The sequence below is a fragment of the Sciurus vulgaris genome (assembly GCF_902686455.1).
Source record: "Sciurus vulgaris genome assembly, chromosome: 8".
Lineage (NCBI taxonomy): Eukaryota > Metazoa > Chordata > Mammalia > Rodentia > Sciuridae > Sciurus > Sciurus vulgaris.
This window is the reverse complement of record NC_136468.1, coordinates 114,661,052-114,733,140: the sequence shown is the minus strand read 5'-3', so window position 1 is coordinate 114,733,140 and position 72,089 is coordinate 114,661,052. Positions and strand designations below refer to the sequence as shown.

The window sequence follows — 72,089 nt, the reverse complement described above, 5'->3', positions numbered from 1 at the left end:
ATTATACAATGTATATCAAATCATCACATCATGTACCTTGACTGGAATGCCTTTCAAATGAGTTTGGTGGCTGAACTGTGATTCTTTGGCATATAATCTATTAATTTAAAAAATGAAGCTATGCAGGGTTAAAGAATTTACTAGCACCTCACTTTTCTTCCAACAGATAAATACTTCACATTTTAAAGTCACTTTGGAGAAGAAGCCCAGGTCATTTAAATGTGTTTCTCATTCTGAGCAGATGAAACACCATAGGAGCAAGATCCATGTTGAACAGCTAAGGGAATCTGAGTTGAAAGTTCTCTCCACTGGGTGTTTCTGCCAAACAAGGAAAGTGAAAGCAGAAACTTCTGTACCAGAGTTACATGATAAAAGATGCAACTAGAACAGTATTTCCATAGAGAGAGATTGTTCCTCATGAAAGTCCTCTCTGCAGTAAGACAATGAGGGTAGATAAAAATCTCTAATTTTGTTAATTTCACAGTATTAGTTCTCCTCAGGGGTGATATTTATAATATTTATCAACTGCTTTAGATAGACATTAAGCTTTCAGTTACCAGAAGGAAGAAAGAAAATGATTGCAGTGACTGAGAAATCAGGAAGGAGATGCTCTTGAAACAATGACCATTTACCAACTAGTTGGAAATATAGCAATATTTTAACAAAAAGTATGGCCATGCTGACACTTATTAGGTGATTATCAGCTTTGGTCCTTCCTTTTCCTTTCTTTCCTATAGATGCTGCTTCTTTTGTTCTTTCTTTGCCATGTCTATCTGGGCGTGATTGCCCCTCACCCTGTTCATTAATTACTTCATACCCTTCATATCTAAGTGAATTTGTGCATGGTAGTGACCAGTATTGTACAGGTGAGAATGAGAACAAATAGGTAGAGATGTAATAGCCAAAATAAAGTCTTCCAATGTCAATGAAGCCAAGGTCTGTCCTTATACTAGGCAGGAAGACAGACAGTGTCTATGGTGGCAGAACAGCATCAGCAGGGACATTCCAAATGGGTATAAATATTTTCCATACAGGTGTATGAGAGTTGTCATTAGTATGGGCACCCTTATAAATCACATCCTACCTGGATCACCAGCAATGAATAATCATCATCAGTTCTAATAATAGTGGCCAGGGAAGCCCATCTCTTCCTTTTCTCAGCAAGAGAGAATGTAGGCAGGAAGCTTAAGTGTCAGAGAAAACTCCCTTCTGATTTCATACCTGGACTGGCATGGCCAGTAATCATCAGGATGTAGACTCTGTAGTCAGACTGTTTAGGGTGGAGTATTGGCTCCCCCACTTACTGTCATATGCCTTTTGGTTACTCCATTACTCTGAATCAACAGCTCTAAAATGAGGACAGTAATCAGGAGTAAATAGTTGTATATGATAAAATTATCATTTATTCAATTTGACTATGTCCACACAATTCCCAAGCATTTGAATAATTTGTCTAATATTAACCCTTCTAGAAAGAAAATGTTAGGGAACAACTCAGTAAATTTGTGGAGATTTGAAGATCTGAATCTGCATGAAGGAATTACACGTTTAAGGCTATGATGGATCCTAAATTCAGAGAACCGAACAAGGCTGAGAATCAAGGAGGAGGTAGTTAATAGACCACAGAGAAAATTTAATTTAATAGACAATGCACACTAAACCCAAATATACGCAAAGCCTAGAATCTCAGATCAATATTCCTTCTAGGAATAAAGTCTAGAGTTTAGATCTAGACGATAAAAAATGGATAAAACTACAGATCAGATTTTAACAAAGAGTGAATACCTGAAGCAGATGCTGTGCCCTGTGACTGGCTTCATAATGATAACCATGGAGTGTCTGTAGTTGGTACAGAGGGCCTTGAAATCAGAGGATCTAAAAGTAATAATGGTTTGAAAAGTGGAGATCCCTTATATTCTCAAGCCCAGCTTTAGATTATGGTCCCCAAACAAAAATTACCACTTAACAAATACCACTGTAGTAACTGTTACAGGCAAAAGTTATCAATAGGTGCTAAAACTATTATGGGGAAAGTATGAGAAGGGGGATATTTGCATAGTTTTAATATATATACTTAAAAGATACATGATAACGAGGAAAGGAAAACAGGACACTTTATGGTGGAGAAACCTGGCAGATACTACCATAACCAAGAGATCAAAGTTTAAATTACTATTATTGAGGAAGAGATAGCATGATATGATGCATTTCAAAGGTACAAAGGTGATGCTATTGAAGGAGAACATGGAAACAATAACACAAGTGAAACTTGTAGTCCTGGACTGGATCCTGAAGCAAGAACAAGGATATAAGTGGAATAATAAAATTTGAATATAGTGTATAGATGTATTCCTAGTAGTCTCTCAATTTAAGTTCCTAATTTTGATAGTTTTACTATGGTTATTTAGGATAGTGATATTTGGGAAAGATGCAAGAAGGATATATGGGAATTTTGTAGTGTTTCTATGATTTCTTTTAAGTACTAAAATTATTTAAAAATAAAAAGTCAATAAATGAAGAATAATATTTAAAATATAAAGCATACACGAGTATTGGAAACAATAGTAATCAACTGCTGGGCATACCACAGGTACTCAGTGAAGGTGGTCATGGAAAGTTCCATCAATAATTCCATGGAGTAAGGTTGAGAAACCCAATCAGTAGCATGCAGAAATTTTTGCTCCAAAAACAAATGGCTTGACTGACCTAAAGAGAAGCAGAAGGAAGCACATTTCATATGGAAAATATTGCTAGATGTCCAGCCTAACTTCATACTCGAATGCATATAAGATGGCTGTAGTTTAAGTAATCACAAAATTTGAATAATGATGCTTCCGAAACAAAGGTGTGAGTTTCTTTCAGATGTCTTTGTGGAGCTGCCACACCAGTCCTAACTTCCTGTATGTAAGCTGCTTTCACATGTGAGGAGAAGAAATGTCTATCTTGCTTAAGCTATTATTATTTAAAATCTTCCTACTAGCTAAGCTAATCCTACCTTTGTTGCTAACTTTTCCTTGCTTAAAGATAGGCTCTGATTCAATCCCAAAACTATGTTCCCTCCTCCATTCAAGAACTTCTTCCTGAGGGGCCAGGTGCACTTCCTGACCTCTCATGCACCACTGTTTCTAATTCATCTCTATACCACAACATCACAAAGATTATGGAGCCAGGCTTATAGGGACAGGAGGTGGTATACTAGAAGCGCAATTATCACAAGCAAAATGCTAGGACAGAGAGGAAGTCTTTGTATGGAATTCAAGACCCTTCAGCTACTCCCACTCCATCCTCTCACACCTTCTGCTCCACTTGCCCTGTGTTTGTAAACTGTGCTATGGACGCACTGCTGAGATTGGCTTCTCTGTGTTGCATGGGTTCACTGATATCTCTGAGCCTTTATATGCATCTTCCTCTGCCAGGAAGATCCTCTATTCTAGTCTTCAGTTATGTAATCTCTTTCATTGTTCAGATCTCAGCCTAAATATCATCTCTTCTAATTAGACTTCACTGATATTAGGTACTACCTTGGTGTGTTAATTTCTTAACCTCATCTTATCGATTACAGCCTCTCACACTGCATTACAATTATGTGCCCACTTGTCTGTATACTCATCTATATTAAAGGCAAGGGACAATAAATCCCCAGAAATTAATGGAATGCAGGACTATAGTATAATTTCAATAAAGAATGGATGAATGGATGAATGACAGACTTTATGAAGACATATGTTGGTCATGAATTATTCCCAGTGGCGTAATACTGGATGGCCTGTAACACCTCTAACTTTCTCAGAGCTTCAGCAAGCTTTTGTAAGACCACCCAGACTCTCATTGAGCCCAGCTGCAGCAGTTTCATAGCAACGAATTTGCTGGACTGTATCCCAAAGTAGGGGTGGGAATAGAAATGGGGGAAGACTTTCCTGTGGGCCACTGAGTTTGCTAATCTCATCCTCACAACTTGAATCATCCATTAGAACAAGTAAATCAAATTATATGTTCTGCTGTCTTCTCTTCAAACTGCAAGCAAGAGAAGAAACAAATGTTACATATCATAAATAGAAATGAAAACTAATGATGCCTTAGTAGAGGTTGATGATTTTGACACCTCCAATCCATACTCATTTACTCACTAGAGCAAACCCTAGTTAGTAAAGTAAGACAAAGCACATCAAACATTTGCATTTGAATGAGTAAAATTCCAAAACCTTAGTACTATAAAGAAGCAGCTGTGGTGTGGAAGAAATAAAAGCTTTGAACTAGAGTCCAAGATCTGGGCTCTAGGCCGGGCTCTGCCTTTCAGTAGCTCTCTGACTTTGTCCAACTCAGCCTGTCTGAGCTTGGGTTTCCTGTTTGGTAAATGAACTGGTGGACTAAATGACCTCTAAAATCCCAAACCAAGTTAAAGTCTCAATTGTTGTCTGCAGGGGACACAAATGGCATTTTCTAACAATCTTTACCCTCCTCACTCAGCCTATATCAAAAGGAGTATGGTGGTGCAAGAGTAGCCCCAGCAGGGAAGGTTTGTCCATTTTTATTTTCCTTAATGCTTCTCTCAGAAAAAATAGTGGCTGGAAATGTTTCATACCTAGAAGTCATTGGAAATAGGTAAGAGGTGAGTCTTACATTGATCTTATTTAAAGACTATATAAATCTGTAGAAGTTCCTCATATTTTCTTCAGTCAGCAAAATCATCTTTTTCAGGAGCTGAACAATCAGACATTTTGTATGTGGTATCTACGTAAGGGTACATCTATAATACCTCTCCATTCCAGACAAGATGGGCTTCTTCAACAATAGCAACTAGTACTGTTCCTTGGCAAATAGGCTCTTAGTTCTTTAGGGTGTTCCTATTATGGTTTCCTTAAACAGTTATTTAAAACTATTATTTGTATTTTATAGTATACATATGTTAGTTGTCACATATAATAGTCTTGTGCCCCTAAGTAACAAATGACTATCATTTGATGATAATGTAACATATGCAAGTTTCTGGGATGGAAGTTTCTATATAATATTATTTAACTATCAAAATGACCCTTTGAGTGAGGTATTAGCATTCTCATCAAAGTTAAAATAATTGCTGAAAGAAAAGCAAATGACAAAGCTGAAAACTGAAGTAGTTCATTCCCACTCCTACTGTAGATCAGGGTTCATATCTTTTATTCATTCCCAAGGTATTTTTTTCCAAAATACCATCATATTCTTTATATAGAAGAAATATTCGTGAACATAATCTTATTTCAACCTCACTTAATCCCTACACTTTGAGTATAATGAATTTAGAGCCTTCTAAATGTTCAAGAAGTCACATCTCATGTAACAGGCCTTGAGATTAGACCTGCTGATTCAGAACTGCTGCCCCTACACCCCCCACCCCACCCCTGTTATAAACACTAAGTGATGACTGAGCTTTAGAGACCAGATATGAACTTACAGTTATTGTGATTAGAATGAAATGCAGTGGAAAGTAAAGCTAAAGAAGATTTTAAGGTTGTATATACAACTAGGATATGGAAAGGGATGATGAGTGACAGGGTAGAGAATAAAGAAAGTTTCCCATGCTTATATGTTGGAAAAAGAAGTGATGTTCACCATGATACTAAAAAATCAAGAAAATATGAATGAGTTGGTGGTAGGAACAGATGAGATGTGGGTGAGTTGGGTCTGAAGAACTTACAGGACAGTTAAGTAGAGATACGCCTGGCTTTATATGTGGTTACAAAGTTATTCAAAAGTTTGACTTAAGTCCTATATTTAAGTGAAATTGAAGTGATGTGAGCAGATAGATTTAAAAAAATGTGTAAAGTATGAGAGAAGTAATGGATTGAATTGAAGTATTACTTATGTTTTGGAGGCGATCAAAGAAAGTAAAAAAAAAAATCATTGTAAAGTCTAAGCAAGAACAGGAAGAGAGTTGAACAAAAATGGGACAAGATGATGTTGAAGAGAATTTTAAGGAAAGAGTAATCAAGAGGATAAAATTTCAGAGTTTGTTTTAAACTAATCATTAGCTTAAGAAAACTGCTTTAAAATTATTGCAACAGAATACATGACTTGTAGAAATACACAGTGAACTAATTTGTGTAATTTCTCTATTATGTGTAATTTTGCAATTCCCAAGAGACTTGAAGCACATATATTTCATTGGCAGAGAAAAAATGATTCCAGTAATGAGCCATGGTAGAGGCTGCTAATGATTTGTTTTTCTTATTTTATAGCTTTCATTGACATTCTATAAATAAACCCTATTAATTTTACAAGTCAATAATATCTATTTCAAGAATTTATGTTTGTGAAATAAGGGCAACTAGAATGCTGACTTAAACTCCAGGGAACTTTCTTATAATGAGAAATCCCGAAGAAATAAATTTGATCTAGTGTTTGATGAGTATTTTACATTGTAGTATTAGTCATTATCTTCAGGAATTAGCTCATCATACACTTTTCCTTAATTTAACATTTTTTTTTACTTTTCTAATTTAAAAGTTATTCCAAAAATTGATCGTGATGCTGTATTACCAACACTGACCTTATAATAGTAGGAATGACCTCATTATCACTCTTGTTGCCAGATTGTGACAGATTGTGATCTAGATTTGAGATTAACAAGTCAGAATGAAAATATTTTCCTTGGTATTAAGGACAATTGGAACATTTCTCACAAAGAATCCCAATCTGTTTTTTTGACAAAAATGAACCATGAAACCTTGGTTCCAATATCAAAGAGTGACCTAAAGATAGCCCATGTCAACTTGATAGATGTAATTCCATAAAGTTGTTGCAGCATAAAATTAGTATGGGTGTTTAATACCAATGGAAGAACCCCTAATGGTTGTAATAACATCAGTGATGACCTTCCACATTTACCTTTTGCTTTCACTTACAGTGCTGCAATAAATTCAGACACCCATTTGCCTGTTGGTTCTCAGTCTACTACCAAGATATAATTTCAGGTAAATAAGGTCTTTCTTTTAAATTTCAGTTCCTTTTCATTCATTCATTTCATTCTGCATTTCTTATTCTGTCATTAGCTCAACAAATATTTTTTAGTATCTTTCTATGTGCCTACTACCATTCTGGTAGTAACCAAGATAAAGTCTCTGCCTTGACAGTACTTACATATTAGTGAGGAGACACAACACTGGATAACCCTGGAAGCTCATTTCCTCCCTGGTTTTGGTAATTCAGCATGGTAAGGAAATTTAGTTTAGGTTAGCAGAAAGACAGGTTAGTGACTAGGTTCTGGAGGATCTTCCTTTCTAACAAAGTCACTTCCCTAGTCAGGAATTTGAGTAATCTCATAGATATTCCCTGACAACACCCCTTTTCCAGAATACACACCATAAATATATAGAGCATCCTGGGGGTTTGTCCTTTTTTACTGGTAGCTTGGCTAAGGGGCATGCAGGCCATCTATAACCAGCCTAAGCTCTAGCAAAAAATAAGAGTCAGGGAGACTATATGTACTTTTCTACTCCTCTAAATGCTTTTATCCAATAAACTCTACTTTATATTTGAATTTCCTGGTGCTGCAACAAATAAATGATAATTTCTGATAGTGTTAAGTACTATGAAGGCAATAAAACAGTTCAGTAGTTAGGAGTTAGCTGAGGTTAGGTGAGGACTACTTCATTAGGACAGTCCGGAAGTACCTCATGGAAGAGACAGTAATGAAACCAAAGACGAAATGATACAAAGGCAGACAGTCAAGACAAAAAAAGAGGGTTCAAGTGCAGCAATAGCCAAGTGCAGAGGTTTGGGTGAAAAGATGAGTCTGACATGCTTTGGGGACAAAATGAAAGCCAGGACTACAGTGAATGAGAAGAGAATGTGGGGGTGAGCACAAAAGGATAATCAGGAGATCTATAAGGAGATTAGATTTTTGTTTAGATATAAAAAGATATTATGGGAGAAGTTAAAATATAAGATTAATATGATTTGATAAACACATTTAAAAGGTTATCTCTTGGATCTAGAGGAAAATGGCATACAGGAGTCATGTGTGGACACAAAGAAACCATCAGGAGGTTATCATAGTGGTTCAACTAGGAAAAAGGAGGAGTAAGATTGTACTTGAAGATAAATGTTGACTGGATGGGGGAAAGGTAAGAGAAATGAAGAATCACAAATGACCTCTGAATAGAGAGTGTGTTAGGTGTCCTGTCGTTATTACAAAAAAACTTCAGATAATCAACTAATGAAGAGACAAGGTTCATTTTGGCTCACAATTATATAGTTTCCAGCCCATGATTGGTTGACTTTGGACCTATGGTGAAGCAACGTATTGCAGTGGGAACATGTGGTAGAGCAAAACTGCTCATTTGATGGCCAGAAAACAAAAGAGGGGAAGAGGAAGAAGCCAGGGTCTCACAATTCCCCTCAAAGGCACACCCCCACCCATTGACCAAATATCCTCCCACTAGGCCCCATTTCTCAAAGGTTCTACCACCTTCTAGCAGTGCTATCTGGGCCAAGCCTTTAATACATGAACCTTTGGAGGACTTTCAAGATGCAAATTATAGCAGGGAGATTATAGTCCTTTTAATAACTGGTGTACATAATCACACAAAATCTTGTAAAAATAATCACTGAGGAAAAACAGGAGGCATTAGACTATGAAGATTAACAAAAAGTAGTATCTCATGTAAATGGGAAATCAGGAAGGGTTTGAGAATGACAAGTGATCCTGAAATATTCTTGGGAAAGTTAATAACTCCACAGTTTTGATGGGCTACTGCTATCTGAAGGTTTCCCTTGGGGAGTTCTAGCAAACTAGTGCTCACTACAAAACTGGGCAGAGTATTCTTCAAACTTGGATTCACAAAGAGGGACAGAGAAGATAACCAATACTTATGAGAGCACTGGTTGTAAAAGTTGTTTATAAAAGTTCAGGACTAGAATTCCAAACTGATTTAGAGGCTTACCACTAGAATTTACTTCAGAAATTAAGAATTAGTTACAAGATTCCAGATAAACCAAAAAAAAAAAAAGTGGGGAGACACAAACTAATCACATAACGAAATCCTATGTGTGCCAGGCACTTTACACGTGTCACTACCCTATGAGAAAGGTGTGGTTTCCTTCACCTTCTGAAAAAGCAAACTAAAGCTCAGAGGGATTTAGTAACAAGCTCAAGGTATTAGGGATAATAGCCAGGAGGAGAAGAAGGTTATAGCTGAGAGCTGCCTGTTTCCTCATTTCACACTCATCCCCTCATAGAACAGAGAATCTTGGTCAAATTGCAGGGAGAACTGGCCATTCTGGCACTTAATCTATGCTGCTTGAAGTATGTTTTGTATACACAGCGTTTAGGTGTTGGTTAGAAATTTCGACTTTATGCACAGAATCTCGGATTCACTTTCTCTGGCTTTCTTTCTTTCACCATCTCCCTGGTTCTTTCCTGCTAAGTGGCGGTTCTGAACTCTGTCATTTGATTCTTCAAGTCAATAAGATGAAGTTTGCCATCTGAGCATTCCTTATCCACATGGCACAGACTGAGGTCTGCCCTGAGGGTCAAAGTCATAAAAACATGAAACTCACCAAGTGCCTTCTCTTTTTCCTAGAATCAACTCCCCTCCAGAACCAACCTTACTTGTCTTTCCTGTCTCCATATTTTTGTTTTATGTATTTAACCCAGAGATTAGAGTTATGTACATGAGAGTTAGTTTGATGGTAACAACTTTGCCTTACTGAGAAAAAAATGTTTAAATAAAAAATTCAGGATAAAATTGATGGTTTCTAAACATGGATTCATTTTCTTTTCACCCTTTCCTTTTGATAGACTGAATACCTTTTGGTACTCACTAATATCTGTTCGTACATTCCTTTTGTAGAAGATTTAGTTGCTACAGTGTCCCAAGACTAACAACAAATTCCACTGGCATGGCCTACATCACATTCATGTATGCTAGGATTTATGCTTCTGTACTGCCCTCTAATGGGTGAATGGAATACAAATGAAAGTATTCCAAAGCATGCTATAAAAAGGTAAGGCAAATTTTCAGGCAGTTCAATTTGTGAGTAACAAATTGTAGTAGACATGAGTCTCTAATAGGAAATATCTGATTGCAAACTCTACCTTTTTTACTTTTATTAGTGACAACAATAAGAAAGCTTTTAATAAACTCTTGAGATGTTTAAAAGATTCATGGCATAGCTACTGAATAAAATAATTAAGTACTAGATAAAATTTCCAGAAGTACCTGGGAAAGAAAATGCTAAGGATATAGTATTAATGACTTATCAATGCCAGGCAAAAATGGGACTTGATTTAGGAAGAGAACTTCCAAATACACATATGCTTTCTTGGAGTAATATCGCCATCTTGTGTTTTCTCTGGCTATTTCTGAATAAAAATATATACAAAACTTTTAACATTTCTCAATATTCTCTAATAATGGAAATTTGAATTTTTGTTTCAATATTCAAACAATGGTACACAAATACACTTATACATACTTATACACTTTTAAAAAACCAATTGCATGCTTATATAATTATCAGTCAATAAAATATATCCTCCTCAACTATATCAGTCCAAGGAGTTGTAACAAATGTGTACATACCCAGGCAATCACCAACATAATCACTTTCCAAAATTATCCTGTGACTATTTACATATACTCCCCTCTTCAGCCCCAGGCCATCACTCTTCTCCTTTCTGTCACTATAGGTCAGCTTTGATATTTTAGAATTATGTATAAACAGAATTATGTAGTATATACTTTTTTGTGTCTGTATCAGTATATGTTTTTTTATTCAACATAACATTTTTGAGATCTATTCATGTTGTTTTACCTATTGATACTTCACTAATTTTACTATTGAATAATATTCATTTGTGTGAATATGCCCCGATTTATCTACTCAATCTCCTGTTATGGACCTTTGAATTGTTTCTAGTTTTTTACTATTATGAATAAGATTGCTGTGAGAAGGTTGGGGGTGTAGCTCAGTAGTAAATTGTTTGCCTAGCACAATAAGGCCCTGGATTCTATCCCCAGTGCTGGAGAAAAAAAGATAAATATGAGAAAATGTGTGTAACAAGTGTGTTCAAATACTGTCATTACTCTTGGTAAAAACCTATGATAAGATTGCTGGGTCTTAGAGAAAAACAAAAAATAACAAAGAAACACCCCCAAAACAAAGTATCTTGGTTGTACCATTTTATATTCCCATACCAAACAATGAGAGTGCTAGTTATTTGGTATCATCATTCCTCCCCGCCCCCACCCCCAGAGGGAACCAGGGATTGATTGAACTCAGGGGCACTCAGCCCTATTTTGTATTTTATGTAGAGACAGGTTCTTACTGAGTTGCTTAGAGCCTCATTTTGCTGAGGCTGGCTTTGAACTCACAATCTTTCTGCGTCAGCCCCTGAGCTGCTGGGATTACAGGGTACGTACCCGTAAGGGCTCATTGTTTTTTTTAAATTTTACCCATTCTAGTAGGTACATAGTAACTCATAATGACTTTTAATTTGCATTTGCCTGCTAACTAATAATGCTGAGCATCTTTTCATGTGCTTATTGGCTATTTATATATTTGATTAAATGTCTGTTTAATTTGTTTGCTTTTGTCCCTTAATACAATTGGGCTCTCTTCTAATTATTAGTTAAACTATTTTTCTAAATATGTTCTATATAAGATTTTTTGCCAGATATATGTATTATTCATATTGTTTCCTGGTCTGTGCTTACCTTTTTATATTTTAAAGACACTTTGAAAGAACATTTAAAAAAACTTTTTGATGCAACCTACTTTATCGATTTTATGGTTGTAGCTTTCTGTTACCTCAAAAATCTTTGTTTATAATAATATCAGAGAAAATTTTCTCCTGTTTTCCTGCATGTTTTACAGCTTATTACATTTTAATCTCTAATTTTTTCCATGTTATTTTTTGTACATCATATAACAAATTAGTTAAGGCTTATTTTTTTCCACTGGGTTCTGTGTGGCACCAACACCATTTGTTACAAATGTCTTGTCATTCTTTTTCCTATGGCATTACCTTGATGGTTTTTGTTTTTTTCCCCCAGGGCTAGGAATCAAACACAGAACCTTGCTTGATACTTTTCTTAAAAATCAATTGACCATATTTGTGCGAGTTGATTGACCCAAATCTGGACTCCCGTCTTTTTGTTCTTTTTAATTATTAATCCTTAAGTCAACATACTGTCTTGCTTCTCTTGTTCCATAGTAAGTCTTGAAGTTCTCCAACTTTTCTTATAAATTTTCCTACCAAGTTCTACAAAACACATAGCTGGGTGTTTGGTTGAGAATAGTATTACACCTATCAGTTTGGGGAGACTTGACATACTAACAGTGTTGAGTCTTCCAAATCATGAGTATTTTTTTCTTAATATATTTAATTATTCTCAGCATTTTTTTGTGATTTCCAGTGCAGTGATTTTGGATATATTTTGTTAAAATTTATCCCTAAATATTTCATGATTTTGATGCTAATATGTAAATATAATGGTATTTAAAATTTATTTAATTTTCTAATTTTTCATTGCTAATACATAAAACACAAATGATTTTGTACATTGGAAGTATGCTGTGACCTTCTAAATTTAAATCATTAGCTCTAGGGCAGTTTTGTAGATTCCTTAGGAATATCTAAACATACAATGTACTATCTATGACTTAAAAAATTAATATTTTTGTTTCTACTTTTTTGTCTTGCTGGTTTGTACTAGCTAGACTGGCTAGGGCTTCCATAAATGCTGAATGGAGGTGATGGGAATGGAGCCTTGTTCCCAATCTTTGGGAGAATAAATTCAGTCTTTTCTCATCGAATATGATATTTGCTGTACATGTTAAAAAGTGTTATCAGTCTGAGATATTTTCATTTGTTCCCACTTTGATGAAGTTTTGATCATGAATGTGAACTAAATTTTTTTCAAATGCACTTTTTCTTTTCATGCTGAGGAAGCAAAAACATTCTCTCTCCCCTATCCATTTATCCTATTAATATGAGTTGTATTGATTTTTCAAATACAAAGTCAGGCTGCCATTTCTAAGAAAAAATCTCAGTTGATCATAATAAATTATGTTTATAATATCTAGCTGAATTTGTTAATAGTTTGTTGAGAAATGTTGCATCTACATTCAAGAGGAATATTGGGAATATTGGTGTTCAATTTTATTTAAAGTAATCTGGTTTTGAAATCAGAGAATGCTAGTTTCAAAAACTGACTTGGAAAATATTCCCTCCTCCTCTCTATTTTCTACATAAATCTGAATATTATATCTTTATTAAATGTTTGGTAAAACTCCCCAGCAAAGACATTTGGGCCTGAAGTTTTCCTTATATGGTTATAAATTATGAATTCTATTTCTTCATAAAGTTATTCAGATTTTCTATCAATATTTTTTGTCTTGTAAGGCATTTGTTCATTTCTTCAAAGTTATCAAATAGAATATATTTGTTTGTATTATTCTATCAGTACTCAATGTCTATAGAATTGTAGCATCATTTTCTCTTCCATCCCTAATATTGGAAATTTGTATTTTCCCTTATACCTTATCAATTTAGAAACAGATTTACCAACACTGAATTTCTCAAAGTATCTTCTTTCTAGTTTCATTGATTTAACTACTGTCTGTTACAAGTGGCAGCAAACTTTTTCTGTGAAGGATAAAATAATAAATATTCCAAGTTTGTGGGCCATACAATTTCTATGGCAGCACTAGACAATAAGTAAATAAATGAGCAGAACTATGTTCAAACAAAACTGTTTTATAACAAGGTGTCAAGCCAGATTCTTTCCCTATAACCTGTTGATTTGCCCATTCCTACTGTATTAACTTCAACACTTACCTTTATTTTTTTCCTTCTTCCTCCTTTTGAGTTAGTACTCTTATTTTCCAATTTCTAACATACAAACTTGAACCTTCTGTTTAGAAAAACATTCCCAATGGATAGAGAATTTTAGGTTTATATTTCTACCCCTTAACTTCTACCCCCACTAGCAGCTTAAAGAGGTCATTCTGCCCTTTTTGTTTCAGATGACATATATGCTTTTGGTCTTTTAATCCTATGTATGTATGTATGTTATGTTTATTTTTTAATTGGCTGATTTTTAAGATAATCATTTTAATCACTGATATTTCAAAATTCAAGTGTTAGCTTTGGCCTTGTTTTTAGTTTTCATTTTTTTTTACTATTTATTCTGTTTAGGTATGTTTTTTAACTTTCTGAATGTGCTGGTTTATAATTAATCAAATTTGGAAAATTTTGTGTTCAGTGATGTCATTGTCCTACCTTGAAATCATCTTCAGTGGGAATATTTGTACTGTGAAAAACAGGGCTACAAATCAAAGCTTTTTCTCCTTCATAAAGTCAGGGTTTTTTTTGGCGGGAAGAGGGTGGGGTACTGGGGATTGAACTCAGGGGCACTGAGCCACATCTCCAGCCCTATTTTGTATTATATTTAGAGACAGAGTCTCACTGAGTTGCTTAGCGCCTCGCTTTTGCTGAAGCTGGCTTTGAATTTACAATCCTCCTGCTTCAGCCTCCCAAGCTGCTGGAATTACAGGCATGCACGACTGTGTCCAGCATAGAGTTAGTTTTAAAAGTTTACCAGCATACTTTGGCTCACAGGTTGCTAATGTTTGGTTCATTTTCAATCTTCTTTTCTTTAATTTTATTATGGTAATTTTTATTGCTATGTTCAAATTTATTGATCTTTTCATCTGATGTTCTCCTTGGGTGCTATTCCTATATTGAGAATTTTCCATTTCAGATATTGTATTTTTCAGCTCTTGAAGTTCAATTCGTTTTCTGTTAAGATATTTTCTCTTGATCTCTCCATTATGTTTATTTTTTTAATCATTAGGCTTATTTTAAAATAATTTTATTAAAGTTTTAAAAATTTAATAAAAATCAAAAATTTTAAATTAATTTTCTTTTAGTCATTCACTGACAATTTCCTCATCTCTGCTATTTGTATGTCTGTTTCTACTGACTGTTTTTTCTTCTGTCGCATTTTTCTTTATAAATAATAATCAATTTTGAATGTTTAGCCTAGATTTGTTCCTTCTTTCCTTCTTTTGTACAAGTATGATGAATTTAGTTCTATTATTAAGATGTCATCCTTCTAAGGTTTCTTCTGAATGTTCCATAGAGTCAACAATGCCTCTCCATTTGGTTGGTTAGAACTACATGTCTCCCAGACCTTGTGTTCTCTGGGAATCATCTTAAAACTTCTGGTCATATAATGCTCAGCCTTGTGGAGTGGCATCTTACATAAACACAATTGGTTTTCATCAACAGACTCAAAGGGGACTCTTTACAGATGACCAGAGGTCTTTCACATTCAGCTCCTTCCTCTATGCTAGTATGCCCTAGAAATTCCAGCCATCTTAGACTTCTTGATATCTAATAATTAGCATTCTCTGCATGAGATTCATCTCCCTACCTGTAGCTTTTATTTGGAAAGGGAAAATTTTAAGATTCTATTTTTTTTTTTTTTTTGCACTCCGATTATGGAAGTTTTCTACTTCCTGTTCCCTAGTGTCTGAAAACAGTTTTTTTTTTTTTTTTCTGGTACATTTTATTCAGTTACCTCATTTAATAAGCAAGTCTTGTCACAGCTTGCCAGCCATCATGGTTGGCAGCTGAAGTCATTGTGCACTTAACCAAACCAATGATCTTCCTTCATCTAGGGTATGCTAGAGTTTTTGACAGGGCTCTGAATAGCACTATTAAACTTAGGTTGAATACATTATGAATAATAAGAAGTTAAAATCCATTGCTTCAATACCAATTGTAGCTGAGGGAACTGAGAACTGAAGCCTGGTGGCCCTCTTGTACAGTGAATAGATTAGTCCTTCCTTGGTATTAAATAATTAGAATGGAATAAAATGAACTGAGAGCTAGGTGTTAAATTTCTCATTCCTAAAAATATCTATAAAGTAACCATAGGGGGAGGGCAGTAAGGGGTGGTAGAGAAACAGATAAAATGGAAAAATATTCTGACCTGGGATTTAGGAAGCTTGGTTCAAAAACCTCTATATTTTCCTCATTTGCTTCCCTTTGTTTGAAAAACAGGCAATTAAACTCTTTATCCTATAACTATCTTTCTGACTTGACCACTCTTTGCCACTGCTTTGTTCTTTCCATTGTTCTTAGCAGTATCCCATGTTAATTGGTGTAATATCTTTTGGCTAGAGAACTGATCTTAGGAATGGCATCAATTAACACAGGGTAGGTGCTAAGAGCAGATCAGGGCACTGTAAGTAGAAGATAAAAACAGGCATATCAAATGACTTCTTGTAATAAAGTAGATGTTTTGCTATTTTCCATGTTAACAGAATTTCTGGGCAAAGGAATCACAAGATATCAGAGCCTGATATTTTAATATCCCATCTTCTTATTAAGATTAAATGAGTATGAAGTGAAAGAGAAATCCAGATTTTACCTCCTCCAACATTTTATAATAAACAATAATTAACAGCACCAAAAAGCCAAGGGGAAAACCAAACAAGAAAAAGCATACAACTTCATGCCATAAACTTTAGCAAAAAGAAAGGGAAAACAACATAAAAAGGAAAATTCTGGCATAGCTCCCCAAACTTAATCCTAAGCACCAAAAAGAGTGATCAAAATATTGATAATTTCCATAAATATTTCTTACTTTGGAGAAAAGTTGTCTGAGGAGTTGAGTAGGAAAATTTAAAAAATAAATCTTCACGAGTTAAAAACCTCTACAACATGACACTGATGCAAGAATAGAGGCAGGAGAGACATCAAGACATTTGGAACATTGGAAGAATAGTCTGAGACTAAGTTCTATTTTGTTCCACATTAACTGTGAGCACTCTGGACCAAATGAATATCAGGACAAGGCACTGGGTCAGATTTCAGAGCATAAAACAGAATACATCTCCTTAAGCCAAAGAAACACTGTTAGAGCTAGGCCTATACCATTTCCATTTTTCTCAGACTACAGAGGAGATAAAAGCAATACATACATTCCAAAACAGGAATCCTGTTTGAAATCCTGTTGTGAAAAAACACAAAGGATATGGAGGAGAATTCAGTTACACTATAGATAGAAAAGGAGGGCTGGGGAGATAGCTCAGGTGGTAGAGTAGATAGAAAAGGAGAAGTCAAACAGAGCTGCCCGTGTTCTGCATACACAAGATTTTAAAAACCACATAACCCTATTATTCTCCTTGTTTTTTAATTTTAAATTTTTGTAATAAAATTTTTAAAAGATATTTTAAATTATATAAACCTATTACTGAAACATACATAGAGATGAAAATAGTAGAAATCTTAAAGAAATAGAAGGAAGCTCTCTACAACTAACATCTGGGACCAAAAAAAGCATAATATGGACATTAATCCCATAACATGACTTATCATCAATAAACTAATTTAAAAAGTAGAATGAAATAAAGAAGGAAAGTTATACCATTAAAGAAAAACTTAAGAATCAAGACATCAATATCAAAGAATGAATTAAAAACAGCAGGAAACAAGTTAAAAACTGAATTTAAATGTAAAAAAGCTTGGTTAACCACAGTGAGTACAGAGGGAATAAGGTTGAACAGTTAAGAAAATACTATCATGAGTGAAGAAGAGCTAACAAATGTTTAGTCTCCTTTAAACAGATAACCCAACAGGTCAAACAGAAAACATTACAACATGTAAGAACACAAAATTTCCTTGACCTGAAGTAAAAGTCAAATAGTGTAGGGGACAGAATTATACAGAATATCACTTTCCACTTTTCACTAAATTTCAGGAGTAAAAAGAATTCTTTAATCACAAGAATTCTTTAAGAACAAAGATGGAAAACTTTGAGTTAATATCAGATTTCCTCTTAGAAACGATTAGTGCTGGAAAGTAATGGAACAATTATATTTCAGCAAAGTCATAAAGATACCCATTTTTAATGCACCCAACTCATTCAAACATGCATGAACTCCAAGAAATATCATGTCCCTAAGCTACTTTGAAAAAGAGAATAGAACCTACTTGACAATAAAGTGTAACTGACCAAAAATTATCTTTAAAATGAAGTTTAAAATCTGCTATCCATTTTCCTAAAGTTTTTACAGAGCTCTCTTCTATAAAATTAATTCTACATGCAACAATGAAAAATATTTCATCATTCCTTTCCTTTGAGATTATTCTGTGTGTGAACAAAAATCATACTTGCTTGAATTTTAAATATTTCTTTTAGGAAACTAATAAAAGCTCATACCTTCTTACATGAGCTCACATGGGGTGCCATGTAGGATACCAAAGACTGGTGACTTCAACAACAAAAGTTTATTTTTACATAATTATGGAGGCTAGGAATCTGAGATCATGATGTCAGCAAGGTTGGTTTCTTCCGAAGCCTTTCTCCTGAATTCTCACATCATCTCACCTCTATACATATCTTTATTCAAATTTTCTTTTTAAAAATGACGCAACCTGAGCATGGTGGCATATGTCTTGTAATTCCAGGTACTTAGGAAGCTGAGGCAAAAGGATGGCAAGTTCAGCCTGGGCCACTTAATGAGATCTTTGGCATCTCAGTTAGACTCTGTTTCAAAAACCAAAATAAAAAGTATTGGGGATGTAGCTCAGTGTTAGACCCCCACCCAGTCATGTTCAATCCCCAGTACCAAAATAAATTAAACAAAACACCAGTCATACTACATTAGGGTCCATCCTAATGACCTCATTTTAACTTAATTAGCTCTTTAAAGATACTATCTCTAAATATAGTCACATTCTGAGTAGGGCCAGGACTTCGATATGTGAATTCTTAGGTGACGTAGTTGAACGCATAATATTCTCCATAACTCCATGTAAATACAATGTGAGTGGATACTATCATGTTTCATTATTGAAGCCCTGAGGAATATAGTAAAGGTTTCAGAACCCCCTTTTCTTTTTTTTTTCATTTGTTATTTTTTCCTTCCCCCTACCCCTCCCACCCCTCTTTTCCCTCTATACAGTCCCTCTTTCCTCCATTCTTGCCCCCCTCCCACCCCCCATTATGTGTCATCATCCACTTATCAGTGAGATCATTTGTCCTTTGGTTTTTTGAGATTGGCTTATCTCACTTAGCATGATATTCTCCAATTTCATCCATTTGCCTGCAAATGCCATAATTTTATTATTCTCTATAGATGAGTAATATCCCATTGCATATATATACCACAGTTTCTTTATCCATTCATCAATTGAAGGACATCTAGGTTGGTTCCACAATCTGGCTATAGTGAATTGAGCAGCTATGAACATTGATGTGCCTGTATCTCTGTAGTATGCTGATTTTAAATCCTTTGGGTATAGGCCAAGGAGTGGGATAGCTGGGTCAAATGGTGGTTCCATTCCAAGTTTTCTAAGGACTCTCCATACTGCTTTCCAGAGTGGCTGCACTAATTTGCAGCCCCACCAGCAATGTATGAGTGTACCTTTTTCCCCACATCCTCTCCAACATCTATTATTGCTTGTATTCTTGATAATCCCCATTCTAATTGAGGTGAGATGGAATCTTAGTGTAGTTTTGATTTGCATTTCTCTTATAACTAGAGATGTTGAACATTTTTTCATATATTTGTTGACTGCTTGTAGATCTTCTTCTGTGAAGTGTCTGTTTCATATCCTTAGCCCATTTGTTGATTGGGTTATTTGTATTCTTGGTGTAGAGTTTTTTGAGTTCTTTATATATTCTGGATATAAGTGCTCTATCTGAAGTATGAGTGGCAAAGTTATTCTCCCACTCTGTAGGCTCTCTCTTCACATTGCTGATAGTTTCCTTTGCTGAGAGAAAGCTGTTTAGTTTGAATCTATCCCAGTTATTGATTCTTGCTTTTATTTCTTGAGCTATGGGAGTCCTGTTAAGGAAGTCTGATCCTAAGACAACATGTTGAAGATTTGGACCTACTTTTATGCAAGGTCTCTGGTCTGATTTCGAGGTCCTTGATCCATTGTGAGTTGATTTTTTGTGCAGGATGAGAGATAGGGGTTTAGTTTCATTCTGTTGCATATGGATTTCCAGTTTTCCCAGCACCATTTGTTGAACAGGCTATCTTTTCTCCATTGCATATTTTTGGCACCTTTGCCTAGTATGAGAAAATTGTACTTATTTGGGTTTGTGTCCATGTCCTCTATTCTGTACCATTGATCTACCTGTCTATTTTGGTGCCAATACCATGCCATTTTTGTTACTATTGCTTTGTAGCATAGTTGAAGTTCTGGTATTTCGATACCCCCTGCTTCATTCTTCCTGCTAAGGATTGCTTTAGCTATTCTGGGTTTCTTATTCTTCCACATGAATCTCATGATTGCTTGCTCTATTTCTGTAAGGTACATCATTGGGATTTTAATTGGAATTGCAATGAATCTGTATAGCATTTTTGGTAGTATGGCAATTTTGACAATATTAATTCTGCCTATCCAAGAACATGGGAGATCTTTCCATCTTCTAAGGTCTTCCTCAATTTCTTTCTTCAATGTTTTGAAGTTTTCATTGTAGAGATCTTTGAACTCTTTGGTTAGATTGATTCCCAAGTATTTTTTATTTTGAGGCTATTGCAAATGGAGTTGTTTTCCTCATTTCCCTTTCAGCTATTTCGTCGGTTGCATATAAAAATGCTTTATATTTATGTGTGTTGATTTTATAGCCTGCTATTTTGCTGAATTCATTGATAAGATCTAGAAGTTTTCTGGAGGAGTTTTTTGGATCCTCTACATACAGAATCATGTCATCAGCAAATAGTGATAGCTTAAGTTCCTCTTTTCCTATTCGTATCCCTTTAATTTCTTTAGTCTCCCTAATTGCTCTGGCTAGAGTTTCGAGGACAACGTTGAATAGAAGTGGTGAAAGAGGACATCCCTGTCTCGTTCCTGTTTTTAAAGGGAATGGTTTCAGTTTTTCTCCATTAAGAATGATGTTGGGGGCTGGGGATATAGCTCAGTTGGTAGAGTGCTTTCCTTGCAAGCACAAGGCCCTGGGTTCAATCCCCAGCACCGCAAAAAAAATAAAAAAATAAAAAAATAAAAATGATGTTGGCCATGGGCTTAACATAGCCTTTACAATGTTCAGGTATGTTCCTTCTATCCCTATCTTTTCTAGTGTTTTGAGCATGAAGGGGTGTTGTATTTTGTCAAACGCTTTTTCTGTGTCAATTGAAATAACCATATGATTCTTATCCTTAAGTCTACTGACATGATGGATAATGTTTATTGATTTACGGATGTTCAACCATCCTTGCATTCCAGGAATGAACCCCACTTGATTGTGGTGCACAATTTCTTAATATGTTTTTGGATACGGTTTGCCAATATTTTGTTAAGGATCTTTGCATCTATATTCATCAAGGATATTGGTCTAAAATTTTCTTTCCTTGATGTGTCTTTTCCTGGTTTGGGTATGAGGGTGATATTAGCTTCATAAAATGAGTTTGGTAGGGTACCCTTCTTTTCTATTTCCTGGAATACTTTGAGAAGTATTGGAATGAGTTCTTCTTTGAAAGTCTTGTAGAACTTGGCTGAGAATTCATCTGGTCCTGGGCTTTTCTTGGATGGTAGGTTTTTAATGGCTTCTTCTATTTCATTGCATAATATTGATCTGTTTATATTGTGTATGTCCTCCTGGTTCAGTTTGGGAGGAGCATATGTCTCTAGAAATTTGTCAATGTCTTCGGTAGTTTCTATTTTGTTGGAATACAGATTTTTTAAGTATCTTCTCATTATGTTCTGTATCTCAGTGGTGTCTGTCGTGATATCTCCTTTTTCATCATGAATTTTAGTAATTTGATTTTTCTCTCTCCTTCTCTTTGTGTGGCTAAGGGTTTGTCTATTTTGTTTACTTTTTCAAAGAACAAACTTTTTGTTTTGTCAATTTTTTGGATTGTTTCTTTTGTTTCAATTTCATTGATTTCAGCTCTGATTTTAATTACTTCCTGTCTTCTACTACTTTTGCTGTTATTCTGTTCTTTTTCTAGGGCTTTGAGGTGTAATGTTAGGTCATTTAGTTGTTGACGTTTCCTTTTTAAATAAGTCAACTTGTTAGAACTAAGTTCATGGTCAAAATCATCTTTTTCAACTCCTTTGTCTTGGGACAAGTATTGAACTTCTCAGAATCATGATAAAAATTATTTCAACTACTTATAGAGGGGGAAAGTGCATGTGTTCCAATGTTGCTTAATGTTTTAAAGCATAAAGGAAAGAGTGGAATGACTAGTTTCTCTCCATCTCCTATGAATCTTAATTTTTATTTTAACTTTGTAGTATGGCCTTTTTAGAGTAAAGTTTATAGAAAGAGAATAGAAAGTACAGAGAACTAGGGTGGGGTTGTGGCTCAGTGACAGAGTGCTGTCTACCATGTGCGAGGCACTGAGTTCGATTCTCAGCACCACATACAAATAAATATAATAAAGGTGCACTGCTAACTAAGAGAAAATATTTTTTAAAAAAGTACAGAGAGCTATCATAACTCTTTACATGCTCTGCAGTTTCTCCTATCATTAATATCTTATACTGCTTTTACTTTTGTTACAATAAATAAATACTGATATATTATTAACTACATATCATAGATTACATTTGGTTTCACTCTTTGTACAAATTTTGAAAAACATATGTCATATGTTCACCACAGTATAGTCTCATGCAGAATGATTTCAACTGCACTAAAAATCTTCTGTACTCCCGGCTCTTGCTTCCTCTGTCATGCCCACTCAGGTCCCTGACTCATCTTTTCACTCTAAAGTTTTGCCTTTTCTAGAAGGTCATCTAGTTGGAAATATAACTATGTAGTTTTATCAGACTGGCTTCTTTCACTTACCGATATAAATTTAATGTTCCTTAGTGTTTTTTCACGACTTGATAGCTCATTTCTTTTTGGCATGGAACAGTATTCCATTGTCTGGATGTATGCAGTTTATTCTTTCATCTATTTGAGGACATCTTGTTTGCCTTCACATCCTGGCAATTAGGAATAAAGCTACTATAAACATTTGTAAAATGGGTCCTTGCCTCAATGCCAATTACTGCCAATTTAATCATATGGATGCAATTTTGAGAAAAGAGTTGTTTTATTCCTTTGCTAATGAAGGAGAAACACAGGGGACTCCTGTCCCAGAGGCTGTGGTTCTGTCCTTCAGGAGGAACAGGGGAATTTTAAAGGAGCTCTTCAAAGGCTACATACCTAGAAGGTATGCCCTGAAAGGGGTCCCAAGGGCCATGAAGGTGTGTTAACATTCACTTGTTAATTTGGGAGATGTTCAGTTCCTAGATACTCTGGCCCATAGATATCTCCTTGCTGCGAAGCACAGTTAACTCAGGATAATCTTGTTCCCTGCCCCCAGGTTAGTAAGGGGGAGACAGAGAAGAGGAAAAGGAAAACAGGACCCTTTTAAAAATAAGCCTCAGAGCTATATTCAAAAGGTGAAGTGGACCACTGTTACAGTTCCTGATAAAATTAAAAACAGAACTAACAGATGATTCAGCAATCCCACTACTGGGAACTGAAATTAGTATGCCAAAGACATGTCTGCATTCTCATTTTATGGAGTCCTATTCATAATAGCTAAGATAGGAATCATTCTAAGTGTCTATTAACAGATAAATGGATTAAAAATGTGCATGTATACCTAATGGAATAATATTCAGCCCAACAAAATAATGAAACCTTGTCATTTTTGACAACTCTGAAGAACCTGGAGGATATTATGGTAAGTGATATATGCCAGGTATAGAAGGACAAATACTGCATAATCTCACTCATGTGTGAAATCCAAAAAGAGCTGATCTCATTGAAGTTGAGAGTAAAATGGTGGATAACAGTAGCTTGCTGAGGCAGACAAATTATTGATAAGAAAAGTGCGCATTCACATGGAAAATAATGAAATTGGACTCTTATTCTCACCACTTAGAAAAGTCAACTCAAAATGAATCAAAGACTTAAGTGTAAGAACCCAAATCACTAGAAAACATAGGGGGACCATTTTATAGCATTGATCTGACCATTGATTTTTTTTTTTTTTTTTTTTTTGGATAAGACTTCAAAAGCAAAGGCAACAAGAACACACAAATGGGATTATATCAAAGTAAAAGAAAACAATCAACAAAGTGAAGGGTTGACCTAGAGTATGGGAAAAAACATTTGTAAACTATGTATCTGATAAGGGGTTAATATTCAAAATTTATAAGGAACTCAACTCAATACAAAGAAAATAAATAATTCTATTTAAAATGGGCAAAAGACAAAAACAGAATTTCTCAAAAGAAAACATACAAATAGCCAACAGGTACATAAAAAAACGAATAAAACAATGACAAAAGACTTACCTAATTGCTAATCATTAGGGAAATGCAAATCAGTGTCACAAAAAGATATCACCTTATACCTGTTAGAATGTCTATTATCAATATAAAATATAATTAGAAGGTATTTTGAAAATTTATACTCCAACAATATAGAAAATCTCAACGACATCAACAGGTTTCTAGAAACATATGAATTATCTAAACCGAACCAGGAGGACATACACAATTTACATAGATCAATTTCAAGTAATGAAATAGAAGAAGTCATCAAAAGCCTACCAACAAAGAAAACTCCGGGACCAGACGGGTTCTCAGCTGAGTTCTACAAAACCTTTAAAGAAGAGCTCATTCCAATACTCCTCAAAGTATTCCATGAAATAGAAGAGGAGGGAACCCTCCCAAACTCATTCTCCGAAGCCAATATCACCCTGATACCTAAACCAGACAGAGACACATGGAGGAAAGAAAATTTCAGACCAATATCCTCAATGAACATCGATGCAAAAATTCTCAACAAAATTTTAGCAAATCACATACAAAAATATATTAAAAAGATAGTGCACCTGATCAAGTGGGTTTTATCCCAGGGATGCAAGGTTGGTTCAACATATGGAAAAAAATAAATGTAATTGACCATATCAACAGACTTAAAATCAAGAATCACGTGATTATTTCAATAGATGCAGAAAAAGCATTTGATAAAATACAGCACCCCTTCATGCTCAAAACACTAGGAAAAAATAGGGATAGTAGGAACATTCCTCAACATTGTAAAGGCCATCTATGCTAAGCTCATGGCCAATATCATTCTAAATGGTGAAAAACTGAAAGCATTCCCCCTAAAAACTGGAACAAGGTAGGGATGCCCTCTTTCACCACTTCTATTCAACATTGTCCTCGAAACTATAGCCAGAGCAATTAGGCAGACCAAGGAAATAAAAGGGATATGAATAGGAAAAGACGAACTCAAACTATCCCTATTTGCTGATGTCATGATTATATATGTAGAGGAACCTGGAAATTCCACCAGAAAACTTTTAGAACTCATAAGTGAACTCAATAAAGTAGCAGAATATAAGATCAATGCTCATAAATCTAATGCATTTTTATACATAAGTGATGAATTCTCAGAAAGAGAAGTTAGGAAAACTACCCCATTCACAATAGCTTTGAAAAAAAATAAAATACTTGGGAATCAATCTAACAAAAGAGGTGAAAGACCTCTACAATGAGAACTACAGAACACTAATGAAAGAAATTAAAGAAAACCTTAGAAGATGGAAAGATCTCCCATGTTCTTGGATAGGCAGAATTAATATTGTCAAAATTGCCATACTACCAAAAGTGCTATACAGATTCAATGCAATTCCAATTAAAATCCCAATGATGTACCTTACAGAAATAGAGCAAGCAATCATGAGATTCATCTGGAAGAATAAGAAACCCAGAATAGCTAAAGCAATCCTTAGCAGGAAGAATGAAGCAGGGGGTATCGAAATACCAGAACTTCAACTATACTACAAAGCAATAGTAACAAAAATGGCATGGTATTGGCACCAAAATAGACAGGTAGATCAATGGTACAGAATAGAGGACACGGACACAAACCCAAATAAGTACAATTTTCTCATACTAGGCAAAGGTGCCAAAAATATGCAATGGAGAAAAGATAGCCTGTTCAACAAATGGTGCTGGGAAAACTGGAAATCCATATGCAACAGAATGAAACTAAATCCCTATCTCTCACCCTGCACAAAACTCAACTCAAAATGGACCAAGAACCTTGGAATCAGACCAGAGACCCTGCATCTTAGAGAAGAAAAAGTAGGTCCAAATCTTCAACTTGTTGGCTTAGGATCAGACTTCCTTAAAAGGACTCCCATAGCACAAGAAATAAAAGCAAGAATCAATAATAACTGGGATAGATTAAAACTAAAAAGCTTTCTCTCAACAAAGGAAACTATCAGCAATGTGAAGAGAGAGCCTACAGAGTGGGAGAATATCTTTGCCACTCATACTTCAGATAGAGCACTAATTTCCAGAATATATAAAGAACTCAAAAAACTTTACACCAAGAATACAAAGAACCCAATCAACAAATGGGCTAAGGAAATGAACAGATACTTCACAGAAGAAGATATACAAGCAATCAACAGATACATGAAAAAATGTTCAACATCTCTAGTAATAAGAGAAATGCAAATCAAAACTACACTAAGATTCCATCCAATTCCCAATTAGAATGACAATTACCAAGAATACAAGCAACAATTGGTGTTGGAGAGGATGTGGGGAAAAAGGTACACTCATACATTGCTGATGTGGTTGCAAATTAGTGCAGCCACTCTGGAAAGCAGAGTGAGCAGTCTTAGAAAACTTGGAATGGGTGGCTTGGGAGATAGTTCGGTCGGTAGAGTGCTTGCCTTGTAAGCACAGGCCCTGGGTTCGATCCCCAGCACCGAAAAAAAAAAATAGAAAAAAGAAAACTTGTAATGGAACCACCATTTGACCCGGCTATCCCACCGCTCCTAGGCCTATAACCAAAGGACTTAAAATCAGCATACTACAGAGATACAGGCACATCAATGTTCATAGCTGCTCAATTCACAATAGCCAGATTGTGGAACCAACCTAGATGCCCTTCTAATGATGAATGGAAAAGAAACTGTGGTATATATATACAACAGAATATTACTCAGCCATAAAGAATAATAAAATAATAGCATCTGCAGGCAAATGGATGAAGTTGGAGAATATCATGCTAAGTAAGATAAGCCATTTTCAAAAAACCAAAGGGCGAATGATCTCTCTGATAAGCGGATGATGATACATAATGGGGACTGGGAGGAAGGCAAGAATGGAGGAAGGAGGAACTGTATAGAGGGAAAAGAGGGGTGGGAGCGAGGGAAAAATAACAGAATAAATCAAACAGCATTGCCCTATGTAAATGTATGATTACACAAACGGTATGCCTCTACTTCATGTACAACCAGAGAAACCAGTTATATCCCATTTGTTTACAATAATAATAATAAAAAAGGATGTCTGTTATCAAAAAGAAAAAGATAAGTGTTGATGAGGATGTAGAGAAAAAGAACCCATTACACACTGCTGGTGGGAATGTAAAGTAGTATGTTCACTATGGAAAATGACATAGAAGCTCCTCAAAGTGTTAAAAAATATATAACCATATAACCATATAACCCAGCAATCGCTCTTCTGGGTATATATCCAAACAAAATGAAATTAATATATCAAAGAAATATCTGCCTTTCCATGCATATTACAGCATTATTTACAATAACCAAGATACAGAATCAGTTAATCTACTGATAAATGGAAAAAGAAAATGTAGTATGTATACACAATGGAATACTATTCAGTCAAAACAAAGAATGAAAAATTGTCATTTGTAACACCTCAATAAAATTGTAGAACATTATATTAAGTAAATTAAGTAAAATAAGCCAGGCACAGAAGGACAAGTACCACATGATCTCACCCATATGTGGAATCTAATGAAGTTGGTCTCATAAAAGTAGAGAGAAGAGTATTTATTAAAGGAATGGATGATTAGAGGGGAGGGGAAAAAAAGGAAAATGTTCGTCAAAGGACATATAATTAGTTAGGAAAGAAGAACGTAAAAAATGCACCTAGAACAGCCAAATATGTATAAATGAGAAGTGATAACTAGGGGCTGCAGAGTGGTGGGAGAGAGAACAGGTGGTGGGGTGGAGAGAAATGGGAAATGATTACTGATAGTCATGGCGTTTCTTTTTTATGTGATAAATATGCTTAAAATTTTTGTGGTAATGGTTACACAACTTTTTGGAATACTATAAACTACTGATTGTACCTTTTAAGTGGGTAAATTCCATGATATGTGAATTTTATTTTCAATAAAGCTGTTTGAAAGAAAAAAAATAGCAGCACTGCACAATGGAAGACGCCTCAAACACTGAATGATTGTGTCAAACATCACATTCCTGTTTCAAGACGATGGCCTTGGCAAAAAATAAACACTATGTCAAACCAAGTTGTGTGTTGCAGCAGTCAGCTTACCTGCAGGAAACATGAAGGGAAAGAGGTCTATTACGGTGACTAGGAAGTGGTCAGAAAATATTTTTTAAAGTTTTTAAAGTTATGAGAGGAGCCGAGTTTCAAGAGGAAGTAGTCAAAACTGTTTGCTGGAATTGGCATTATTATTCAATCATTTTTAATTGAAGAACAATTTTAAATTTTTGCTATACATACAATTAATTTATAATTATCATTTATGTAAAAAGTTTTAAAGAACTTTAGTTATAATGTGTATGAACTTTTTTCGACTTATAAAAACTTTCAAACAGAAAACTTGAAATTATTCAGTGAATATCTATAAACTCACAACAAAGAGTCTAAATTTAACATTTTGCCCTATTTGCTTTATCACACATAGGTCCACACATCTTCTGTCCAAAGAGTAATCTACTTTTTTTTAAGTAGAGTTAAGTTGTAGATATCCAGATACTTCACTCCTGAACATATCAGTAGTTGTATCTTTTAATTAGAATTCCTTATTTGCTTATAGTGTTCTATTTCTTGAGGTAGAATGCACAGATGTTAGGAGTACTTTTGCTATGAACCGATATTTTTGTCTTCCCCCAGATTCATATGTTGAAGTTCTACTGTGATGGAAGTTGCAGGTGAGGTCTTTGGGAAGTCATATATTTAGGACAGTGGAGCTCCCATGAAGAGGCTTTTGTTCTTATTATCTCCTGTCCACCATATGAGGATACAAAGAGAAGATGGCCATCTGTAAATCAGGAAGGGGGGCTCTACCAAGAATCCAACCATGTTGGTACTATGATCTCCAACTTCCAGTTTTCAAAAACCTAAGAAATAAATACTTGTTTTTTAAGTCATCTCAGTTTAATAAGCTGTTTCTGTTTCAGAACATTACATTCACTTCCAGGTTCTCTGATCCCACTTCTTAATCCATATCCCCAAAGGCAAATGCTGTTATATTTTCTACCATACATTAATTTTACCATATCTAGAATTTTCTATAAATGAAATTGTATGGTATGCATGCTTCTGCTTAAGCTTCTCTCATTTCCCACTTATGTGTTCTTTTTAGTACACATGACAGTAGAGTGTATTTTGACATATTATACATGACTGGATTATAACTTCCCATTCTTGTGGTTGTACATGTGAAGTTACACTGGTTATGTATTCATATATGAACATAGGAAAGTTATGTCTGATTCATTCACTTCCCACTTAAAAAATATTTATTGATGTTCTTTCAGAACATTAATGCTATTATGGAATAGCATTTCATTGAGAGAATACAGCTGTATATTTTATCCATTTCACCAGTGGTGAACCTGTTGATTTAATTTTTTGTTTGCTTGTTGCTATTATGAATAAAGCAATAAACAAACATTCCTGTGCATATCTTTTTGTGATTTTCATGTCTTCATTAAATACCCCAGAATTGGAATTGTGGGGGCATAGAGTGGTGGTGCATGCTTAAATCTATAACAAGCTACTAGACCTTTTACAAAAAGGACTATGCCATTTTATGCTCCTATACTCGTGTATGAGTTCTGGTCTACTTATACTTTTGTACAGATTTGTTGCTGTCAGCCTTTTTAAACACTCTTATGATTGTATAGTGATGAAATATGATATGCTATCATTTCATGATTACTCCATTCAAATTATTTTCTAATTTCCCCTGTTGTTTCTTCTTTGACCAATGGATTATTTTAGAAGTATTCTGTTTAATATATTCTCAAATATTTGGAAATATTCTTGTCTGTTTTTTTATAGATTCCAATTTAACCTAACAATGGTCAGAGAAAACAATGTATGATTTGAACATTTTAACTTATTTTTATGTAAGTTTTAGAGTCATAGCAAAATTGAGAGGAAGGTACAGAGAACTTCCAGATACTCCCTACTTTCACACATAAATATCCTACCCCATTATCAACAACTCCCACGAGTGGTGTATTTATGACAACTCATGACCCTATAATGACACATCATAATCACCCAAAGTTAACAGTTTATATAAGGGCACATTCTTACTGCTGTATATTCTACAGCTTTGGGCAAATATATGATGACATGTGTCTGAAGGAGAACAAGACTAAGTGGCCTTAGTGTATGCAGGCCTTCCCTCTCTGGGTTATAATTCTCAGGCGGTATATAACTTCCTGAGTTAAGAGGATTATATAATCTGAGTTAGAGGTTTATATAACTCCAACCTGGACTCTTGTCTTCATATCACCTAGTACAGGATGTCCTATACTTGAGCATAGTGAGCTCAGAGTGCCTGATGCAGAAAACTCAGAGTGCTTTCTGGGTCCCTCAGTGGGAGTGCCAAGCGGGTCATATGATTATAACACTCCATCTACCCTGGGCAAACTTCCAGAGCTTTTGGTGGCCTACTCACTATGGATTCTAGGCTTTTGGAAGACCTCACAGTCTATATGAGTGATAAGTTTATTTTGCCTGACATGTTAAGTGCTCTGTTTCACTAGATTCACATTCTAGCATCTGAGTGTGTACAAAATCTCTTGCTAGATTTGAGAACCTATGCGGGAGCCATCATTATAGTATCATGCAGACTATATTCACTCTTAATTCCTGTGTTGTATTTATCACTCCTAGTCCCAAGTCTGAAAACCACTGTTTTTACTGTCTTCAGTTTGCCATTTTCTAGATTGTCACATAATTGTAATCACAAAGTATAAGGTCTTTTCATATTGGTTTCTTTTACTTTGGACATTCCATGTCTTTTTATGGTTTGATAACTGACATTTTTGTACTGAATAGTATTTCACTATCTAGGTATATCAGTTTATCTATTTACCCAATGAGGTGTCTCTTGGTTGCTTTCAATTTGGGGCAATTATAAATAAAACTGCTATAAACCACCATTGTGCAGCTTTTTGTATAGATTGCCATTTTCAGTTTCTCCAGGAAAATACTAAGAAGTAGTATTGCTACATAATATGGTCGATTACTAAATTTTCTAAGAAACTGCTGAAATTTCTTCCAAAATAACTATATCATTTCGCATTCCCATGTGAATCTTTTTATATTTATTAAGAATTGTTTTATGACCAGCACATATTCTCTTCTGGTGAAATTACCTCATGTTTTTGAAAATAATTTTGCCATTGGTTGGGGGTGCTCAGTTTACAGAGTAATTAAGTCAAGGTGTTTGAAAATATTCAGAGCTTCTCTTTATTGAGGTTTTTAATATTCTACATAGCTGAAAGATGATTGTTAAAATATTCTATTTGTAGATCTTTTTTCAATTTTTGTTTTATGTATTTTGAAGTTCTATATTAAGACATGCAGATTTAAAACTGTTATGCCCTCCTAAGGAATTGACCTTCTATCATTATGAAATTCCCCTTTCTATCTTCAGTAATTTCCTATGTTGAAGTCTACATTTTCTAATATTATCTGACATAAAAATCCCTGGGGTCAAATTCTTATAGTGTCTTTGTGGTGCTGGGAATTGAACCCAGGGCTTTGTGCATGGGAGGCAAGCACTCTACCAACTGAGCTACATCCCCAGCCCTAACAGTGTCTTCTTATGGTATGCATTTCCATCTGTTTACTTGCAATCTGTATGTTCTTATATGTAAAGTGCACCCTTGCCACCATCAACACGTAACTGTCTTGGTTTACTTTTTTTCATAAAAATACACTTCGATATGATTTTCTTTTAAGGGAAACTCAAACATAAGACTTACATAAAATGTAACTATAACTATATTGGTGGTTTTATTTAGTTTTCCAATTTCTAACTGCTTTTTCTCATTTCCTTCTTTCCTGCCTTTGGGTTGTATATTTCCTTTAATGTCATACTAACACATATGACTAGCTTTTTTGCTCTATCTCTATACAGCATTTAATTTTTTTTGACAGGGAGAGGTGGGATTGCATTTCAGTCTTAATATTGTACCACTTTATGAGAAATACAAGAATGTTTCAATAATATGGTTCCATTTACCACTTCCATGGCCAAAGGCTGTGTTATGATGGACTATATTTGCCATTTTAAAAATCAATGGCTGTAGCTCTGAATCCAAGGAGAAACTCTAAATCATCTATTTCTATTTGTGGGTTTATAAATACAACTCATCCAAATAGCAAAAGACTTATTAATGGTCTAATGTGATGCATCTAGTTACTTGCTTCTAGTAGTCTTGTCATATATGTGTATTATAGTGACAGGCATAAATTTTTTTGTAGATTTTAAAACTTTGGGATGGTATGATTATGGTTTTTAACCCGAGTCAAAGCAAAACACTGAAGTCTGTTAATAATTGTTTCACCACACTGTTGACTGCAAGATGTGTTGGCTCTAAAGTATAGTAAAAATTATTTCAAAGTCCAGATGTCTGTGCATTTTTTCTTCTCTCCCTAACAATGGTGCAAAAAGGGTATCTGAGAAACAAGGATGAAATTAGCTAAGAGAGTACTGTGTGCAAAGAAATGCTAGAACTCTTTATGCTTCTTAAATCTTAGTTCCTAAACTCTCCATTTTTGCTTTTTTTAATGGAAACATCTAACCCATGAATCACCAGATATTGATTTAGTGGTTCTGGGTTAGAGGTCAGGAATATTCGATTTTAACACATTGTCCATTATGTTATGTATTCATTATCTTTTATTTGGAGTCATTTCTAGCCAGAAGAGGCGGCTCATACCTAAAATCCTAGTGATTTGGGAGGTGGAAGCAGGAGGATCACAAGTTCAAGTTCAAGACCAGCCTCAATCTCTTAGCCAGACTGTGAGTCAAAATTTAAAAAACAAAATAAATAAAAAGGACTGTAGTTGGGTTAAATACAAAGTACAAAAAAAGTCCCTTCCAAAGACTGGGATGTGTTTATTTGACTAATTCTTCATAATTTTTCATTCCTTGATTTCAGGCCATGTGTTATCTCCTTAGAGATCTATAATGACCATTCAAGGTAATCCTGTCCTTAGTTTACTATCTTTTTTTTCTTTAACAACACTATTTGCTACACAGTATTCATGTAGCCTTATAATTATTTACTTGTCTGTTCACTTTTCTATACTGGAAATTACCTTACCATACCATAAACTCTAAGAGGATATGGCATGTCTGGTTCATTTGTAACACCTAGTAACATTATACGTAGTACAGTTTTCCATAATTATATAAAGAATGATTCATTCTAAAACGAACAAAAATCACATGTCGGTAAGCTCAGTCACTGATGGGGTTCGTGTTTTCTGCAAAGCACAAAGGCACATACACAGCATAATCACTTAACGTATATGAAAACTAGACTATACCAAATGATGGCTTCAACTTAAGAAATACTCCATAACTGATGGCACAAGGCCACGTTTGCAGAGTGAAGCCATGAATGCAGCAGGACAGTCATGACTATTGCTTGTTTGGGACAACACCATACACATACACAAGTTATGTACAACAAGGAGACACACACCCAAGTTGGATCTCAGGGAACAGGAACTTTGAAGAGAAGTTCATTATCCTATCCAACGGGAACCCATTTAGGAGAGATTTACCTAGTTAGCGGCTGCTAGAGAGCAAGCACCGCCAAGGCCGCACAGGGCTCTTGCTGTGAACGCAAATAGCGTAAAGTCGGGCTGGAGGGGTGCAGGAAACTGTACTGGGCACTCAGCGGAGCAACAACTTAGCAGATACAGGACTCAAAACCTTGGAAGAAAGGCAACACCTGGCCACTACCACCCTCCCTCACTCAGCGCCTCACAGAATTTCTTCCCGGAAGCGAGGCTGAAACGCACGACGTATTGCGCCTGCGCACTGACGTCCCAGCGTAAAGAACCAATAGGACAGATGGGTGGGCGGGCTGTAGGCCGATACTCGATTTCCGATTCCGGTGGGCGTTTGTGGTTCTGCGCCCGTGCTACGTGTCTTTAGCATCTCAAGGGGCATCGGGGCAGCTGGGCGAGGAAGGCAGGGTGCTGACCCGAGGGGTAAGGGGGAACCGGGCGTGCTGGGAGGCTAGGCTTTGTGACTTGAGCAACCGGGCGTGCTGGGAGGTGGTGGGCGTAGGCGAGTTTCTGGTTCCCACGGCGGCGCCGGTGGGCGGTGAGAGGGTCCACTCGTTGAGATCCGAGTCCGGCCCTCGGTTTACCTTCCTGCACCGCCTGCGGTGGAAGTTGAGACCCAAGGCCGCGTCTACCCCATGTGCGGAAGAGGAATTCGATGGCCCATGTTTCTTCAGGACTGAGTCCTTCCCGGTCCATGGTTCCTCATCCTTTGCCGTCCCTAGGAGTAGAACTCTTCCTTTCTGGGGATTTCCAGTGTCTTCTGTGCTGTAGTCAGAGATGAAGACCTGTCGCCTGCACGGCTGGCGCTGTGTGTGTGTGTGTGTGTGTGTGTACGCTCGTGTTTTTGAATGCTGCCTTATAAGACTTCCGTATAGTAGTAAGTTGATCTAGGTTCTAAATGAAGAGATCGTAGTGGGTTCTTGAATCTCCTCAGATCTTTGAATACTGTGTTCTCTGTAGTGTGTATTTTTTCTGGAGAAAGAACCTTAAGCATTTATCGCGATGGGTATGATTACATAAAGTTTAAGACCATAGGATTTCAGCAGAGTTAAATACGGAGAAAATAAGCATTACTTTGTTTTTTGTTTCAGAACATTTTTCAGAATTTCTAATAAATCCCAAGTGTTTGATTTTTCCATATAATTGTCCACTGCTCACCCTAGGCGAGGAAACTGGGGCTTAGAGAGGTTTACATTTTGTAGCCAGGGTTTTGAATCACTATCTGACTGCTGTTTTAAGCACTGGGGATAGAGTTAAATGCCTTGGCCTTATTATTATTAGCTCTTTTACCAGTGTCTTTGCATGACGTTTCTATTAGGTTAATAAGCTCTCAAAAGAATCTATATGATGAAATACATAACCCTGTTTCCTTAAAAGATGTGTTCAAACCCTAAAGGTTTGGAGTTTAGTAGCCTCACAGAATCTGGATCCTACTTTAGCAAATCTTTGTGATTTTGAAATTTTATCTGTCTGTCCATTCCACACAATACACCTTTTATAGCGTATAAGCATGCTTTATAACAATAAGATTGAAATTTTAATTTGCTTTCATTTAAGGCTCTTGGTTAATGAGTAGTTTAAAATAAAATACAGAAAATAATTGTTACATTCTCAAATTACTTCTTAACAGAAACATTGAGAGGAATGCAGAGTGGGTAAGAAATAGGATGTGTTGTTGTCAATTCCTTAACCTTTTAATAGAGATAGCCTCTTTAAATTAAGTAGGTGATTCTTTGTAAGTAAGGATAACATTCTCCGATCTGATGTTTCCCTGGAATTTACAAATATAATATAAATTTAGGCTTTGAAGACTGGTTCTTTTGTTTGTTTAATTTTGTTTTATGAAGTGGAATAGATAATGTCAGACATGAATTTGTGACTGTCTCATTTACATCTTTATATAACTCAACAAGTCTTGGTTATATGATAAGTAATACTCCTGAGCAACTTTTGTTTGTTTGCTTAAACAGACAATTATGGATCAGGTAATGCAGTTTGTTGAGCCAAGTCGGCAGTTTGTGAAGGACTCGATTCGTCTTGTTAAAAGATGTACCAAACCTGATAGAAAAGGTAATACCATTAACATGAGAGTAAAAGTTAAATCTTTGCATTTTCTTAAGTGTTGAATTTAAAATCTTCCTGATTAACAACCATTGCATCCCTTTTATCAACATTATTTCTTCATTTTTATTGCTTTAGAACATGATCACTTCTTAAATTGTATACAGTTGTCTTTAAATTTTTGTTTTGTGTTTTTTTTTTTGGCCTTTTTTTTTTCCCCCCCTTTATTTTTGCTGCACTGGGCATGGAACCCAGAGGTGTCTACCACTGAACTACCTCCTCAGACCTTTTGTTTTTTATTTTGGAACTAGATGTCTCACTAAGTTGCCAAGGTTGCTCTGCTCTTGAACTTGTGATCCTCCTGCCTCAGCTTCCCAAAAGCTGGGATCACAGGCATGCAGCACTACTTTATGTATTTGTTTATGTATATTTAAGTGGTGTAAGGTTAGTTATTGCAGCTTTACTTTGCGTGTTACATTAAGTTAGTCTTTTTATGACTTTTTTGAATTTTAACATCTTTCATATTACTTCTAGAAAAATATCTTGAGTCTTCTCTGCTCTGTCCCCACCCAGTGAACAAAACTTTTAATGTGAATCCAGTAATATAGGTTGTTGCCAACCTAGAAAGTATATTTTGTTATGTATCATGATTCATTTATTAAAAAGTACAGCATAAGTTGTCTACTTTTATTCATTGAGTTAGAAACTGGGGATATAATACAGAATATAATTTAATACTATGTGTAATACAATATGTAAATAAATATAGAGAACAGTCTTTGTTCTCATGAAGCTAAGAATCTATCGGGGAAGACTGCCATAAATAAGTCATTGCAAGTTATTGTTTTTGAATCACTGCTGTGGTAGGAAATTAGAGTTAGAGAAGATATTAGGAGATCTGAACGCACGTGCTGTAAGGACTGACCAAGTCAGGAGGTCAGATGAAACTTTCCTGAGGAAATAACATGACACTTAGACATATCAGAGTTGAAATCTTTTTACAAAATTGTGCTTAATGTAATTTAATTTTTAAAGCCTTAATTTTAGATTTATCATGATAAACTTGATCATTGTGTCATGTAACAAAATTCTGCTTTTATAATTAGTATGTTATGGTAAAAATTGTTGTATCAAAACATTCAAAAAAATACTAGGTGTTCTCTCCTCCATCCTTTTTGTTTTTTTCTTCTCTTATTTAGGTCATTTGATGAGAAGAGCTGATATTTTCATTGCTCATTAATGGATTCACTATGACAGACATACACTTTCAGTTCTGTTTCCTTAAATGTCAACAAATATGAAAATTTAAAACTTGATCAAGTGTTCACTATTAGTAGGTATATATTGAACAGGAGAAGCGCCTAATAAATATAACTTTAGCATGAATAAAAGTTTATTTATGTTACTGATAGTTTTATTTTTCCCATACTTTCAATGATGGTGCAAAAAATTAATGAGAATTTTATGTCTTGAAATGCAGAATTCCAGAAGATTGCCATGGCAACAGCAATAGGATTTGCTATAATGGGATTCATTGGTTTCTTTGTGAAATTGATCCATATCCCTATTAATAACATCATTGTGTAAGTAAATTTTATAGAACAGACTCTAAGAATGAATGAAAATTGAACTATTTGAATTCAAATACCATTAATACCCAGAAATATCTCTTGACTTATTAATGTTGTAAGCATCTACTGATATTTATTATTTATATTTCATACTGTTTTGATACTAACTTTGTGAGCTAGGCACCATTTTCTTTGATAAAATTTTTCAGGTTCATGGAAGTAACTTAAAGGCATTCAATATGTCATGAAATATTCCGTGACAGAACCAATATTCAAATAGTTCTTCTTTGTACTGTATCTTGTTGATTTTTAAGAGATAAATAAAACTTTCTTCATTTGAAAATTATTATTTTGACAGAGTTCTGACTCTGAATCAGATTGCCTACATTCTTATCCTTAGTTTTGTTACTAGGAGTCATAGCTTTATGTTATTTAGCCCCTCTGCCCAGTTCATCCAATGAGGATAATAGTTCTTACTTGCATTCTAATAAAGATCAATGACTTGAAACCATTTAAGGTCTTGAGAAAATGATTTGGTTAAGGATTTAAATGGAAGTTATTATTGTGATTAACTACTATTACTAACAGTAGGATATTATAACCTTTAGGTATAAATAGGAGGAGAGAAAACTGAGGAGAACTGAGATCAACTTTATTCTTTTCCAAAGGCTTTTTGCTTTTTAAATCTATTGCAAGTCATTGGGACACCTGATGAATCTAGTTATCAGTTTTAGTTAAGTTTAGTGGAAGGACTTGGTATATGTTTCAGTACTTATTCTGTAATCTTGTGTTCATATTACTCTTTCTGCGTCATCTGCAGTTTGGGAGTTTGGTACCTCTCTTATTTTATGAGGTGATAAAGTCTGGAGCAATTATTTAGACAAGTTTTCAAAACTAAATCTCTTAAATACTAGGTATTTCATAATTGATACTGTCTTTTAAATGACAGGTGATCTGAATGTATATTGTCAGATGGATTTCTTAATTAGGTTACACTAGTTTAATCAGAAGTGCCAGAAAATGATATTTTAAGATCATGAAGAGTTGGAGCTGGAAGGAAACAAGTCACTCAAATCTCCTTTGTCAGTTCAGAAATATTTTTTATGTTACTAATGAGAAATGTTAACTCTGAAATGTGAAATCTTGAAAAGAACACCAAAATAGAATTCTGAAACCCTAGAATATTTCTGGGCTATAGTTGCCCAAATAAAGGAAAGGGTGTAATAGAGTCTCTTGTTAAGTTTTCTTTCTCAAACACAGTGTTTCTGCTTTTCTTGTCTCCTGTTCCATGGGCAGATAATTTTAATTAATATAAAGTCATTCTTTAACTTGATATGAAGCTTGTTTGCTATGATAATGGCACTCATTGTGCATAGTTACACCTTCTGGAACAACATATAAGCCTCTTTCACTTTTTTTTTTAATCCAAGGTTTTCCCCTACCCACACTTAGCAGTGTATTTTTATCTCTCTTGCCAGACTTCACTCTCTGCCTTGAGTCATACTTAGATATGTCTGCATGTTACAGTAAGATTATGAGTTCTGAGTAAAACCTGTTTAGTTATTTAATGTTATGTAAATATATAGGTATATTTACATAAAATATATATAAATGTATTTATGAATATTTATAAATACATATATTTATTTTTTTGTAGAATGTAGTCTAGTGCTATCTTACATCCATAAAGCCCTGAGTAAATGTTAGTTTAATTAAGTGATCAACTTCAGGTTCTTTATCTTTTTCCAATTTACCCTGTGCCACAGACTGTGAGTCAACTCATTCAATCCTCAGGAAGAAACTGAGGCATGGAGTTGAAGTAACTTTAAGTTGTATGGCTCATAAGTGGTGGAATAGCATATGAAACCTTTTGGATGCTTGTTGCTTAGAAAAATTTTTCTACTAGTTAAAAAATTGTTTCAGTGTTTACAGAGTTGAAACCAGTTTTTAGATACTTTTTAACCATAAAGACCAAATAAAGTGTTTTGTGAGATAAGTTACAGAAAAATATAAGCTTTTCATGTTATGCCATGAAATCATGTCACTGTTTAAATCATTTTGAAATGATGGCAAGGGAAATATAACCAGAAGCTTCCCTTTGACTAGATTAAATTATTGTGACATCTTTTTTCTTTACAATGTTTTTTTCCTCCTTATTTTATAATTATATCAGTCAGAATTAATGCCCAGAGTACTGTAATTTAAAGGAGTTATGCATTTGCTGGTCCTTTAGTCATATCAATCTAATTGAATAACATAGGCAATTTAAGTACTTAATAAAATAAGTATTTAGAAGTATTTTATAACTTTCATCTAGTAATGGAATTGTTTTTGTTTATTTAGTATCATAGTACTAAAAGGTATATCTAACATTATAATTTTACTATTTATGTTTTTTGTGGTATCATTTTCAGAGCTGGGGAGCCACATGCAAGACAAGTGCACTGCTACTGAGTAACATCTCTAGCCCTGTGCTTTTAATGCTTAGGTAGTGTTCTGCAGAAAAGATAGCTTTGGTTTTCATATGATTAGAACAAGTGTTTGAATGATTATTGCACCATGTAGTGGTTGAGAGTCATTGTGCTAGTCTTCAGTCTTTAGTTTGAACTGACTTGCTGATTTTATCAACTATTCTGTCATATAATTAATATTTGTTGTTTTGTTCAGGAAGACATGAGTATTGATTGTGAGTTTTAAAATATACCTGTGCAAAAAACCCACATAATCATTAAGGACCTTGTAGTTCTGAGATTTTAAATCTCAGCATGTCTTCTTTTATGCTCACTTGGATTAAAGTTAGTTATGGCTCTCAAATAACTGGTTCTGATTTCAAAGAATTATAGCATGTTGCAGTTCAAATAATTTTACAATTAAAAGCTCATGTATACTAAACAATGCCATTTTTCTTTCTTTTACAGGGGTGGCTGAATGCTTTTTGACAAAACTTTTCATCTTATGGATTAGTGAACAAGTGAGGGTTTGAGATGCTCATGAAGTAAAAGTTTCTCTGTTTACTTTTTTCTTCTGAGATATTTTCTATTGCTAAATTAAAATAATTTCAAAATAAACAAACTTCTCTTTTTTTCCCATCACATTTATCAGATTTTAATGATAGAAAATGATGGATTTTTAAACATTTTTTTTTTTGAATATTTTCATTCATAAGAGAAATTAACAGGTCCTGTAAAATAGCATTATTAGAGTGTTCTTTTTAGTCTGTTCATGTGGCTATAAGAAAATACTAAAGATTGGGTAATTTATAGATATATAGAATTTTTTCCCCCTACAATTCTAGAGGCTATGAAGTTCAAGTTCTGAGTACCAGCAGGTAGTACCTTCAGGGAAATAAAAATACACTGAAGCTTTGATCATCACTAATCTTAAGGAGACCATGAAGCCACCTTTTGTTGATAGATATTTAGCTCCTTAAAAGGATAAAAAGGTTTGTACGTGTGTGTGTTCTTAAATGCAAGTGTGTATATTTTTATGAGAATTTTGGGAGGGGGGTGTACATGTACAATTTTTTTGGGTACAGGTACATGTGTACATTTGCATGTATACATATATACAAATATACATGTTTATATTAAGCACATTGATGGAAATTCTAAAATACAAACTTTGCTATTCATAACCATATTTTGTTGTAGGACAAAATGAATCTGAAAAATAATTTTTCAACATAGGAAATTATAAATTCTCATTCATATCATACATTTGGGCTGCTCAGTTATTTTGATGACTTAATTGGTTTCTGACACATGGGTAAATAAGATATTACGTAAATATTTTGTATTTGTGCATGTATATAAAATGCAAATTTAACCAAGAGCTCAGGTGGTAGAGCAGATTAACCAGGTTATTCAACTTTAGTTGAATTTCCTAAATAAGAAAAAAATAGGGTTTTTTGTTTTGTTGTTTTTTATTAATCATACTCCTCATGTATATACTCCAACTCTCACTAAGTTGCTAAGTGCCTCCCTAAATTGCTGAGACTGCTTTGAACTGGAGATCCTCCTGCCTCATCCTCCCTAGCCACTGGGATTACAGGCATCTGCCACTACACCCAGCTTTAAAATTATTTTCTAAATAACCAATAGCAAAACATAGTAATCCCCTTCTTATGGTAGCTCTGCCATTTCCACAGCCCCTGATGTTTAACACACAAATCCTTGACTACCTTTGTAAAATCTACATGAATAATAAAAAAAGACAAGAACACACATCAGGGAGGGAGACAATAATAGTACAGACAGTGGCAGAGCCTTGATCAGGGAAAGAAAAGAAAGACTAGTTCCTATTTTAGTAGCTTTGGAGCTGGTGGAGGGCATTGCCTTACTCTGAAATATGTTCTTTTGGCTGTGTGTTAGAAAGGTTATGAATATAGGGAAGATACTTAATTCAGTCTGAGTATAAGAGGCACTATTGCAATTTTGTGCTTTAAACTGACACCTCTATCAGAAAGCTACCCAAAATGAGCTGAGTTCTACCACTCATGACTTTCTACTCTGTAAAAAGTTTCTGGGTGGATTTCCCCACTCTGGATATTTTTCAGGGTTTATTGTGCCTATAACCTTTCCGTGAACACTAATCGAGCAATGTGTGTATCTTTCCCTTATAATTTTTATTTTTTGCCATGTTGGTGGGTTAAGCCCAGGGTTTTGCTCATGATATACAAGTGCTCCATAAATGCTACCTCAGCAGCCCTCCCCATGTAATTTTAGAGCTCCTCCTAGACCTTGTTTAATTTTTTTTTAAATCAGTTTTGCTTTTAGCACTTTTATTTTAGAAAACACTTAGAGAAATCTTCTGAAATATCTTGACTTCATATTTTAGAGTTCATTAATTCTGAATTGTAGTATATTAATAATTTAATGAAAATGCATTTGTGTTCTCCCAATCAAAAAAAAAAAAAAGCCTTACATGATTATTTACAAGGCCCTTAGAAAATAGTGAATTTTTAAATGAATAGTATTTATTTAGCTATTGTTTCACCAGTATAGATTGTATCCAGTGCTTTGTGATAATTTTACAAGGTTCTCAGTTAATCCTCATAATCACCTAATTAGTAATGTTGATATTATAGTCTTCAAAATATATTCACAGTTCACTATTCATCCCCACTACTGCCACCACCCTATCCCACCTAAATTTTACTTTTTTGTTATCTGCCCCACTAGAATGTAAGTTCTACAGAAGGCAGAAGTTTGTGTCTGATTTACTGCCATATCCCAAGTACCTAGCACAATGTCTGCATGAAGTAGCCTCTCATACTTGTTAAACAAATGAAACTGAAGCTTAATCACTCTTTGTAAGAACAGCATAGAGCAGATGATTATTTAGACTTCTAGCTTACACAAATGCACAAAACAAATCCTCAGTGTCTCTGGCCATTGTAATCTAGTAGTATTCACATACATACACACCCTGCATCATGGTCTTGATTTGCATACTCAGATTTTCATCTATAAAGACTAGCAGTTTTGGACTTTTCATTTGCTATAACTTCCACCTCCTTCCCTTTGACCTAAAACTTTCCCTTCATTGATGGCATTGTAATTATAGATTTTTTCAGATGAGATTATGATTATGATATCAATACTATGCATAGGATTTTTTTCCTCTGCTTTAGGTAACACATGATATCTGGGGGATGCCTGCAGTCTTACTCAGGTCTGGTTAATCTTCAAAGAAAGCATTTTATACTAAGAGAAGTTTCTGTAATTGGCTAGGGTAGTGATGAATAATATTTCCCTTTTCTAGAATGTCTTCAAGGCCTTGTGAAGAAAGAAAAAAAGAGAGACTGAAAGGCTTAGTTCTTTGAAGTTTTTCTGTTATTTTTTCTAAATGTAATAGGAATAAAAGACCCAACCCCACTCTATAGTAAGAAGAATGTAACACTGGTAGATGTAAAAGGGCTTTGATAGCTAAAGTTGTATAGACTGAAGAACACCTGTACACGTATGTGAAACAAAAACCATTCCCTTATATTGCATACTATGCATTCTTATATTCTCTATTTTATTCTATTTCATTTTTTCAAAAAGCTACGTACTTTAATAAGATAGAGCGGATAGATTGATTTATTTAGAAATAGTGTTGCCAACTGTCTCCTGCTTTTAGAGGCCTGAGGGATTAGATAATGAGCTTGATTACTGATGGGTTGCATGGACTGAAGACCAGAGAGCTCGCTGAATGTTCAGTATCTTGTAAGTCTATGTAGTGTCTTTGAATGACGGGTGGCCTAGAGGGAAAATCTTTGAAAACAACTGAGATATTTTTGGCAATCTATAGCAAGGGTCACTGTAGCAATTTATTTTTATTGTTTGAGTAAGAGAATGTGAATTCATGCCTTTTACATTCCATGCCTATAAACCTTTGCACCTCATACATGTATTTTTCCAAACTAATAAGAAGCATGATTTTAAAGGCAGGTGGTACAGAGTCTTATATATAACATCATCCTTCTGTCCTATACCTACTTACAGTCCCACTCACCAGAAGGATACTCTTTTACTTTAGTTTTTTCTTCTGGTAATTATCTTAATCTCAAATTCAAGTATTTCTAGATTCATTTATTCAAATGTATGATTTTTTTTCCTGTTATAATAAATGATATTTTTAACTCACATACTTCCTTCTACATTTTTCTAATTTAGTTAAACTATTCCCAATTTCTCTGTTTGCCACCCCACCTTTGTGACATTATTTACACCTGTATTGTCCTACCTACTATAGACAGTATCATTTGACTGCCCACCTTGCATATGAGAATAAACTGTTGACTTCTCTGTGACCTCTCGGCTCTTGCCATCTGAAGTTTTAATTATTCATCTTCAGGTCTGATAAATTTGTTCTTTGTCCTTTTTATTTTATTTTATTTATTTATTTATTTTTGGTGTGTGGGTTCTAAAAGCTACTAGATGGTATTTACATTACTATGGCAAAATATTTCTACTTTTCCCTGTTATGTACCATGATTACATTCCTTTTTCAATGAATTATATCTATTGTGTGTGTGTGGCTTTTTCCTTCATATTGTTCCCCTTTCTCACTGTTTCTCATGGAATATCAAATGTATGGAATTTTGCCTTTTCTGTATCCTCCCAAGCCTTTTGCCCTCCCATTCCAATTTAGACTCATTACCTACCTTCTTGACCTGATGTACACTTGTCATCCTCGAATCTTTCTTTAGATTACCTGGATTGGAAATTGTTCCTAGAGTCCAATGTTTTACTTTGTTGGTGGGCTCTTTTGTTTTGCTAAAGCATAACATCGAATCATTTCTTTGATAAAGAGTGTCAGAAGTCAAAATATCTTCAATACTTTGTTATGGTTTTGATATGTGGTATCTTCCAAAGTCTCATGTGAGACAATGTAAGAATGTTCAGAGGTGAAATGATTAGATTACGAATGATGTAACCTAATCAGTTGATTAATCCTTTTGAGTGCATTAACTGGGTGGTAACTGTAGACAGGTAGGGTTGGTTGGGGGAAGCAGGTCACTGGGAGCATGTCTTTGGAGTTTATTTTTGCCCCAGGCACCTGGTGGTGCTGTCTCTCATTCTCTCCCCCTCCCCCACTCTCCTTCTTCACTATCGTGAACTTACTTTCCTCTGCCATATCCTTCAACAAAGATATTCTGTTTTGCTATAAACTGAAATCATGAGCCAAAATAAATGTCTTTCTCTAAGTTGTTCTTTTGTCAGGTCTTTTGGTCTCAGCATGACTGACTGACTAAAAGATACTAGATTGATAATTCAACTGCAAATAAGAAAGTAAGTTCTAAATAATTTAAATATTTTTCCTCATAACTTTTAAGACATTGATAATCAGTTGCTTTTGCTAATACAGTCCTGATTAAAAAATCTGTTTTATGTTGGGTTCACACTGTTATTGGCTTTTGTCCTAGTTATAGCTTTTATGGTCTTTGGTAAATTTCACAAAGCATCACTTAGGTATGATTTATTTATTGTTCTGGGCATTACTGGGCTTTTAAAAACAGAGATTTGTCTTTTAACTCTAGGAATAATCTAACATACTTGACTCCACTTTCTTTGTCCTTTTTCTAGGATTATGGTTAATTGATGTTGAGCTCTCATTAATTTGGTGTACATTTTTTCACTTCTTGGCCTGGAATGTTACTTTTTCCTGGAAGAGTTTCATTTAACCTTTCAACCTTTTATTTATTATTTTACTTATTATTTTAATAACCATTTTTAATTCCAAGGAGCTCAATTTTTTGTTTTGATTTTTAATAGCATCGTGCTGTTTTATGGATGCAATATCATTTGAAGTCTCGAGAAGAGATTTTTTTTCTTTGCTTCTTAAAAAATAATTATTTTCTTGCTCTTTGCTTCTGAGTCATTTGGGGGATTCATATTTAAGAGTAAGCCATAAAAGAATCAAGTCTGCCCTTCAAGAGTTCTTGTATAGTAGGAGCCTGACTCTAAGCAAGTACAGAAGAAACTGAAATGATGTACCAAACTGTAGGTTTCTTAAAGGCTGATTCTGAGGTGAAAATGTATATATCAATCTTAAATTTGTAAACATAATAAGAAAGTTTATCTAAAAAACTTACGAAAATTATTTACCTTTGTTTTGATTATGTGGTTTCATGTTAATCTTATTTGTTCAAGAACTTTCTCAAATTCATATAGTTAGCATATTATCTACATATTAGCATAAATACATTGTCACTGCCTCTCCTGATTAGGGGCATAGTAAATTTGATTATCATATGATTTGGTATTTGGTAAATTTGGTTATTATAAATATAAACAGGTATTGAAAAAGTACATTGTATTGTACATACAATAAGTTCCTTTTTTCTTCTAAGTATTTAATGCAAAAGAAAGAAAGAAAGAATAAGCCATAAAAATATGATTGAGAGTTCTTTGGGGACAGTCATTTACCTGTTCTTGACTTATTCCTTATCCTTTCCCTGCTGAGTTCTATGTCATAGGAACTGATGCCTGCAATCTACATTTCCAGACTCTTAGAATGTGGTTTCAGGTATAGAGAGGTCCTGGCAGAGGAGAGAACTGAGAGTATTCTCCTGCTCAGTGAGCATTTCCAACAGTGGTATGACTCCTCTTTGTCTTAGGCCCCTGGCTCTGCTTCTATTGGGTAGCCATGACACGTAGCCTTGTTGAACTCTATCTTCTCCCATCATTCCTCCAGAGCTGGGGGTGCTAAGGTTTCTTGAGTTTATTGATGGGGATTTTCTCATCATTCCCTTTCTGCCTTTTTAACTTTTCAACACCTTTGAAACCAACTCTCAGTAATAACATTTTCTGTCTGATGCAGCATGAATTCTTTTTTCTTGGTTGAACCCTTTGGCCCATCTTTGGAGTTTTGTAGATCAACAAAATTTAATTCAGAGTGATTGGCAAGATGCTAACCATTATGGTTGGGATCCTCTAGATGACAGGATGAGACAAAATTTTCTGGGGCCAGTCAATGTTTTTGAGCAAAATGCTTCAATTTCATTTTGCCTAGGGTATAAACAATGTGACTGCCAGTGTACTCTGCTTACAGTGAGGGATGGAAATAGGACCTTGTATATTTTCAGCATAATGTTTTTTAATCCAAGGTATTAAACTGATTTTTGTTTTATATTAGCCCAGTATTTATTTTTATTTATAGGATGTCCATGTTAGGTTAATAAACTTGCTGAAATTAGTTAGAACTTTATTTTGTAAAAATCACAGTAGAAGCAGTGAAGAGGGTATATTATTGAGAGTAATACTGAAAGCAAGGATTTTGCAGTCTAAGGTCCTAAGAGATAGGAAATGATCCTGAATTAAGGTTGCTAGTAGAGCGCTGGTGTGGCTCATGGTAGAGCACTTGCCTGGCATGTGAGAGGCACTGGGTTCCATCTTCAGCACCACATAAAAAATAAATAAAGGTATCCATCTTCAACTAAAAAGATATTTTGAAAGAATAATAAAAATGATAGCTAGTAGAAGAAAGGGAGAAATTATGAATATGGATCACAGAGAGGTTAGAATTAGAAGACGGTAGAGTATAAAGGGAGACAGTCACATAAATCAGCATCACCACTTAGCTGTATTTTCTTGGATAAATCATATAGTTTATGCCTCAATTCCCATATCTGTAAAAATGGAGGATCGTAAAAGTTATGTATAAAGTACTTGGAAGACTTTCAGACATATTAATAACTAACATCAGTAGGAAAAGCAAGATAGCATAGGACTTTGGAGTTAGATAGATTAAAACTCTGGCTCTGGCTATTAGCAGCCACTGGGACATAAGCAAGTTTGTGGTTGCTTCCTTATCTGTAAAATGAGAGCATGCATGTCATATAAGGGTGTTGTAAATCTTTAATGGACTATCAAGAAGTTCCTTTCACAGTGGGTAGAAGAAAGTAATTGTCTAATAAATGTTTATTCTTATTTTTGAATTGATGTATTCAAATTATATACAACATGACTATATTCAAATTATATACATGACTGAACAGTTTAGTAAATGATAAAACAAATACTTAAGTATTCTCTACCTTAAATCCTATTTAAGAAATCCCACTGTGTTCCCCAATTCTATTTCCCTCTTTTTCTTATACATAACCATTCTAAGTTTTCTCTTTTTTTGTCTTCAGGTGTTGTATAATATGTATGTGTGCATGATCAACAAACTGTTTAGCTCCTCTGTTCTTAAAGTTCATATAATTGGAACACTGTTGCTTGTATTCTCTGATTTGCCTTCTCATTCAATATTTTGATATTCATATATGTTGACACATAACCGTAGTCTTGTAGCACATTTATTATTTTTTCTTTTTTGTATTTTTTTAGTTGCTGATGAACCTGTTTTTATTTATTTATATTCGGTGCTGAGAATCGAGCTCAGTACCTCACATATGCTAGGCAAGTGCTCTACCACTGAGCCACAACCCCAGCCCACTACATTTATTGTTAACTGCTGTTCAACATTTCCATTGTAAAATTATTTCAGGACTTGAGTAAAACAGCAGGATCAAGTGTGTGTCCTTATTCAAACTTGATATTGCCTGTCATTTTTCTGAGGTATGAGCTAACCTTCTTGCAAGAGACTCTTCTGTTGTTCATTCTGCTGGTATTATTTTGTACCTGTCTTCTTTTGTTTGTGGCAGGTATTTATTGCATGGTATCTTTTAGTGAAGGAATTTTTAATTTAGTAATTTTATGATATCAGTATTTTTACTTAACATTTGTACCATTTGTGTCTGCTTGTTATAATTAATAATGTCAGATTTACACAGAATGACTAAGTCTCTTCTTCACAGATCAGTGCTTTCTGAATGTTCCCAAATAGAAAATTCACCTGGGCATTTGTCAAAAATATGAATCCTATGGTCCCCACCTTATGTCTACCAAATTAGAGATGTTGGGCCTGGGATTCTGTACTTTTTAAAAAAATTATTCTTACATGATAATTCTTAACATCAGGTGGAACTAAGAAAACTTACCCAACTCACATAACTCCTCTTTCCAGCAGAGGCCTAGAACTCAGACGTGCAGGTCACTAGCTTCATGTATCCTTATATTTGTAGTAGATAAAATGTATGACTAGGTAGTTACTCTAATATAACTACTCAGTAACATGGACAGCCACAACCAGCCAAGAATGCTCTGAAGGTAATTATGACTACACAATTTATTCCACGAAATTTATTAAATACCCAGATCAAGCAAATATGCCAAGCAGGGTAGTGGTCAGTAAAAGAAAAGTCTTTGAATTTTTTTTTCTTTTTAAAGCATTATCTACTCAAAACCTTTACTGTCTATATGAGGAATTAATTTCAACTGATAGTATGTCGTCTCCTGCTAACTTAAAAAAATAACATCTATTTTACTTTGTATTTAAATTTCAAATATTAACTGGTTATCAGAATATTTTCCCTTTGTGAATAATTACATACGGAATCAAGGGGGAACCTGTCACAAATACAGTTGTTAAAACAGAGAAGACTGAAATTCTTAATAATAAAAAGAGTATATAGATACAGAATTGAATCTTCTGAGTGAGGGAATGAAGAAAAAAAGAGGTAAACCGGGGAAGAAATAAAAGGAGGTAAGGTTTGGGTGAAGGATAATAGACTATGGAATCCAGTGGGTTAAAGATTGATTGAAATTGGAGTATAAGGAGGATGAACTAGGAAGACAGGATTTGATTTTTGAACAGTAGTATGGTTGAATTCAAATTATAGAGGAGTTACAGTTTGACAGTGAATAACAGTGGAAGAACCATGGGAACGAATAGCTAATATAGATTGAAAGTCAACAGTTTTGGAGGTAAGGGAGTCAGGAAACTGGGAAGCCAATGTATTGAAAAAGATTATTTTTTGCACTTTAAAAACCACCAAGAATTATGCAAGACAAGAAGCCAAGTCTTTCAGTGGTGAGGTAAGAGGCAGGAATGACTGGAGATGAATATTGTTCATTGGTGAATATTGTTAGGAAGGATATAAGTCTGCATTGACAGGGCTACAAGTTAAACAGTGTTGAAACAGTTTAACAGTGAAAGAAATGTTCTGTAATAAGACTGAAATATTTGGGATTATCTATGGCTGACTCGATTCTGAACATTTAAGGAATAGTGAAAACTGGAATAAAAAAAAATCCTCATGGGGATTAGAGAGCAGTTAATGAGGGATGATCAGGAAGTCTTGGTCTTCTGAAACTAGAGATAAAAAGCACAATGATTTTGCCCTTATTTTTTCTTACTTTCTTGAGAGTAGTGGCAAGGCAATGAAAATTAGAGGTAGAGAATCCTCAGTGGACTTGCAAAGAGTATGCAGAATTCTGAGACCCTCTCCCTTCTTACTAGTGGTGCTACAGAGCAGGGTTTCTCAAACTTGAGTACTGGCTGCAGATTCTAATGCAGGAAGTGTAGAATTGGGTCTTGATGTTTTGCATTTCTCCAGAATTTGTGTAGACAGGTAACACTGGTGCTACTTTGAGGAACACGGATAGTAGGTGGAAAATAAGTCTTATCAAGATTCCATTGACTCCTACAGTGGAGACATTGTTCGTGTATAAAACCTTTATGTACATATGTTTTTATCTGGTGAGGGTGAGAAAGGTTTCATTGAAAAACTTGTATTGAAGATAAACTTTAAAAATGCATTGAGTTTCAAAAGGCAGATGCTGGATGTAACCTGGATCTCCTCAGACGATTCATAAATATTTTGTTCCAAAGGATTTCCTGGATTTGGCACATTGCTTCAAGTTAATTTTCATCTAATAAGTCAGAGGCAACACATTGCCTGTAAAAGAAGGGCTATCTCCAGAGAATGATGGAGAAGTTTCCAGGGGAGGGGGGGCAAATTCAACTCAGGAGTAGCTGTTTCTTGGCATACATGACAAAAGAATTTCATTAAGAGACAGACAAAGACATAGCCTTTATTTAGGAGGTATATACACATTCATGGGAGAATGCAGGCTGTCTTTAATGAGAAACTCCTTTGGGTTGGGGGTCCAATATTTATGAAAGGGCTATAGTTAGGGGCTGTGCTGGAGGTGGAGCCAGGGTAGAGTCACATAAGTTCATGCCAGTTTTCCCTGTGCTTGCCTATTTCCCTTGTTTTACAAGGGCATGTCCAGTGGAATGTTGCTTAAGATTTACAACTGTCCTCTGCATCTCAGTGGCTCAAGGGCATTTCCTTTAAGACTTGGTGTCTGTCTCTCTCACTCTCTCTCTCTGTTTATCCTAAATTCCTGTCAGGCGTGGAGTGAATAAAAAGAACTATATGCAAAGTCAAGGTTCAAAGCAAAGATAATTTGTTTTTTCGGGGGGAGCTACTGTGGAATTAACCCAAGGGCAATGTACCACTCAGTTGCATCCCCCTGTACTACCCAACCTCCCTTTTGTAAATTTTGAGAAAGTATCACACTAAGTCACTTAGGGCCTAACTAAATTGCTGGGGCTGGCCTTGAATTTATGATCCTCCCAAGCCTCTGGGATTACACAGATGTGCACCACCATGTCTGGCTCAATGGTAATCTTGAGGAAAGGCAGGCTTAGGATATATGCCTTGAGAAGGAGCATAGGAATAGAGGAGAAGCAGGAGACCCCCATTGTGAGTCAATTACACTTGGGTTGGGGAAGGAAAGATTGGATCCTAGAGGAATTAGGATGGGTATAGGAGAGGAGGTGGTCTGGACTGGTAAGAAGTTGGGGAGTGGAAGGAGAATTCCAGCACTTCTTGGACCATGACAGGAGACCACCAAGGGAGAGCTTGGACAATATGCGTAGAACATTTTATTGTAGGGAATGAATTGTAGGGAATAGTATAAATTGGTCTGGAAGAAAAGCTACCTGGCTGTTCCTCCTTTGGGTTGTGCCCTTTCCATTGCAGTCTCCCAGTATACTGACTGAGCATTACTCAGTAGGTACTTGCCTCTTTGTGCTCTAACACTTTGCTGATATCCATATTACCGGCTTTATGGATTTATGGATATCCATATTACCGGCTTTATGGATTTTCACACCTTTGCAAAGAAGTATAACACCCATAAGCATTCCCAGAACATTAACCTTGGTGCTGAAGGGGTGGTAGGGATGTGGATTATGGTGCACAGGTATGTGGGTGGGATTAGACAACTGTCGAACTGATCCTCATGAACATATCAAAAAGAGATAATTTTAGAGTGTGAATTCTGCAATAGCAGAGATCTTGTTTCCACTGATATGCCCAAGAACACTAGTGTCTAATCCACAAATGCTCAAATATTGGTGAATGGATACTATATTCTCTTAAAACTCCTTTATTTTGCACTACTAAAAAAATACCTCAAAGAATTTCTAACCAGTCTGTTGTAATTGAGGGCCACCCTGTAAGAGTGGATGAGAAGGAACAAGATCTTGCATTAGTCTTACTCCTCAAATCATACACATAGATAGGCATGGTGTAAGGAAAATGTTAAGTAACTGCAAACATGGCAAAAGAAGGACTCCTTATAATGAAATAAACATTATTTCAGCCAAAAATTTCCTTTTGATCTAGTAACAATAGCCAAAAAGATTCTAATAGTCTAGGAGCTAAGTGAAACATAGTAATACAAGCGGAGACAGATTGAAGACCATAGTACTTTGTGATGCTTATGGATTTTAAGAAAAAAACGAGTATCCAAGAAGGGACTCATGGGACTAATTGGCTCCTAATTAAGAACGGAGTCTGGTAGCTTTTGCTGAATGGGTCACACGTATCCTGTTCCTGGAAGAATCACAAAACTGAATTTGGTGACTCCTGACTGGGCATGTACCTGTTTCAACTACTGAGATAAACAGCCTCTGGAGGGTGGAATTCTGCCTCCATAATCTGACCAATGAGCTGTGACCTGCTGTCAACCAATCAGGACTGAGCACTTCCTTCACTCTTCCATTCCTCATTTGCATAGCAGATCCAGTGGGTACCTGGGCAGGAATTTTATATAAGCCAACCTCTATTTTTGTTCCCTCAGAATACCCTTCCCTTTTGTACCTGACAGCGATGTCTCTCCAGTTTGCAACAATTTTTTAAAAATAAGGCCTCCATTTATATTAATTTATTTCCTAGTGAATTTTTTTATAACGTTTAAAGTTTAAAGAGGCACTAAGTACTTAAAAGGGGAAATATTTGATAATTTTTCCCACAGAGGGTGGATCTAGGCTGGTAGCCACAAAGTTTTGCAGAGAGGGCCTTTTTTTTTTTTTTTTTTTTAAAGGCTTAAAATGTATTTTAATAAGTTGATGCTGCATTATTTTTCCATTTCTCAGAAAAACTCCAAATTTAAGGTATAAGGAAAAAATCAAACATGGTACACCAATAAAAAAATGCACAGCATAACTACCTAAGATAGACAAGGTTAAGAGCTACTGTCAGACCATCCCGCATACAGCAGCCCTGTTCCCAAGATTGTACTAGGCCTATCAAGAAAAGCTGTGAATAGCAACATCATAGACACAAAAGGGTCATTCTTGGGTTGTCTTTACCCAAGAAAAAGATGGAGGCAAGTTAACACATGATTTTTTTTAAAGCTATACTAAAATGAAAAGTTCTGAGAGAAAATGTCTTCCTTAGGACATGAAGGGATAATATATGGGATATAACAGAACTGTATATACATATGTTGTCTGTGACCTTTGAATTTGCCTGAATTCTCACCTGGGAGCGAATGGAGCAATGGGGCTAAGGTCATTGGGGTAAGTTTTGTTGTTGTGGTGTATATGGCAGTGTCTCTGGGTTCCAGGGGTATAAGGACAAGAAAGCAAATAAAACATGATGGGGGGTGGGGGGAGAATGAAATGATCAAGATGAATGGGGCTCTAACTGGATCCATTTTGCTATGGGTCCCCCAGCCCTCAGCAACCATATTTGAGACTTCAGGAATGCACCACACAGAATCAATTAACCAATATGCGACACAGAACTGATTTGCAAATGAGGAATGGAAGAGTGAAGGAAGTGCTCAGTCTTGATTGCTTGACATACCATCCCTCCCTTGCCCTCTGCCTCCAGCATACTCCCTAGAGTAGTACAGGCAGGGAAGACCTAACTAGTGGGAAGAATCCCTAACACTTGGCCAGGGTAGAATTCTGGCTAGTCCAAAAAGGGTTCTTCTTTTAAGGGTTTTGGGAAAGTTGACACTGTGACTTTATTAGTATCGGCAACGTTTGTTTGGAGCAAATTCAGCTCCAGGAGCTGCACAGTTGAATGCAGGAGGGGTTCCACCAATTGCCTCAATTCCTTCTATTGTGGCAGCTTGACCAAAGCCTTCAGTTGTTGGTGGGGTCAGCCCCAAAGTTCCATCTGGCATCATAGTGGCAGGTCCTGGAGGAGCTGGGGTACCAGCTGGCACAGGAGCAGGGGGCATGGCGCCTCTATTATTTATGCCCGTAGCACCTCCCACAGCCATCTGGCCCATCCTTATCTCTTGCTCTCTTGCATCAGGGAAGGTCCCCTTGAATCCTTCCTGCTGTCCCTGCATGATCTCTTCTTGTTGCCACTGCATTTCTTCCTCACGGCACCTATGCTCCTCTTCCTGCCTGAGCTCCAGTTGCTTTCTTTTTTGTACCTCTTGGTTGTGCAGCTCTTCCATTCTTCGAAGTTCTTCTTGGGGCCTCATCAAATCCTGTGTCATTAGCATGACTTGTTGCTCATGATGAGCAGCCTCCATCTCCATTTCCAGCTTCTCAGGAGCCTTCTTGATGTTGTGGTCCACCTGGTCCCGCAGCTGTTTCTCCATCTCAATGAGTGCCTTCCAACGCACAGCATACTCATACTCAAAGGAACCAGGCTTTCTGGGTGGCTGCTCTCACTCCTTGTGAAATTGCTAGTTCTTTATAACCAGCTTCTCTGGAAGCCCTTCTTCATTATCTAACTGGTCCGTCGGTTCCACAGTCACAGGCCAAGGAAATGTGGTTAGCAGGAAAGACCCTTCACTGCATGTGTGCAGAGCTTTCCGAGCAGCTGGCTTCTCTGAGAACTCAACAATGCCTTTTCCTGAGGGTCTTCCTCGCTCATCCACAATGACTATGGCCTTCTCCACCTGGCCAAACACAGAAAAAGCTTCTTCCAGCAGTTCGTTAGACACATGCTGAGGAAGGTTTTGAAACGTAAGACACTATGGCAGGCAAAGCGCACATGCTGCTGTTTTCCATGGAGTGGTATATTGTCCAGCTCTACTTTGGCAATTTCCGCCAGGGTTCGTGTTTCCAAGCGGATAAATCCAAAGCCTTTATCCTTATGAGTGAAAACTTCGCCTGCCTTCCTGTATTTCTCAGTTTCCTCATTTCCTCCTCAGTGATGTCAGGAGGGAGATTACCCACAAAAAGCGGGCTATGTTGGGTGAAGGTCTTCTCTCCTGGTTTCCTAAAATTCTTCAGGTCAATAGTCAAGTCTTCATTTTGGCTGCTAGCCTGTTGCCCATATTGGTGGTGGTGGTTGTTGTTGCTGCTGATGGTGCTGCTGGTGGTGATGCTGATGATGTTTCCTTGGAGTATGGTTCTGTTTCTCCAAATTAAAGGTTTTATTGCTGTGCATTTTTGCACTCCTCTACACAGAGTAACAGTGGTGACACTGCACGTCCTATACAATCCTGAGAAAAGAATGCGCCACCGCTGGAAATGAGACGACAGAGCTGGGTGCCTCCCAAGGGGAACAAAGTGGTGTTCTCGACTGGTTATCTGACCTGCCAATCCGCAGAGAGGGTCTTGAGAACCTCATTAGGGCCTGGGCATTCTCTGAACCTTGAATGTGGGTGAATCTCAATTGTTAGGCATCAGGCATTCTGCAAAGCCTTTAGCTTTCTTTTGCTTTAGTCTTTTTGCTGTGTGGTACAATCTCCCTTTCCTCTTCTCTTTCTTTCTCCTAGCTGGTTTTCTGGTCTCAGTTGAAAGGTCACTTCTCTCAGGGGCACTTTCTTGACCAACAAACTAAATTGTGGTCTTTACTGGGTACTACCCTAGAACTCTGTGTTTATATATTTTTGGGGGTGCCAGGGATTGCACTCAGGGGCACTTGACCACTAAGCCACATCCCCAGCCCTATTTTGTATTTTATTTAGAGACATGGTCTTCCTGAGTTGCTTAGTGCCTTGCTCTTGCTGTAACTGACTTTGGATTCGTGATCCTCCTGCTCAGCCTCCTGAGCTCTGGAATTATAGGCATGCACCACCTCCCTGGCTCCACATTCTTACAATAGATAGTAAAGTAGGACAGAAGAGGCTGGACACCTGAGGAATTTTCAGGAAGCAGATTTATTGACTGCAGGGTTCAAAGAGGGCTACCATCCAAAATTATATGAACAAAGATTTTGGAAACTCTTTGAACTTTATACCCAGTGGGAGGAGGGGTTTGGAGATGTACATGACAAGTGCTCTCTGTTCCATCCTCTAGACCAGCCACAGGTTTCACAATTTTTTTTAAACCAAGAAAATAGAGTAATATCTTTTTGTACAACAAGCTTGCAGACTAATTCTATTATACTTTTGTGTGCAACCTTGGCATTTACAAGAAAAAGGAAGCTTCAAACCACAAGACATCCTCTGATCTGACAAGAAGAGAAGCTTAATTATGACAAGGGTCTTTGGGGTGGGAGTCTCTGGCCTGCTTCAAGAAGCACACAACCCTCTAAACTATTCCCCCATCATCCCCTTCCAGAACTCAGAAGATGGAAGGTGGCGTAGGTATTTTCCTTGTTCCTATTACCATGACTTGACTCCTCTCCCCAGCTTTATTCTAATCCTGCAAAATATTACCTACATTTGTCATCTTCTGATAACAGATTTTGTGTCTATTTTCTGAAAAAAAATTTTTTGAACTAATTTTAATCCTTTTATGACTCTGAATACCAAGCTAAAATACACTTTGAGTTTCTATTGAGTAAACATCCTTAAATCAAAGCCTAATGATTGTTGGAGAAAAACCCTTTCCCTACCACACATTAAGGGCATTTAGATTAGGTTCTTGATTTATATCATACATGTTTTGGAAAGCCAGACTACTACTCTGAGCATGAAGAGAGACTCTTAGTGCAGGAGAAGACTCTGGATGTTTTATAAGGGTCTTTGGCTATTGGTGACATTTGTCCATGAAAGATAGGATCTCGAATCTCAGAATCTTAAATTTTATGGTGTCTTACACTATTTTGTATTTGGAGCATATACAGTTATATGATAGAAACTGTTCATCTGTGGTCTTACTAGAAAATACACGCATCCCCATATTTTCAGATCATAGGTCAAGTCTAGGTTTATTAAGACCAGATTGTCATTTGAGGAAATCATGGTTTCAGCGCTCAGTATTCCTCAGCTTCCTGGAATTGTGCAAAGTCAGTTTCCTACCATTAGTGCTACACAGTTGACATTGTCTTTATGTAGAAGCCCTTCTTCTATCATTGTTGCTATAAACTGATTTTTGGTTTCTTTCAAAGTTCTCATTCTAGCAAGAGAGAAATCCACATTCCCTCTTCTAATCTGTTTGTCATGAACACATCTTTTGTTAATTCAATCTCTTTCCCCACCCCACTGTTAGTTCTTAATCCTGTCTCATAGTATTTCCCGTGTCTTTTTATTGCATGAAATATATACTGTGATTCTAAGATTTTCATATAGGATGTGAAATTATGATGAATGAAAAATTAGTAAAAAGTACTATAGTCTTCATGTCATTATGCTTATATCAGGGAACAGGAATTACTGTTTTGGTTCACACTTAGAACACTCAAAATTTTCTTGTTTAAAATTCATATTTGCTTTTTAATGAATGCAGTTTTATTATAAGGAAAATAAATTTGTATGATCCTTTGTTATTCTGTTCTTTCACTGCTATGCATATATAACATTCAAACTACCATAAAAGTATCAATATTCTGTTGAACCAACAGTAAAATTTTCTATATTAAAAGTTTCTATTGCTTAAGAGCCATCTGAATTTCACTTATGCAATGTCTTGTCAAGATACTACAGTACTTTTACATTTATCTTAAACTCATTTAAAATCTATATTTGAAGTTTCACTTTTTAATCTGAGTGTATACAGATGTAGATGTTTATTACAGAATTGAATTTATTTGCTATCTAATCACTTAGTGTGAATTTCACTTGATATAAAGGAAATAGAGCATCAATAGATTCTTTTATCAAATAGAATACAATTATCTAAGTGATGATTTAATAGAAGAATAATGTCAGAATTACTGTGCCAAAAGAGCTATTTTAAGACCAAACGACAGTTTTATGTAGAAAGAACATACAGAAGGCAGAGATTCATTATCCTGTGCTTAGTAGTAAGCAGTACACCTCTTTTCTTTTATTTCATGCTTAAGCAATCATAAACATAAGTGATATTGATGATAAATATACTTTATACAAAATCAAATAAAGAATGTTAAGTTTATAGAAAAATAATGTGTTTTAGAAACTTTGCTGAAACACAGCACTTACTAATAATAAAGCTAGAGAAAAGACACAGTTTATGGTCAGCTCCTCCCAACTTGTTCTCTTTTATAAAACCTGACACATCTTTTGGAAAATTCTGTTGAAATGCATGGAAATGATTTTATCGCTCAAATCTGGACATTCATAAAAGAAAAGTTATTGTGCTATAATATGAATTGTGTTATTTTATACTTGTAATAAAATAGGTTAACAATTTAGAAATTGTTTCATTTTCTCTACAACTTACTATGAGAATTTATGAAATGTCAAAAGCATGGAAAGTTACAGTCTTCATGGTAATTATTGCTGAAGCCTTTATTTGGCATCAGTTCTGGAGTGGTATCATTTGTTTCATTTTAAAATGTCAGATTTAAAGACCCATGAGTAAGGAACTGAATTCATTTGAATGTGAAAAGAAAGCCTTTGGTGAATTTCCTCAGCCAGAAAGCTATAGGTTATTTTCTCTTACTTAAGAAATTCCATTGTATAAAACCAAGATGTGTAACACATTTACAAAACTTAACTCAAATTCAGCACATCTTTTCAAAAGTAGTTGACAAAGTTATAAAGATTAGCTGTACACCTTTTAAACCACAGAGAAACCAGTGTCCAAATATCAATGCATGTGTTTAGGAACACATTTTTAAAACATCAAAATTTCTTAAGTTTTGTAAATTATAGTCTACTTGAGGCAATTATTCTTTAATTTCTCTTAAAAATTCTGCTGTAATTTTAACTGTCAGGGTTTATTTAGAGGCACATCTAGTTACTTACTGGTCATTAGCCACGTGTCTCAATTATTTATTGTTTGGTAATAAATCTGGTGACCTGACTATAACAATTTATTATTTCTTATAGTTTCATGGGTTAGCTGAGGCTCAGTTGAGTGGTTTTCCTGATGATCTTTTTAAAAATATTTCAATTTTTAAATTATATTTGTCCTAATTAGTTGTACAAGACATTTATACATTTATACATTTTGAATGCATTTATACATTTTGATAGGTCATACATAAATAGAGTATAATCTTTCATTTTTGATTATACATATTATAGGATCACATTGGTCATGGAGTCATACATGTACATAAGGTAATAATGTCTACGATCATTCCTTCCCCCATACCACTTCCCCTCCCTTCACTCTCCTCTACTTAAAATAAAGTAACTCTATTCTTCCCTACTGATGATCTTGTTTGTAGTCTTTGATATAAAAGAACTCAGCTGGAGTTAGACTGGAACTGGGATATTCAAGGTGACTTTTCATAATTTAATGCTCTAGTTTGAATTTTCTAATATCCAAATGACTGAGCTCAAAGAGAAGAAAGTTGGAGTTATAATTCACTTAAGGCACAGGTTTGGAAGTCTCAGAACATAACTTTCACTATTTTCTGTTGTAAAAGTCAAGTTGAGGACCAGCCCAGATTCAAGGAAGGGGAAATAAATTCCATATGATATGAGAGACATGCTTGTACAGGAAGAGAATAAACAAACAAACAAACAAAAACCCCACTAGTGGCCGCTTTCTTTAGATGCTATCTTCAATACTCTAGTAATATTTATTTGTCAGTTACAAAACATCTATTGAACCCTGGGATGGAAGGTGGAGATAGAGTTGAGAAAAGACATATTTCTTATCCTTGTGATAGTTATAATGTTATAGAGAAGACAAACAAGTGCCTAACGTTTGAATTTCTGGCAACATGGTAAATAAAATAATAGATAAATATGAAAATACAAAATAAATTATGATAAAAGTTTTGAATTCATAGTCAGAAAATTTCAAGTGACATAAAAAGAATATTCACCTAAAATGTATTAATTATGCAGAATGATGCTTTGGTGGCTTATGAAGAAATTGTTAGGGATATACATTTGAACTGCTAGAGGCTGATTCTTGAATATGCACATGGACAAACAAAGTAGAAAGTGGAAACTGAGATTACTGCATCTTTCATGTAATGGATCTAAAATTTCTAGGAAATTTACCTATATAAAAATTTCAGTGAAGCACTGAAACTCTAAGCCTGATCAATTGATGGGCATAGAGGCAATAAATCATGAAGCAGGTGAAAGAAAGTTGAAAATTAACAACTTTGTAAATTATAGTCAACTAGAGGCAAACCTATTTATATCTGTAAAACTGGTCATAATCTGCAAGGAAGATGCATAATTATGAGTCACCACGCCCAGAAAAACCTCAAACATATGGTTTCCTAAGTATTTATAGTTGTCCTAATCAAGATGTAATTTTACAATTAAGGAATTAATTTTTACAATGATTGATGTTATTTAGAGACTAGTTGATATTATGCTTTTATCATATCCTCAAGGAATCAGATCTAGAAATAATACCAACAATCAAATTCTCATATAGAAAGGGAAGAATTTTTTAAACTTCATTCACACCACCACATATTAGTCATGATGCTAGTCCAGCCATTCACTGTCCCTCAGCCACAAGAGAGCAATGTTGACTCCAAAAGAGATTATAGATAGAAAACTAAAATTCACTGAATCTAAGACTACTATTGACAGTGAAATTCAACATATGTAACCTTAAACTGCAGCTCTAAACATGAACTAAAATGTAGACCCTATGTGACCCACAGTGAAGCATGAGTGAACCCAGTCCTACCTGTGAACCCTCTCTAATGCTCCCCAAAATACTGACTCATAGGAGTATAAAGACAGTGATGGTATTGTGTTAAGTCATTATGAGTTGGGAACATTTTATTTTTACAGACAACTGACACAGCACAGTTGTGATTGCATGACCAGAAATGGCTGATTTTAGTAGATAAAGGAAATTAACATATTAATAAGTAATTTCCTTTTATTCATTTGGAAATCCTTCCAATTCTTACCTACATTTTCAGTTTGAATCTAAATAATATGCCCTCTGAATACCTTATCTTTTCTCCTATTTTCTTATCAGTGGTAATGGTGGTTATGGGGGCAATCTCATATTCTTCATTTTATTATTTTGATACATAGAAAGGTTTGTTGGTTATAGTGTCCCAGTTCATCTCAATTATTGAATCTTTTTCCCTACTATTCCTAACCCTTTTTACAAATAGAAATATAACATGTATGCAGCAAAGTGCACACTTCCTGAACATGCAGCTCAATTAATTTTCACATGGGCTTTGATCCATAAAAGCACTACCCAGATCAAGACATAGAACTTTTTCAGCATAATATCTGCTTTTCTTATGAATTCTCAATAGAGTGTGCCTGTATTTGGAGCTGTACATTATCCCCATATAACTGTTGTGTGTTTGTCTGTATGGGTTAGTGTGGTTGTGGGTGAATTCTTTGTGATCATTCTTGAATATAAAGTAAGTGATACAATTTGGTAAGTGACCATAAAGTCAACCCTATGTCTGGAGCTATGTAGGGAACCTTCTTACACTAATTAAATAATAGATTTGGGAGATTATGGGCATGCACACCACACATAATACCATAAACATCAGAAAACCATAGTAGACAGAGGGTGAGTGGAAATCTATCTAGGAGTTGCTGGAGAATATACCTTTTCCTGTTATAACTTCAAACCCGTAAGTGTAATAAAAATCAGTATTTGGATGGAGGCCCGAATTACATGGCATAATTCTGGCAATATTGTTAAAACAATGTCAGGGGCAGAAATGAAATGACTAGTTTATGATTTTGGAAACAGAATACTATATAACCAACCTAACATTGTTAGGTTGTATAATGTTTATCAAACATATCCCTAATGTAAGTTGCAGTACCTTAGATTACTTATATATACTTTATTGATCACATTGTATTATTAAAACTCCATATTTATAGCTATTTTTAAAGAATCTTTCATAATTCTTTTTCACTTTGAATGCAGTTGCATACATCTTTAGACAAAATTGCTCATATTTATGTATGTTTCCATATTACCCTGAATTGCTCTGGCATTATTGTGGATAGAAGATTGATTTTTAGATCTTATTAACTATTATTGTTTATTAGATATAGTTTCATCTTCTGTACTCTGGTTGTTAAATATCTGCCCTTATCTTATTTCATATGATTTACTTCTTGCTCTCTGTGCACCAGCAGTATTTAATTAGTATTTCATATGTTAAAGGACTTTCCTCCCTACAACTCAGGACTCTCACTTGATAACAGGTCTCTTAGCCAATGAAGTTCCACCTTTTTATTATGTGCTTTCTACTCTGAAGGAACAAGGAACTTGAATAAATCTTAACTCCTAAATACAGTGCCCTTTGAATTATCCTGAAGGTCTTTCATACTGTTAAGTGCTGCTGCTGGTGAGGTAGTGATGGTGGTATAGTTTGTATATGACACAAAGGAGGCCAGTCTAAGGCATCCATGACTCAGTGCTTTGGCAGTGAACAGTACCAGCCTGGGGGTGGGGGAAGAATTATTTTCCTAGTCCATCCACTCAGGAAGGATATCTCTCATGTAATCTTAGGGGCCTTGTATATTCTGGTTTCACTGTTTTAGTCTAATTTTTTTTCAACTAGTCAGTTATATGGCACAAAGCACAGACTTTAGAAGGAAAAACATTCATGTTGGAAGTTTGGTTTTACCATTTATTATCAATTTAATTTTGGTAAATTGTGATGTCTCTATGAAACCCCATTTCACACAATTTTTATTTTTTTGATTGACACATAGAAATTGTTCATATGTATGGGATACAAAAATGTGATGTTTTTATTTATGTATACATTGTGTAGAAATAAAACCAGGTAATTAGCATATCCATCACCTTAAACATTTATCATTTCTCTGTGATGAGAATACTATATTCTCTCCTCTAGCTATTTTGAAATATACTTAATGACAAATGTTCATGCCATAGGTGGGTGTGGGGGGAGAGAAAATAACAAATCTCTGAGAATACTGAGAGAGAAATAGTTCAGCTTAGCACAAATATTTCCAGTGTTTTTCTTTGCCTACCCATGAATTGATATTTGTTTTTTAAAATTACAATAGAATATATAGATATTTATTAGATTAAATTGTAAATACTTTATTCGACACATTTTTATTGACTATATCTTAGGAACATACCAAAATTTATTTAACCATTAGCAATTATTTCACATAAATGTAGAGATATGCATACATTTAATACTCATGTATATTTTTTCAAATTGTCTTCTCCAACTTTATTATCTCATTTTCATATAAGCAGTGCATAGGAAATTTTTGTCATTATGTATTATAAACCCTTAAATAATATATGCCTTTTGGATAGATAAAATGATATTTCTTGGTTGCTATTATTTGCTTTCAATTGATTAATGGTAGTATTGAACTTGTTTTCATTTGCTTATTTGCACTTTCATTTTCATTTTGCACATTTCACGGCTGTGGCTTTTGCTTATGTTTCTATTCTGAAAAAATTTTCCTGTTAGTTTGTTAGTTTTTTATGTATCAACATAAGTTAACTTTTCTCTCTGTTGTGTGTTTCAGAGTTTCTAAACCAAGAGCCTTCTTGTTGTTGAGTTCATAATTATTGATTGCTTCTCTGAAAAGGCAGAGAAGATTCAAGAAGGTGACATTAGACAGAAGAGTTCTTTTGATTTTTAAGGTCTTTTACTTTTTGGACAAATAACATTGATGATTGTTTTTTCCACTTTCTTAATTGGTTCACTAAGGTTGCACATAATGGAATTTGTTGTTACATATCATATATAAACACAGTATAAGAGTATAATTTGGCCAATAGCATTGATGATTGAGTACGACCTGCATTGGATTTAGACTTTTGTTAGTAAGATGCATTTATTTTATTTTTTCTTGATCAAACAGAATTGGAGAATAGTTCTATCTTCAGAAGTTTGGACAAAAATGATGTCAATTCATTGTAAATTTCATAGACACGATTTCATCACTGTTTTTCCCCTGGGTGAAGTGACACCTGCCTTCCTCTTTTTAAAAATGTCTTCGTTAGTGCATTATGTTTGTATATAATACTGAAGTTCATTTTGACATAATAATACATACATGGAATAAAATTTGCTCCATTTCAGTCCCCCGTACTTCTTCTTTCCCTTCCTTTGTTTTTCTTCCTCTACTCTACAGGTCTCTCTATTTGTTTATAGTTTTTGAAATTGGTGTCTTATATATAAAGGTGAAATTCACTGTGGTATATTCATATGTGCACTTACGATAATTTGGTCAATTTCCTTTTTCTGACCCTCTTACCTTCCCCTCTATCCCTTTATTTCACTGATCTCTGTTCTATTTTCATGGGACCCCTTTCTTTCTTCCCCTTATTTTGCTTTAGTTTCCACAAATGAGAGAAAAAATTTGACCCTCGACTTTCTGAATCTGACCTATTTCAATTAACATGATTTTCTTCAGCTCCAGTCATTTACTAGCAAATAACATAATTTAATTCTTCTTTATAGTTGAGTAAAACTCCATTTTGTATACATACCACATTTCTTTATCCATTCATCTGTTGCTGGGCATCTGGTTCCATAACTTGGCTATTGTGAATTGCACAACCATAAATATTGATGTGCCTATATCACTATGGTATGCTGATTTTACCAAGTACAGTATGCTGCCATACCAAGGAATGGCATAGATGGGTTATATGGTGGTTCCATTCCTAGTCTTTTGAGGAATCACCATGTTGTTTTCCAAAGTGCAATGTCACCAACAATGTATGAGTGTACCTTTTTTTCCACATCCTTGTCAGCATTTATTATTGGTGTTCTTAATGATTGCCATTCTAACTGGAGTGCAATGAAATCTCACTATAGTTTTGATTTGCATTTCCCTTATTGCTAGGAATGTTGAACATTTTTTTCATGTATTTGTTGGCCATTTGCATTTCTATTTTGAGAAGTGTCTTTTTAGGTCTTTTGCCCATTTATTCTTTGGGTTATTTGATTCTTTGGTGTTAAAGTTTTTGAGGCCTTTATATATTCTGAATATTAATCTCTTGCCTGAGGAGCAGCTGGTAAAATCTTCTCTTATTCTATAGACTCTCTCTTCAGGCTCTTAATTGTTTCCTCTGCTGTGCAGAATCTTTTATTTTTTTTTTTTTTGTACTGGAGATTGAATTCAGGGGCACTAAACCACGAGGCATGTCTCCAGCCCAATTTTGTATCTTATTTAGAGACAGGGTCTCACTGAGTTGCTTTGTGCCTTCCTTTTGCTGAGGCTGGTTTTGAACTCATGATCCTCCTATTTCAGCCTCCTGGGTCCCTGGGATTACAGATGTGCACCACTGCACCCGGCAGAATCTTTTTAATTTGATGCCATTCCACTTATTGATTCTTGGTTTTACTTCTTGAGCTTTGGCTATCTTATTTAGGAAGTTAGTGTCTACACCAATATGTTGGAGTGTTGAGCCTGTGTTTTCTTCTAACAGTTGCAGCTTCTGGTCTAATTCCTAGGTCTTAAAGCCACTTTGAGTTGAGTGAAAGATAGGGATCTAGTTTCATTGTTCTACATATGTAGATTCAGTTTTGCCAGCATCATTTGTTAAAAAGGTTATTTTTCCCCCAAATATGTTTTTGGCACATTTGTCAGGGATTGGATGACTCTATGTGGATTTGTCTCTGAGTTTTCTGTTCCATGTCTTTTTTAAGATGCCATTATCATTCTGGTTTTTCTGGCTATAAATCTGTAGTGTAAGACGAGGTCCTGTATTGAGAGGCAGCTAGCATTACTCTTATTGCTTGATATTGATATGGCTTTTCAGGGTCTTTTCTTCTTTCATATGAATGGTAGATCTGTTTTTTCCCTGGTTCTGTGATGAATATCATTGGTAATTTGATGAGAAATGCATTAATTCTGTAGTTCACTTTCAGTAATATGGCCATTTTGACAATACCAATTTTGCCTATTCAAGAACATGAGAATTCTTTCCATTTCTTAGGTCTTCAATAATTTATTCTTTCAGTGTTTTTTAATTTTCAATGTAGAAAACTTTCACCTCCTTGGTTAGACTTGTTCCCAGATATTTTCTTTTCCTTCAAGCTTATTGTGAATGGGATCATTGTCTTGCTTTCTTTCTCAGCAGATTCGTTATTGGAGTATAAAAAAAGCAATTCATTTATGTATGTTGATCTTCTATCCTGCTTCTTTTTAACAAATTTATCATCTCTAGAAATCTTCTGGTGGAGTTTTAGGGTCTTCTAACATAGGATCATGTCATCAGTAAACAGAGATAATTTGACCCCCCCCCCATTTATAAACCTTCTTTCCTGATTGCTATTGCTAGAGTTTCAAGATCTATGTTGAATAGGAGTGATGAGAGTGGATATCCTTGCCTTGTTGCTGATTTTAGAGGAAACAGTTTCAGTTTTTCTCCATTCAGTATGATATTGACCTTGGATTTGTTTTGTATAGATTTTACAATGTTAAGTTCCTTCTATCCCTAGTTTCTCCAACATTTTTAACATGAATGGATGCTGGATTTTATCAAGTTCTTTCTCTGCATCTGTTGAGGTGATTGTGTGATTCTTGTCCTTAATTCTATCTAAGTGGTGTATCACATTTATTGATTTGCATATGTAGAACCAACCTTGTATCCCTGAGATTAAACCCACTTGATCATGGTGTACTATCTTCTTAATGTGTTCTCAAATCTAGTTTGCCAAGATTTTATTAAGTATTTTTGCATCTACATTCACCAAAGATATTGGTCTGAAGTTATCCTGTCTTGGTATGTTTTTGTCTGGTTTTGTTGTCAGGGTGATACTGGCTTTATAGAATTGATTTAGGATCGTTCCCCTCCCTTTCATGGAATATTTTGAGGAGGATTGGCATTAGTTCTTCTTTAAAGGTCTAGTGGAATTCAAATGAGACTCCCTCTAGTCCTGGGTTTTCTTTGTTGGAGGGCTTTTAATTGCTACTTTAATCTCATTGCTTTATATTTGTCAATTTATGTTATCTTTATCGTCAGGATTCAATTTGGGTTGGTCATATCTGTCTAAATATTTATTAATATCTTCTAGATTTTCAAGCTTATTGGATTAAAATTGTTCAAAACAGTTTTGAAAGAGCTTCTGCATTTCAGAAGTGTCTGTAGTGATACCTATTTCTTCCTCCCTAATTTTGTTCATTTAGGTCCTTTCTCTTCCTTTTGATTAGTTTGGCTAAGGGTCAGTCAATCTTATCTTTTCAAAGAACCAACTCTATTGCATTGATCCTTTATAATATTTTTTTATTCTCAATTTCATTAATTTTTACTCTGTAATTATTCCTGTCTTTTACTGATTTTGAAATTAGTTCTTTTTCTGGGTTTGAGATGTAAAGATAGATTATTTATTATCTTTGTATTTTTTAATGTAGTAACTCAATGCTAAATGCTTTTGTCTTAAACTTTCATATTCTACCAGAGAATATGATATGTTGTATCTCTGTTTTTGCTTTTTTTCTAAAAATTTTTTTTTTTTCGATTTCTCCCCTGATTCAAAGACTCTTTCCTCATTCAAAAGTGTCTGATTAATTTGCAGGTGTTAAAATGGCTTCTCTTTTTTATCTTGTTGATTTCTAATTTCATTCTGTAATGATCTGATAGGAAGCAAGGAGTTGTATCTATTTTTTTTGTTTGTTTGCTAAGACTTACTTTGTGTCTTAAATATAACCTATTATAGCCAAGGTTCCATGTGCCTCTGAGAAAACAATGAATTTGGTTGTCAATATATTAAATATTCTATACATGTTTGTTGGGTCAATCTGATAGTATTTTTTAGTTCTGAAGAGTCTTTTCTTAGTTTTTGTCTGGATGACTTACCTGCATTTTTTTATTGTGATCTATTTGATTCTTTCCATTGAGAAGGATTTGTTTTATGTATGTTTGTGCACTAATATTTTGGGCATATTCATAATCATTATATCTTGTCATTGGATGATTCACTTAAACAGTATGAAGTGCCTCCTCTAATTAATTTTGACTTGAAATCTACTTTGTCTACCATGAACGTAGCTAACCCCGCTTACTTTTGGTCTCCATGTACATTGTATATCTATCTCCATCCTTTCACCTTCAGCCTGTGAATGTCTTTGCCTATAATGTGAGTCTCTTGTAAACAACATATAATTGGATCTTGTTTTTCTAATTCACTCTGTCAATCTATATCTTTTGATTGGAGAGTTTTGACCATTTAAATTCAGTGTTATTATAGAGAGATGATTTTTATTTCTTGCCATTTTGATTTATTTCTAATGCTTAATTTTGTCTTGATTCTGCTTTGTTTATTCATCTTGTAAGACTGATCCATACATGGGTTCTGATATTTATTTTTCCTTTCTTTTTTTTTCCATTTTTTTATTAAAAATCATAAATTTACGTAGGGCAATCTTGTTTGATTCATTCTGTTATTTTTTCCCTTCCCCCACCCCTCCCACCCCTCTTTTCCCTCTATACAGTCCTTCCTTCCTCCATTCTTACCACCCTCCTTATCCCTAACCCTAAACCTAACCCTAAACCTAACCCTAGCCCTAACGCTAACCCCTCCTACCCCCCATTATATGTCCTCATCCGCTTATCAGCGAGATCATTTGTCCTTTAGTTTTTTGAGATTGGCTTATCTCACTTAGCATGATATCCTCCAATTTCATCCATTTGCCTGCAAATGCCATAATTTTATCATTCTTCATGGCAGAATAATATTCCATTGTATATATATGCCACAGTTTCTTTATCCATTCATCAACTGAAGGGCATCTAGGTTGGTCCCACACTCTGGCTTATGGTGAATTGAGCAGCTATGAACATTGATGTGGCTGTGTCTCTGTAGTATGCTGATTTTAAGTCCTTTGGGTATAGGCCAAGGAGTGGGATAGCTGGGTCAAATGGTGGTTCCATTCCAAGCTTTCTGAGGAATCTCCATACTGCTTTTCAAAGTGGCTGCACTAATTTGCAACACCACCAGCAATGTATGAGTGTACCTTTCTCCCCACATCCTCGCCAACACCTGTTGCTTGTATTTTTGATAATCGCCATTCTAATTGGGGTGAGATGAAATCCTAGGGTAGTTTTGATTTGCATTTCTCTTTTTACTAGAGATGTTGAACATTTTTTCATATATCTGTTGATTGCTTATACATCTTCTTCTGTGAAGTGTCTGTTCATTTCCTTAGCCCATTTGTTGATTGGATTATTTGTATTCTTGGTGTAGAGTTTTTTGAGTTCTTTATAGATTTGGGATATTAGAGCTCTATCTGAAGTATGAGTGGCAAAGATATTCTCCCACTCTGTAGGCTCTCTCTTCACATTACTGATAGTTTCCTTTGCTGAGAGAAAGCTTTTTAGTTTGAATCTATCCCAGTTGTTGATTCTTTCTTTTATTTCTTGTGCTATGGGAGTCCTGTTAAGGAAGTCTGCTCCTAAACCAACAAGTTGAAGGTGTGGACCTACTTTTTCTTCTATAAGATGCAGCATCTCTGGTCTGATTCCGAGGTCCTTGATCCATTTTGAGTTGAGTTTTGTGCAGGGTGAGAGATAGGGGTTTAATTTCATTCTGTTACATATGGTTTTCCAGTTTTCCCAGCACCATTTGTCAAAGAGGCTATCTTTTCTCCATTGCATATTTTTGGCCCCTTTGTCTAGTATGAGAAAATTGTATTTATTTGGGTTTGTGTCCGTGTCCTCTATTCTGTACCATTGATCTACCTGTCTATTTTGGTACCAATACCATTCCGTTTTTGTTACTATTGCTTTGTAATAGAGTTGAAGATCTGATATTGCGATACCCCCTGCTTCGCTCTTTCTACTGAGGATTGCTTTAGCTATTCTGGGTTTCTTATTCTTCCAGATGAATTTCATAATTGCTTGCTCTATTTCTGTGAGACACATCATTGGGATTTTAATTGGAATTGCATTGAATCTATATAGCACTTTTGGTAGTATGGCCATTTTGACAATATTAATTCTTCCTATCCATGAACATGGGAGATCTTTCCATCTTCTAAGGTTTTCTTTAATTTCTTTCTTTAGTGTTCTGTAGTTCTCATTGTAGAGGTCTTTCACCTCTTTTGTGAGATTGATTCCCAACTATTTTATTTATTTATTTTTTTTGATGCTATTGTGAATGGGATAGTTTTCCTAATTTCTCTTTCTGAAGATTCATCACTTACATATAGAAATGCATTGGATATGAGCATTAATCTTGTAACCTGCTACTTTACTGAATTCACTATGAGTTCTAAGAGTTTCTGGTGGAATTTCCAGGTTCCTCTAAATATATAATCATGTCATCAACAAACAGGGATATTTTGAGTTCCTCTTTTCCAATTCGTATCCCTTTAATTTCTTTGGTTTGTCTAATTGCTCTGGCTAGAGTCTCAAGAACAATGTTGAATAGAAGTGGTGAAAGAGGGCATACCTGCCTTGTTCCAGTTTTTAGGGAGAGTGCTTTCAGTTGTTCACCATTTAGAATGATATTGGCCATGGGCTTAGCATAGATGGCCTTCAAAATGTTAAGGAATGATCCCACTACCCCAATTTTTTTCTAGTGTTTTGAGCATGAAGGGATGCTGTATTTTATCGAATGCTTTTTCTGCATCTATTGAAATAATCATGTGATTCTTAACTTTTAGTCTGTTGATATGGTGAATGACATTTATTGATTTCCGGATGTTGAACCAACCTTGCATCCCTGGGATGAAACCCACTTGATGGTGGTGCACTGTCTTTTTAATATATTTTTGTATGCGATTTGCTAAAATTTTGTTGAGAATTTTTACGTTGATGTTCATTAAGGATATTGGTCTGAAATTTTCTTTCCTCAGTGTATCTCTGTCTGGTTTAGGTATCAGGGTGATATTGGCTTCATAGAATGAGTTTGGGAAGGTTCCCTCCTCTTCTATTTTATGGAATACTTTGAGAAGTATTGGAATGAGCTCTTCTTTAAAGGTTTTGTAGAACTCGGCTGAGAACCCATCTGGTCCCGGACTTTTCTTTGTTGGTAGGCTTTTGATGACCTCTTCTATTTCATTGCTTGAAATTGATTTACTTAAGTTGTGTATGTCCTACTCATTCAGTTTAGGTAATTCATATGTCTCTAGAAACTTGTTGATGTCTTCGAGGTTTTCTGTTTTGTTGGAGTATAGATTTTCAAAATAGCTTCTAATTATGTTTTGTACTTCACTCATGTCTGTTGTGATATTTCCTTGTTCATTCCGAATTTTAGTAATTTGAGTTTTCTCCTTCTTTCTCTTTGTTAGTGTGGCTAAGGGTTTATCAATTTTGTTTATTTTTTCAAAGAACCAACTATTTATTTTGTCAATTTTTCCAATTGTTTCTTTTGTTTCGATTTTGTTGATTTCAGCTCTGATTTTAACTATTTCCTGTCTTCTACTACTTTTGTTGTTGGTCTGCTCTTCTTTTTCTAGGGCTTTGAGCTGTAGTGTTAAGTCGTTCATTTGTTGATTTCTCCTTTTTTGTTGAATGCGCCCCATGAAATAAATCTTCCTCTAAGTACTGCTTTCATAGCTCTTTTAACTGTTGATGGATGCATTCATTTAATGCCTGCATTTGTTCTTTCATCTCCTCATTTGCTTCCCTGATTGTTTTAATTATGTACATTCTGAACTCCCTTTCTGACATTTCTTCTGCTGTGCTGTCACTGGGTTTCATTGATATAGTATCTAGGTTCGTTTTGGACATTTTCTTCTCTTGTTTTCTCATATTGA

At 35.2% G+C, this 72,089-nt stretch overlaps 1 protein-coding gene and 1 pseudogene across 3 annotated transcripts; one reads left to right on the top strand and one right to left on the bottom strand.

Annotated features, from left to right (window-relative positions):
• Positions 1–34,144: 34,144 nt before the first annotated feature.
• Positions 34,145–40,575, top strand: SEC61G (SEC61 translocon subunit gamma; the record flags this gene model as incomplete). 2 transcript variants are annotated; one of them, XM_079149921.1, is made up of 3 exons in its annotated part: positions 34,145–34,294; positions 35,842–35,941; positions 37,413–37,519. In XM_079149921.1, exons 2-3 carry the CDS (start codon positions 35,848–35,850, stop codon positions 37,517–37,519), a joined length of 201 nt encoding a protein of 66 aa, XP_079006047.1. In that variant the 5' UTR covers positions 34,145–34,294; positions 35,842–35,847. The 2 variants fall into 2 exon arrangements, 1 of the variants encoding a protein (XP_079006047.1); XR_013765519.1 differs by lacking the exon at positions 34,145–34,294 and adding an exon at positions 40,422–40,575 and having other exon boundaries at positions 35,908–35,941; positions 37,413–37,515.
• An 11,397-nt stretch (positions 40,576–51,972) lies between these two features.
• LOC306667901 (non-POU domain-containing octamer-binding protein-like) lies at positions 51,973–62,382 on the bottom strand (annotated as a pseudogene). Its single transcript has one exon. The product of its transcript is annotated as a non-POU domain-containing octamer-binding protein-like (transcript).
• Between the last annotated feature and the right edge of the window lie 9,707 nt (positions 62,383–72,089).